The sequence below is a fragment of the Lepisosteus platostomus genome, chromosome 8 (assembly GCF_059453375.1).
Source record: "Lepisosteus platostomus isolate fLepPlt1 chromosome 8, fLepPlt1.hap1, whole genome shotgun sequence".
NCBI lineage: Eukaryota > Metazoa > Chordata > Actinopteri > Semionotiformes > Lepisosteidae > Lepisosteus > Lepisosteus platostomus.
In genome coordinates, this window is record NC_142618.1 from 20391096 (window position 1) to 20452043 (window position 60948).

The 60948-nt window shown below is 39.9% G+C and overlaps 2 protein-coding genes across 4 annotated transcripts; one reads left to right on the forward strand and one right to left on the reverse strand.

The window, feature by feature from the left end:
• Positions 1–29004: 29004 nt before the first annotated feature.
• On the reverse strand, positions 29005–42500 carry map3k8 (mitogen-activated protein kinase kinase kinase 8). The gene is made up of 8 exons (XM_088642830.1): positions 41740–42500; positions 40542–40885; positions 38211–38381; positions 35674–35935; positions 33950–34056; positions 32978–33130; positions 30901–31147; positions 29005–29913 (listed from the first exon to the last, which is right to left on the reverse strand). The coding sequence occupies exons 2-8, from the start codon at positions 40860–40862 to the stop codon at positions 29786–29788; spliced, it is 1389 nt and encodes a 462-aa protein (XP_088498956.1). The 5' UTR covers positions 40863–40885; positions 41740–42500; the 3' UTR covers positions 29005–29785.
• Positions 42501–45083: 2583 nt separating this feature from the next.
• mtpap (mitochondrial poly(A) polymerase) lies at positions 45084–59621 on the forward strand. 3 transcript variants are annotated; one of them, XM_088642834.1, is made up of 9 exons: positions 45084–45225; positions 46114–46280; positions 46602–46835; positions 47499–47723; positions 49329–49540; positions 51807–52033; positions 53849–53941; positions 54026–54099; positions 57760–59621. In XM_088642834.1, exons 1-9 carry the CDS (start codon positions 45105–45107, stop codon positions 58132–58134), a joined length of 1728 nt encoding a protein of 575 aa, XP_088498960.1. In that variant the 5' UTR covers positions 45084–45104; the 3' UTR covers positions 58135–59621. The 3 variants fall into 3 exon arrangements, with proteins under 3 accessions (XP_088498960.1, XP_088498958.1, XP_088498959.1); XM_088642832.1 differs by having other exon boundaries at positions 45085–45273; positions 46111–46280; XM_088642833.1 differs by having other exon boundaries at positions 45086–45273.
• Positions 59622–60948: the final 1327 nt, after the last annotated feature.

Genomic DNA, 60948 nt, shown 5'->3' on the forward strand with positions numbered 1-60948 from the left:
ATCTCAGGGATGAGACAGTGCTTCTGTAACTTTATGCAAGATATTACACCCAGATACAGGAAATTCAACTGTTTAAATTTGTTTGGAAAGTTTTTTTTGATTTCTTTTAAAAAGTCATGCTGGATAAAAGTGTCAACCCAATAAATTGATAAGTGCAAAACACTTCCAGCCTATAAAACTTTCAGACTATAAAAAAAGAACTGTTTGACATGCACTCATATTTACTAGTAATACTAGCAATTTTAAGTTCCTAAAATACAGCAACTAACTATAAATTAGTCGCAAGATGTGTGTGATGAAGCCCATATGCTTCAATTGTTTTCATCCTCAAATTATGAAGCCCTTATTCTAAAACTCTGTATTTCCTTGCTCGCATAATGGACTTTCATATCAACTTCAAAGTAAGTGTAGGAGACGAAGGGGCTTTGAAGCAAATTTGAAGATCTAAAATGTTTGAACTTTAACAACACTGTTTTATCAGGGCTTTACCACACTATCACCTGACTTAATCTTCATGTTACATTTCACTCGCCCAAGTAACTGTGACATGTCCACTGCAAATTACTCGCAACAGCACAGACTGCAAGTGACAGATGAGTCAAAGCACTGAAGCTGTAGTTGCAGTAGTCATAACTGTGACACGGGGTTCAGATTTAAGTCAAAGGTAAAGCAGACTGTGGCTGTAAATTCATCTCATCAAACTTTACCTTTAGCAAGGTTAAAGTTTAACACGCTAACTTTTAAGTATATTTTAAAAGAATGCTGCAAAGAAGTTGCTAATAAAATTTCAGTGGTAAAATGCATTGGAATGGAACAGAAGGCCAGGCTTCAGTGACTAAATGGACAATTAAACTGTCAGTTAGCGAGTCACTGTAATTCAGCAACTTGTAACTCTTCTAAAAGCACCATTGAGAAGCTCAAATCAAGCATGGCCAGGAGCAAAACAGTGTCAGCAAGGAGTACTGAGGGTGGTATTGCGTGCAGAAGACAGCAACTGTTCGTCTCGTTTCATTCGAACAGGTGGTATTTAAACTACAACAGACGGAGCAGAGACCTGTCAAAAAGGACAGAGGGTTTCTTTCACTTTTAACTTCTTTTCTAGACGATATCAGGCATTTCCTCATACATTCTTTATGTACTGGTAGATATGAATTTGCCATAGTAACCTTTATTTTAGTTTCATTCCCACTGTTCAGCCAAATGCGTTATTAAGGAACAAAATCCATAAAAAACAGACGATATTTCAAATAGTTCTATGACCTTTATTGGAGATTAATTACAACTGAGTACATTTCTGTTTTTTGCCAGATAATTATATTTTTGTATTCTCTCATCATATTTTTGTTTTCCCATTATATTATTATACTGCTCCTCTCCATTATAATGACTAATTCTTTATTTTTTTCTTCTTTGTGCTGTGGACTCAGTGCTAACTCTTTTGTATTGTGGTCTCTTTTATTTCATTTCTTGAAACAAAACTATGTTTTGTAATATGTTTATTTTTCTCAAGTATATTTAATCCTCGTCTGGTTAACCACTAAATTCTGATTACATACAGTATTAGGCAAGCTCCTTAAGTGCTGTAATATCCCATATTACATGTTCCCTTCTATTTGTTCAGCTTACGGGATTCCAGTATGTGCACACACCACTTTCCTATCTATGAAAACATGCATTAGGTTCAGATCGATGGATTCCCAATTCCAAACACTGGTGGAAATAACATGCATGCATGAGGAGAACTGAGGAAGAAAGAAGACACGAAAAGAACACAGTAGGACTCCTGGAAGCATTCTTGATCCATTTCTGAGGAAATGGAGTAATATCTAGTCTGTTTACAGAAAACATGTCATTATGCTATTTCTAATATTGTGCTGTGTAGCATGTTTGTAAGAATGTACTGTACTGTATGTAGTGCCATGTTACTAAACAAGTTTTATTCTCACCTAGTTTGAAACCTCCCGATTTCTTCCCTTCGGAACTTGGTTACAGAAGTTAATACAAATAGAATTATAAACAATTCTAGCCAGGAATAAGGTTATTTCTGTATAATGAGTTTTAAATAACAGGCCTACTGATGCACATGTAGTTAGTCCATTCACATTAACACCAATGACTAATGCTAACTTCATCAGCCTCTTAAAAATGTAGCAGCATCTATTTGATAATAAAAAGCCATTGTAATGTTACAGTAGTTGCTTCACTTAAGGTTGTAACTATGATGAAATATTATGCTGAATGGCTCAGGTTGTGAAGGTGGTGCACCAAAATGCAGGTAGAGTCCAATTACCCAGATATCAGGCAACTCTGATCAGGATAACTCTAAGGTGCGATGAAATCATCCCCAGAGTAGGAATAGAAGAATAGGAACAGAAGGTTGTTGACTGGTGGCTTCTGGATAAGATATCAGCGGAGGTGGAATTCAGTCAAGGGAATCTTTCACAGCTACATCCCATTATGCAAGTCCCCAAAGAAGCAGAGAGCATTGGTAGAAGAGCCAGATACCCCCCCACCCTCCCAAAGTCAACAGTAATAGACTAGAGAAGACCATCTCAAAGGCTACATGTGGAGACACAAGCCTTCCCTGCGATGACTCACCAGAACGCCTAACTTGGCTCTCTGATGTAGAGTTTCACTTACTGAGAGATTTTATTGTAATCTTGTGCAGCACACAGATATTTCTCACTGACCGATTTCTCACTGGTATTTCATGCGACCAGTGCACTGCTCTCCTGACATAGGATTTCATTTCTGAAACTAATGCTTTCTATTTTGTGCTGAAACCTCCACAGGAGGCGTTCATACAACAAGAGCGCTGGCCGTGTAGATTTGCTCTGAGGGAGTACAGGATTTTCTTTTGAAGCGATGGGAGGAGGCAGCCTCATCGTCTGAGGAATAGTCAACCAAGGGGGTCTTAATCGCGTTGTGAAGAAATTCTGAGATTTCTGTAATGGGGTCAGAGTGTGATAAACTAGAGAGAAGGGCATATCTGAAAACTAATATTTCAGGTCAAAAATCATTTTTGTATCAGTGTATGCCCCCTTTGCCTCTCGAATGAGATTCCTGTCTGTTCCCTCTTGAAACTTGTTGTAACTCTGATATTATTCTGGTACTGTCATGAATCATATACTTAACAAATTGAAGTTGCTTGGGATGAATACTCAATCACAAGCCTCTACAGTGCTGAGAAATTATACATGTATGTCTGACTGGTTGTGTGGAAGATATATGATGTGGGTCTAACCCCCCCCCCCAGCTAAGGAATTTATATTTTTTCAGCTTGGCATAAATCAAACTCTAGAACTGACATCATCTTTGGTCTCAAACCCAGTTTTCTGCAGTAAACAATGAGGGAATAAAACCCCATGTTGCTTTCAGATCGCTAACACATAACTAATGTATTAGCAATCATTCATGTCTTTACCTTATCATGGCAGCTATCTTTTAACTGGTAAATTGCTGTCTCCCCACTGGTATTTTTAGTTAATATCTAATATCTAACCCAAGTTAATATCTAATATTAATCAGAATGGTCTTCACATCCTATGGGACGCTGGGAAACAGTGCAGAAGGTCACAATTAGTACAGGAAAGAAGTAAACATGGCAAGAACAATCAAAGAAATGCACAAGGCTAAAGTAACAAAGTAGTGAAAATGGAGAATAAAAAAACCAATGATGATAATCGGAATGGTAAAGAAAAATAAGTCCTTTAATGGGTTTGCAGTTTTGACCTGCTCTGCTTCCCCATACAGTTTTTCCAGCAAATAATACAATACACCTGTCCTGCCTATAAATTCCTGGGTGTCTCCATGGCTCTTACCGAAATTACATCCTGTTCACATGGGCACACTTTCACAGTCATGCTAAAAAAGAAATGTTCGGGGACAAAAGGGCTAGACTCCACCAAGAAGGGCATTCCTGTTTTACCACCCAATCTTAAGGGTATCATATGGAGCTGACAAACCATTTGGCTCCTCAGCAACTAGCCAACAGCCCCTGTCCCTAGTAAATGTGGATGCTTAACTATAGACTTAATTTCTCATATGTAGCCATGAGACCTACATAAATAAATTAATACATCATGATCAAACAGAATTAGAACCCAGCTGACAGCATAACATTTGTCGTCTCCTTCATTATCATTTGTCATACCATTTATATGGAAATACCCTGCTAGTATTTGTAGATAAAATGAACCAGGGATCAGATTTAATTCAAATACTCATTTTGCAAAACCCTCAGTAATAGTGTTTTCTGTCTTCTCGGACACTAGTCAGCAATATCCTTTGTCCCAGTTCGTCATCTTATTAGAGTCCCTCACACAATTGAAGCACTCTGATAGAACTTTGAGTAGTTGAATTAATTAAAAAAAAGCACTGTCTCCTTCTTCTTTGGCTACTGTATGTGGTGAACAACTCGCTATATACACTGTATCTCTGTGCTTGTCAAATGCACCACACTGATATCTTAAAAGCAAGCTTTAACATTTTTTTTTTGATATTTTAAAATTATGTTCATAGGTCACAGTTTATTCTGCACAATTTCCAAATGTCTTTTAGCTACTTTCAAAATGTTCGTGTATTTCGGTCTGCAGCTCTGGTTTCTCAACTTCACTGCATTTGTAATACACATTAATATCACATTTACAGGCTTAAAACATTTTTGGTGTTAATTTTACAGCAAACTGTGTTAAACTTATTGGATCTCATGGGAAGTAGCTTTTTAAGTTTAGCTTTTGACTTCAGCTCCTTTGAAAGTTTCTTAAAGAGGTTATTGGCAGTGATATTTTGCGATATCCTGGGATGAAAGGATATCTAGGCTGTTGTGATAGGCAGGCTCTAATATAATAAAGGAGTTGGACACAGGAGTAAACAAACTTCATAGCAGAGAAACAGTCCAATATTTTTCAAAACAAAGCAAAAGAAGTTTGGCTTTTTTGGAAGCCTGACCGGACTAGCTAGCACAGTTTAGTATGTGGTGCCATGGGGGTAGTTGACACCGCATTAGGCAGGGGCAGGCTAACACTCTCCCCTGTCACACCCCTTTGGGTTCCTTTTCTTTACTTACACACACTCTCCTCCAAGAGTGTGGATCACACTGAACTCCTCATCCTGGTAACAGGACACATGACTACATTCCATTACTTCTGGGCCCTTTACCTTCGGAGTCTCAAGTTCACCAAGTTCATCGTGTTGTCCCCACTGCTAGGAACCTCCTGCTCCCAGACCCCAACACGGAGCCTCCTGTTCCTACTCCCTTAGGCCACCATTCCATACTCAACTAGTGCCTCGGACTCCCATGTCCACCTCCAGCCTTGACATCCTCTTCCCAACGCCACCAGGTTGGGTTACACAAACTACCTACATCACCGGGTCTCTTCCGCACTACACACCGTGCCGAGACCCAACACACTGTCCCTCTCTAACACACACCTCTCCGGCGTCTTTCTCACATCTTTAGGTTATGAACTCACAGCTGCCAGCGCACCACATTGTGCCCAGCCACTCTCTCCCAGAGGGTGCAGCTAGATAGACCCCACTCACTTTCCCCAATACCAATGTATTGCCAGGGGGAGGGTCCCTCTACCACACAACCCACTCTGGTCCACACACACTAACTCACTAATCAAATCAAAACTCCTTCATACAGCAGACATGACAGCCCTGCTCTCGCACCCTAGCAGTATGCTGTCCATTTAAATCTTTCGATTATCTCAAAGCTCTGTTTCTTCCGTCAGTCTCCTCGCCGACTGACGTTCTCACTCTCTCTTACAATCCCCTCCGGAATTGTCATTCTTCTTCACCCCCTCACGGGGTTACTACGGCGGATAGTCAAGTCAGTGCTCACTCATGCTGTACATGGCGCCGCGCTTTTCTAACTTCGCCCCGACTAGTAGCGTCTCACATCCGCTACTGTCATACTTCAGGCCGTCTTTCCCACAGCAGAGCCTCCCTATTTGTCCTCTCAACACTGCAACAACAACAAGACTGAGGTCCTACCGAGTCTTCCCCCCTTTTAAACCACTTCTACACCTGCCGTTCATTCACTTATTCACGTCAGGTGTGGTTTCCACGGCAACGCGTCTTCCTTAATCCGGGGCTCGGCCTCCCACAACAGACACTCCCGTGCATTGTACCACAAAAAAACACAGTTTTAACGTCTCTCTTTTTTCTTCCTTGGTCACTATACTGTATGTTTCTTTTCATCTGCACATTTATGGCTTTGAGCTACCTTTCCCACAGCAGAATACAATAATAATTCCTTCGGACCAAAAGGATGCCCAAACACTTTTCATATAGGAGAGAACCCACTTCATCCACCACTGAAGTGCAGCACACACCTGGGTGATGTACATAGCTGCCATCGTGTGCCAGCAGCCTCTCTGTACAGCAGAATAACTAAAGAAAACTAGAAAAATAAATAGAGAGGGAACTTTAAAGTAGTCAAACTGTGCAGACCCATAATGGAAATAATCCAGGAGCCAGGAGTCTCGTTTTTAAATCTCATCTAAATAACTTTTTTCAAGGTCAGGCTACAAGATGGTAACACTACTGTGCGCACTCTTGGTCGTTCAGTCTAGAAAGCAAACACAAATTCTAAGAGCATCAAGAGGGTTCTGCAAACTGAGTAATAACGCTTACTCTGAAAATGCCTTATTCAGGCCTGAATATTTATTCCTGAATATCTCTTAGAATCTCCATTTCTTTCTCTACCGCTTTTGCCACCATGATGTGAGCTCCCTGACAGCAGGCACAGACTTCCCACAATCCTTGCAGTCTGGCCTGTTTCCTGTAACAGGTGCTGCTTTTGGGAGAAAAATGCAGAAGTGGGAGATAAGACCTTCCTCCCTTAATCTTTTATGCCATTTCTGCCCAGGCATACTGTCCTTCAACCACGGGAGACTAATGAACTACGGTTGTCTGAATGGACCAAGAGTGGCAATGAGATCGTTTCAGTGTAAACTCATCCCTAAAAGAGGACTATGCAGTAGTAAAGCTGATCAAGAAATCTGAAGGAAGCATGGGGTCAGTGGCCTAACCACCAGTGCAGTGAAAATTGTCATCCGTGTCAGCCAAACTGCAGTGAAACGTGTACAGAGATGTCTGCAGGAGGACAGAAGGAATTGGCAACTCCACCAGCCACAGAAATGGAGATGATGAGCAAAACACTGTAATTCTAACTGACAATAGTGGCATAGCAACTGGGTACTGACAGCCGGAGTTAGACTTAACAGTCATGCAATCCAGGCGTAATAAGCAGGTTCTGTGCTAGTGGGGCACCCAGAAAAGCAGGCACCTCCTGGGGTGCCTTTAGCCCCCCTTCATGATGTTCTCACCCAACAGCAACGCCTTCCCCCCTGAAGACTGCTTAGAATCCCCACAACACCTATGAACCAGTACCAGCTAAACCTTGTGCCAGTCATTATGTTATCATTGTAGGGCTTCTGCATTCATCTGGGATTTAGACTATAATCTGGTTTCTCCAACTTTCACAGTTGCTGCATGGAAGCCGTTGAAGCTGTTCCTTGTTAGTCATTTCGTGCTGTTGACTACATTTGGGCCAATCACAGAAGCTTCCTGCCATTTGGCAGCATCACAGGAGCCCTGACAATGGAGAAAACATAGACTCTGAATTTCCTCTTCCTGCCAGCAACATCCTTTAAGCCAAAGATCGCATTCCAGATTGAGCTTCTATAGGTATTGTACTGTACGTGTGCGTAACTCATCTTTCTGAGTCACAATACAGCAGATAATACCGTTCTAGAACGTGAAGATCACAGGCCCAAGTGCAAATATTTTAATGGGCCCCCCCTCTCCTGACATCACACCTCTGGCAATGCTATAACACATAAAGTGACCTAGTAACCAACTCACTCATCTGAAATTCACGCTCTAAGACTTATGCTCTGCACAAACGTCTTTAAACTCTTTGTTGAGTCCTTGGAGAGAATATATTTGTCCATCTGTTATGTTTTCAGCACAATGTCCTCCGTCATTCAGATATACTGTACATCACCTGGTACACAGTCCTCTGTCTAGGGGATATACATCACCTGGTGCACCGTCCACTGTCATTCTGTTGTACATCACCTGGTACGCTGTCTTCTGTCTATGGGATATAAATCACCTGGTACAATGTCCACTGTCATTGGAATATACATTACCTGATACACTGTCCTCTGTCATTGGGATATACACTACCTGATACACTGTCCTTTGTCATTCTGTTACACATCGTCTGGTACACTGTCCTCTGTCATATTGGGATATACAGTACAGAACATCATCTGTCTCTAGTTCACTGCCCATGGATTTGCTGGAGGTGAATTCCTTTTCATCTCTCTGTGTTCCAACCTTTTCTCCACAGACTCCACAGGTACAGTGAATGCTGTGTGCAAGCAGTGAACTAGAGATAACCTAGGCTTAACTCTGTCAGTTGCAACCCATAAAAACTATTTTCTTTTGTCTAAATGGCTGCCACCTCAAGCTTCACTTTGTAAGTTTTAATAAAATGTTCAATGAAAAATAAATAAAAAAGAACTCAAATAAAAAAATAAATATGCTCAATGGAAATCCAACTCTGTTCTTAACCAGATTCTTCCTGAAGAAAAACTTTATTATCAAGAAAATGCAAGGAAACTATTTCGAAAGTCCCTTTATGGTAATAGATATTCAGTAATGGTGGTATACTGTAAGTACAAATAGATCACCTAATAAAATTTTTACTGTATTTTTTTGTGGGCTGTATTGTAAATTAAAGATGCGCCCATGCTTAGATGCAGTGCCTGTTTCTCCACCAATGCTAAAATATCATCAGTTACTGTACACCAAAGTGTTTCTGTGAGTTTCTAAGAAAGAACTACATTAAGGCAGAGCTGAGTTGATTCAGCAAACACTAGAGACCCTGTTGACTTTGGCTACATCTGGCAGCTGAGAAGGCTCTGCATAAAGACACAAAGATGATAACCAATTTTCTCTTCTTTTTCAAGGTTTTTGAACGGGGCAATGAAAAAAGGAAATTTGCAGCTACTGGTAAAGTTTATGTGGCTTTGTGGGATGTTAATGTTACAGACTATACCCAGCACTTTTCTTCCCTTTTCAAAGGGCTAAGGGAAAAGGTGATAAATGTACCTCAGCTGAGATTGTGTGTCACTGTGAATGAAAGACTTTTTTAAAGAATATTGACTTGGTTAAAATATTATACTTTTTAAGGTACAAGGTACTCTCAGGTACAGAAGAGCACTATCTGATAAAAGCATCCTGTGCATATTGACGGGTACATACTGTATACCAAAAGACCACATTGTTTAATTATTTCCCTTGCACTTCACTATTTTTTTCTGAATGCCCAGCATGTCTTGGCCGGCATTTTAAACAAGACTTACAGAAAAAAAAATATTAATATAAAAATGTTAAGCAGGAAAAAAAATTTATTCAGATCTTATTAAAATCCATTTTCACTTGTGTTTCAAAGACATACTGGTAGGTTAATTGACTTCTAGGATTGGCCCTGGTGTGATTGTGTGTGTCTGGGTCTGCTCTGTGATGGACTGGTGTCCCATCCAGGGTGTATCCTACTCCGTGTCTATTGCTTGCTGGGATAAGCTCCAGCTTCCCTGTAAACCTTTATTGAATAAATTGGCTAGAAAATGTATGGATGATTTAAAAACTAATTAATCATGCCATTACTGAGGAAACTGTCGATTCAATTAAGATTGCATATTAAATATACAACAGCGAGAAGATGTTAGAACTTTATCTTTTTAAATCAATTTATAGTAATGTGTGAAACTGAAAACATGTCATTGCCTTTGACCATGATTTGACATCAGTACAGTATCTGCAAATGAAAGTCCAGCTAGCATCAGAAAGAAAAAAAGAACAGTTAGCGATATTTGAGTTACATATTAAGCTTTGCTTGGCTTGTAACTTAAAAGAAATGTTTTGCTTTCGGCTTATGAACTCTCGTCCAGTTCAACAACAGTGACTGTTACTCAACTGCTGCACTCCCAGATCTTGACAGAGTTAAAGTACCCCCTACAGGCAAGTGCTTGTTCACTTACTGCATAGTACTGCTGTCGTTTTCCTTTATCCAGACACAGGTTTCAGAGGCTCTTGTTTGGCAAAAGAAAAAGTATGTTAATTTCTACAGTAAGGTGTAAATAAATCAAGCTCCTGTCCCTTTTAATGAGAAATGAAGCAAAATACCTTCATTAATTACGTTAATGAAAAATGACTCAAATGCGAGAGTTGGTCTGCGAATTCTGTCACTTGTGGAGCTCAAAGCATGATTAAGCTCAGCCTCATTCTACAGGTTTTTGTTAGTGAAAGTTGTAGCTTGAGTGACTGATGGCTTTCCTGATAGAAAAAAGATACATTGCGGTATTTTTAAAGGTGTTTTATATAAAACTTTAAAATATCTGAAGCCATTCCTTTGATTGTCAGACTTTCCGGCATTAATCAGCCCTGTCAGCAAGGCCAAAGAGCACGGAAACTGAGAGTGTACATAGCAGAGTCTCAGATAATATTCACTGTTCCTATTCCCTGCATAACCAGAGAATCACAAATTATTCTAGTCTGAAAATAAACTCATTATTATTATCATTTGCATACATGAAAATCGCAACTACTGAGTATAATCAGTTTTAGATCTATTATCCAAACGCTTGTGCTGTTTTTACTATGATGGGGAATTATTATTTTCTGCGAGTGGCAGCACCCTGCTGCTCTGCAGCCTTACCAGACAAGCCCTGCAGTTGCAGTTCTCAGTGTGGAGGAGCAGAAGAGAAGAACTGGTCTCCTGTACAGTATGTGTAGTCAGTTGCTAAAGCACTGAAGACTTCTTTCTACAAGAAACCTAACTGGCATCCTTCCTTTCCCAAAGACGCTTTGCCAGACCACTGTGGTCCTGCCAGAAGACACAAAGAAACACACCTTTAATGTCTCACATGCTTAGCAGTATTGGTTCACGATTACAGTGCGATAAATTATTTCCTACATCACATGACGCATGTTTTGGCAAGAAGCCCGACAAGTATGCTGCTGCCGCCAGACGCTGCCACACACACACAAGCTCTTTCACGTGCGCGCACATAAAACTTTTTTTTCCAAAACAAATACAGCTGTGAGCTGATAATGTGTTGCAAGAAAAATGTAAGATCAAGAGAAGCAAATGGAAAAACAAATTAGCTATGAAAATCTTCACAGTGCCCAGATATTGTATATTAGAAATGATTCCTTATGTGTTTCAAACCTCTTCCTGTAATATCGCCAGTGCCCACTGGAGGACATATGACAGTGATTGGGAACAGCAATGCTGGTATATTGAGCCTGCTTTATATAGCCCCCCCTAGTGTGCACTGTCATTCTGGCTGGCATTGTCCCTGCAGAGTACAGAGAAGAGTCCTGAGACCTGGACTAAGAGAGGTAAAAATAAAAAAGCGATGCTTAGGTGTGGCCCAGTCAAAGCCTGCACCTCAATCCGATCAAGTGCCTGAAGCAGGAGTTGCAAATTGCTGTTCACCAACAGTCCCCACTCAACAAGAGGGATTTTGAGCAATTTTACACAGAAAATTGTGCACAAATTACAGTGACCTGATGTGCAAAGCAGGGAAAGACTTATCCAAGAAGAATCCCAAGAAGTCTTCCCAAGACGATGGTGGCTGTGATTCCTGCCTGTAGTGCCTCTCACAGATATTGGGGAGCGAATACTTATGCAAGCAGTTATTTCCTGTTTTATATTTATAATTAATTTAGGAGGACATTTAGTTTGTGTTGATTAATGGCAAAAGATGCTAATAAAATATATTATGATTCCGTATTGTAACACAGCGAAATGTAACAATGGAAGGCTCCACACCTGAAGAAGGCTCCAACGTTGAGTCTCTTTTCTTTTCAGCATGGAATAAACCCTTACTTGTTCCTTTGCAGCCTATGAATGCAGACGCAGCTACTTACTTGAAAATGTAATAATGTCCAAGAGGGGCAAATACTTTTGAAAGCCACCACATGCAAGCACATGTAAGTCTATAAGGCTTGTCCTCTCCATTGCTGCACTTTATTGCAACAGAAAACCAAGCTAATTAAGTGATAACAAATTTGCCACATTCTTAAGAAGCAGTGGCCATGAATCTTCAGACCAAAGGTATCAGGCAGAGGTGGCTATCTGTTATTGAACTCAGTTATTGAACTCAGTTGTCCATATGGTTTATTCAACCAGTACATAAAAACTAAAGGCAGAACACAGTAAAGTGGATAATGTTTAGCTCTGAAGTATCCCTTAGATATAGGAGACAAATTATTCATGTTTTTTTCATTTTGTCGTCACGCCGTTGAAAGCTGTACATTTCTTTTTGATCTGGAAAAATCAGCTCTGAGAAGAAAAGATTTGTCGTAATTCATACAATTTACTAACCGTGCACCAGATCCACACAGCTGGGATGAGTGACATGTGTCACAGCAGTGGAGAAATGAACATCACCACTAGGTGGCAGTGTTCTCTTTGGCTGCCCCTTTACACAGTGTTCTCCAGAACTATTGGCACAGCAATCGAAAACTGTTATTTTAGCTTTACAGTCAAGCAATTTGTTGTTGGCATCATGAGATTAAATTGAATGATTAGTACAGAAATGCTTTCATCTTGATTCGATAAAACAGTTTCGTAATAAACAATTTGTATTCTATTCAAAAGAACTTTTCTTTGAACACCAAACCCTCTGTGTCATCATTTGAGAAGATTTGGTTCTGCCACGTCGAGCTCTTGCCTGTTGTTGGGATGTTTTGACTTAATTATTTTCCTTCCGCATTGTAAAATGCGCAGATTGAGAAAATGGAGATTGACTTTGGCCACTGTTTTTTGCTGATGAACTCCGTGGCACATTGGTCATGAGGCTTGGGTCATTTTCATGCTGCACGTTGAAGTACCGCCCAAGTAGACAAAACATTTCTATAAAAAATAATATCAATAAATATGTTAAACAAGTGAGGCAGTTCCGGTCGTGGCCATATGCTAAGGTGGCAGTGTTCTGAGCTGCATCACCTTTCCTCCTCCATGACATTACCTACACTGTCCTTCAGAAGTACAAAGAAGTAACAGTAATTTATGAACAGATGAAACCAATGCACCAAAAGCATTGCCGATGATTACACGGGTTTAGCGAGCTCAGTGGGTCACAGACCCATATTGTCAAAGGGACAGGCAGCCAAACATGAAATTTAGTTGAACTCAAATAATTATGAACACCGGAAATTGCTAGAGTACACACAGTGTTTATATTGCTGTTTGATTATGATGAAAAATATGGAATTGCCCAAAAATAAAACACCCATTATAATTCATGTTAATTTCATGATCACAAATCAAAATTGCTTGTTTGTCCAGCAAAGAGATGTTGTTAGTTTGCTTTTCCAAAGCTGGAGGGCACTGTATGTAATAGAATTGTGTACTGGTTGATGTGTTAGTAGCCAAGATTCAGTACCTTCTAGGTAACAGAGCCTTAGATGTCACCTGAGTTCTCTCTGAGGCAGACCTGAGAAGCATTTTGACCAGGCACTTGTGTCACGGTGAGAACTGAGATTGCACATGCAAGCTGCTTATCAGTGGAGGTCATCAGCTGCCTTTCCACACAAACATTCCTCGGAGTACTGTCCCAGCAGTCGTGCTGAAACAGCACCAGAGCAACTACCTGTACTTTATTCTGTGATTTGCTCTGGATGAAGCACATTTTGCCCCCCACGACACTGCAAGATCGGTCAGTGAATGTCCAGGTGCAATATCATCCCATTTCCAAAGTGACTGTAGTCCTTTGTCACAGTATCATGACTGACTTCTGGCCCACACTTCACTGAACAACCTATCCCAGACTGTGAAGGCCATTGCAAGCTTCTGCTGAAACCTTTCATACCAGGGCATTAAAGTGACATTCTAATAGCATCAACTTCACGCAAGATGGCAACCTACCAACTCATATTTGCCCCACACCACATTGACAGCTGCAACTTTTCAACTAGATCACATGACCTGCAAAAATGCCCTTGATCAGTTGATTCAGATGTACTGTAGGACGTGATATGTAGGATCACATAATTAGATACCCTATTCAATATGTGAAGGCTGCCATCCCCAGGAATACACTTACAAAATGTATTCGCAGTAACGCCTTGATTCACTTCTCAGTTAGCGTGCAGTGTGCAATACTGTACATTCAATAGTATGGTGATGTAGCGTCATCTAGTGGTGAGGTCTTCCATTACCATTCACATGACAGCAGCCTGTGAAATGCATACAAGTTACTGTGTATCTATCTATATGTTTGTCTGGGACTTTTATTCAAATTGACTTACATTTGTAATTTATACAGCTGAGTTTTTATTTGGACAATTCAGGTGAAGTACTTTTCTCAAGGTTACTCACTTGGGCTTCACAATCCACAATCCTCAATCCTGAATCCACAATCTTCCAGTTACAAGTCCATAAACCTTAACACTGTTACAAACTGCTGCCCTCCAGTTGGGTGAATAGTTACAAAGTACTTTCTGTTGGAGGTGACAGAGAAATAGAAAATAGAAACCCGTAACTTTAAAAGGAATGTAATTAATCAAAATACCATAAATATATTTTCTGCCTTCGGTGTTTTATTTAGCATATGTGTTCCACTATTTGACTTTCCAGTATCTGTTGAATCTTAAACATGGTAGCTGCAGAATACAAAACCTCCATACCTCTCTTCCTGAAACTCTCAGCATGTCCGTGTTATCATGCAGATGTTTTTGAGACCTAAGTGAAAGTGTGATCCTTTTTTAACAGTGTTTTCAATATAGTGATGTTGCTGCTTAGTGCACTTTGCCAGAACACACTAGATCTCTGTCTCAATATGTGCATTCTGTGTTGCAAGATAAATAAGGCAAAGTTGTCCAATGGTGTAACTGCACTAGGCGGAAATAGACCTGCCAATACAGTACACTTCACAGCAGCTGTGCTGTTTCCTGTAGAATCTAAAATAAGCTTCTTCAAAACGTATTATACTGTATACTACATCACGCAGTGCGAAATCAGTCTGAGAAAAGGTGGTGCGGCTCATTTATCAACTATGTGTGTTCACTTTTCTTTTCTTTTTTCAGGAGAATTTGTGCTGTCCGCACATGTTGAAAAACAGCCTCTGGCTTCAAAGGCCTACCTGGTTTTTCAAATAATTGAATAATAATTTCACAATATACTCTGAGGTGAAAACAGAACATTTAACGGAATTATGTACACATCACAAGCCCCTACATTTTTTTGGGTGAAAACACCATTGTCTAATTCAGTAATCGCAGTAAAACAGAATTAGTACTAGAAGCGCTGTAAGCTGTAAAAGAACAGCGATAAAAAGCCACGCTATCTGATGCTGTGACCATGAGGTTTCTTTAGGAACGTTACTGTGTCTCTTCCGTTAACCGCCTCCATCCCTGTTACTGGTGTATGATAAGCACACGGTAAATGAGAGCTGCGCGACGTGGTTGGTTTTGGAACAGTTTCACAGCGCACTGGAAACAGGAAGCCCCCAAAGGGCCTCTGTGGCAAGAGAGGACGTGCTGCACCTGTTGAGAGGGCAGCGGACCGCGGCCCCCGAAACCTGTCATGTGGAACACCCAAGAGCACATTGGGACAGACACCCAGACCTCAGCCGTCGAATACAACCCTCCCTTGAAAGGCATGGACGAAAATGAAGTCTATGAGAGGAGTAGGCTTTGATTGAAAACTGTTTTCCAAGGCAGTCAGATAGAATTTCTTGAGTTCCCGATTGCCATACACGTGTGTATTATACATGATGTCCAATAAGAAATACTTTTTGATTTCCATTCTCGTGTCAGTACAGCTTGCCGTAGAGATCATGTACGCCATGTGGAATGGAAAAGCTCAAACAAGGGGATACCTTAGCAGCACATATATCTCCTGGAGTGCAAAGAAACTGCACCGTTTTGTACAAAGCCAGTCACACTCTTTCTGAAGTTTTGTTTCTTACCAGGAATTGCACGCATCATTTCTTATAAAATATGCTGTATCTTGGCTCACAGATCTCCCACACTATACGATCCTGCAATTTTACTGATTGAGCATTAGGAAAGCTGAAATTCTTGAAGGCATGGCTAGGAATAGCAAAACCTCCAGATTAGATAAGCACTTTACTGCAAAAGCACAGTGTCAGTTTGGTAGTTTGCTTACATGCACAAACTGTACACATCTTCCAAGTTAAACATTTACTGTCAGGTCAGGGAATGAACTGCTCCCACCTTGCTTGTTCCTAATCACTCATTCATAAATCAGGGACACTGCTATCTTTATTGATCCCATGGGAGAGTACAGCACGTGAGAGAAGTCATGACTGTGGTTCGGTGGCATGTCTGTGGTTCTGAGCAGGTACAGAGGCTGAATAGGCACAAGAGAAACTGTTGCCAATGCATTGTGGATAATAAGAGGATCTTTCTACTCTGTGAGTGGAGGCTCACAGACTGCATTTCCATGCAGTTTCTGTCTATGTGGGAAGTACCATTGGTCCACTCCTTCTGTAAATTCACAAGCTAGCTTATTTTTTGATGGAGGCTCACTGGCTGAAATTGTATTACGATATAATGGCAACATTTTAATTTAGCTTCCCAGCTGCACAACCGTACGTGATAGGGGGTAGAAGCTCAAAAAGATAACTGAATAGAAGAAAAAGCAACAGATCCTTCGACCAGGGTCTAAACAGTGCTTAGAGCTTCAAGGATTTCATCTCAACATATTTTATTGGGGAGAAATAAACAGAATCTCTCTGTACGTGTGAACCTTTTTTCTTTGTTAAGGACTTCAGTTGTAGACTTGAAGACCTACAAGTCATGAGCATAAAAATGGAAGCACCTGGGTAAATGAGTGACATGAAGCAGATCGAAAGAAAGGGCTTCTGCACAGGTGTGGCACATGAGAAATGCAAATTACATCCCTGATATACAGTACATGACACCAGCAGGCCTAGGTGTCATGCACTTTATACAAATACTGGGCAGGCCTGGTTGCCTATAATAACGACTAGCATGGTTTCAGGAGGAGAGCTCAGTGACTCTGAAAGAAGAGTGATATCAACATGGACCTCTGAGGGAAACCCCACCACCCCAACACACTTCCTATCCCAGGACTATTAACGACAACTTTCCCGTCCTACAGGATGATCCCTCCATTGGGGCCTTCTTTTCTGACCCTCCCATCATCTCATATTGCCGACCACCTAATCTGCGTAACCTCCTTGTTCACAGCTCCCTTGACCGCCCTCAGCAACCATCCACACCAGCCACTTTCCCTTGCAACAGAGCTCGCTGTATCACCTGCAAGTACACAGCCAACACCACACTCATTCAAGGCCCCTCAGGACAATTCCGGATCACCCAGACAGCATGTTGTACCTCCAGCAACCTTATTTACTGCATCTCTTGCAGTAAATGCCCAGCCATCTACATTGGAGAAACAGGAAGGAGACTCTGAGACCGCTTCAGAGAACACGTCAAGGCTGTGAAGATTAAAGATCTCTCCAAACCCATTGTTTCCCATTTCACCTCTGATGGCCATGACCACTCTAAACTCTCCGTCTGTGTTCTCAGAGATGGTTTTCCAAACTCATATGTCATAAAGACTACAGAAACCTAAATTATCCTGCAGCTAGGATCACACCTTCCCCCTTCTCTTAACGACAGACTACTTTTCTTTTAAATTTTCTCCATTCATTGGAGGTTTCATTTCACACCTCTCTACACCTATTCTGACTTCACACCTCTTGATTGGCCTCTCTTTCTGTCCCCTGCTCCTGCCCCTCGCTCCTCCTCTCTCCCAGCCTTTGTTCTCCCTCTACATTACCTTTGCCTACTGCCTTGTCTTTCTCACACCTGAAGAAGACTCCACGGCCGAAGCATTGTGTTTTCTTTCTTATTTTTTTCAGCATGGAATAAACCTATTACTTGTTCCTAGGATATATACAGTAGATATATATCTATTAACTGAATCAGGGTGCTTTAGGAGTGGGGTTGGATCCTTGGCCTAAGAGAATAATGATGAACAGAGCTGTAAAACATGTACCTGCAAATGACAGGATCAAAACTGAAACTTAGGAGAACTGCTTGTTGTTTCAACAGCTTCATCAAGCAAATTTCTATCCTGAAGCTGTGGCTTCGCCACCTTATCAAGTATACTTAATCACAGAATCTCACAATCATAACCAGGAGCAGCTAATACATAAAGAAGAGAAACTGCCACCTCCATGCACACAAAGCAGTCTCACCTTGGAATCTGGGCAAGACTTGACAGGCTTGGACTTGACAGGGGATCGGAAGTTATTGCTGACAATGATCTAAAATGGGCTTTTAGAAGACTTCCTTCAAATAAAAAAAAGTTACTGCTGTGCCATCTTGTCCTTGCATTTCTTACACGGACCAATGCCCTACTCTTACTCACAGAATACAGTATGATATTGAATCTGTGAATCTTAATACAGCTTCTTCACAATCATTGTACTCCAAGAGCTCCAGTCTTGACGTGGTCCTGCAGCTGAATGCGTGACGATGCTGTATTTAGTCAGCTCCTCACAGTCCAGCTGACTATTTACTGTAACTGTAACATAAAAACAGTAGGTATTATTTATTTAAACGTCATTACCATTCATTTTGATTTATTTCAGTTTAAGATTCAAATCATCACAAGAGTGATTTTAATGCCAAGCTTTGACTGATCACCAGACAGCTTCCTTCCTGTGACAGGTGGCCTTAAACACAGAACTCGACATGTAAAACTATAACAAGAGGAAGAATGGCATAGTTTGGTGTCCATGGAGGTGGGCACCACTTTTTCTTCTGGCTAGGTCCTTGTGGTGACTAACAAGGGGAAGATCTCTTTGAGTAAAGGGGAGCACTGTATATAGACCGTACACCTCTAAGGAGAGGCTGCCTGGTGCAGTCAATTTTGTTGGTGAGCCATCTGGCACTCTTCCCCCTGGACCACAATTTACAGACCAATCCCCAGCATGACGACATTGGACACTGCGCTGTAGGAGGCACCATCATAGAGATGGTAAACCAACCTGATTACTTGGTCATTACCATAACCACGGTAACTCTAGTGTCCTTCCTAAACACCAATATGGGCTTGCACACTCTGGCCTATCTAAATCTTCCCTTGGACTGATTCGGTGAAGGAAAAACCTCACTTCCGTGCTTAGTCTGCTAAGTAGTGGGACTCGTGTCACACCAACCTGAAAAACAAAATGCAATGTTGTGGCTACCTATGTTAAATACTGACAGGAAAACTGTATAACGCATTATAACAGTGTTAGGTGTATTTTGCCAGTAGGTTATTTTAAAAAAATAAGCGTTCTGTCGGAAAAGTTGTGACCCTGCAGAGCAGGGAAACAAAGGAAATTGGAACATTTTCAAGAGCTCTTTTCGGTATCTGAAGTTTTTGTTATTCTGGTCAGGACTAGGAGATGAGAAATAGACAAGAACGGGGATGTTCTGTAAATGGTGTTGGTGGACCAGTAGGAGGCAGTAGTCCTCTGGACTAGAATTTCCAAATCCATGAAATGAGTCCCTAACTGCTTGGAAGTGAAATCCTACGGCTCTTTTCCCAAACCGTGGGAGTGTTAGCCCTGGTGACCTGCTTAGACTCGCTAAGGGGGAAATCCTCTGCCCCCAGGAGAGTCGACCTGAGGCATACATGGAGGCTTTCCTGGCTTTGGATGAGGTTTACCGAAGGGTAAGCAAGAAATGTAGAGAGCTGGGATCCAGGTCTCCACTTTGTGATTTCAGGGTGGAGCCCATGCGGAAAGAGAAGCAGAGTGTCACGAGCGGTGTGATGAACTCTATGCAGGCCGGGCAGCGAACGAGTCCAGTAGGGCAAGGTGAGGACAGAACCGGGTATGCAGGCAGGGTAGTATCCAAGAGACGGGCAAGAGAGTGCGACAAATCCAGAGTGCGAGGCGGAGACGTAGTCGGGGTAAGCAATCAGTGTCGTTTTCCGAGAGGCTAAAAGAAATAAGGGAATCTCAAGGCTTTGGAGGTGGGAGCTAGGAAAACAGAAGACTCTTTCATACCAAGCCGTAAAGTGCAGGTTGGGGAGGTTTAAATAGCAGGTGCGGTGGGAAGCGAGAGACGTGATAGGATGATTAATTTGTATGTTGTCGTTCTCGGGAATTGGATCGGGCTGGTGTCTGATTGACAGGGGTCGTGGAAATGCGCCGGCGATTATCTGAAATTATACGGTTGATTATGTGAGAGCGTGACACAGAGGACCATCACACTGCTCATGTACAAGCCCTCCGCGCTGATGGAGCTGGTAACCACATTCCTGAAACAGCACGTGAAGGTGATTTCCCAGCCCCAGGACGTGAGGGACGGGTTCACACGCTTTATCCAGCACTGATGTGCAACAGCCACCTGTGCGCCAGCCACTACACAGCAGAGTATGGGGAGAAGTCAGAAGCTGCTTCATGAATTGAATGACTTGGTAACATTTATGAGATAATGGACTACACAAGCTCAGAGTGGGATTCACCCAGGTCACCAGGGCTAACACTTCCACTGTTTTGAAAAAGAGCCATAGGATTTTTCACATCCAAGCAGTTGGGGACTCATTTCAATGTCTTATCCAGATGATGGCGCCCCCTACTGTATATATCCAAGAGCATTCAACTAGGGCATGGATATGGAAGTCTAAAAAGCATTCGTTACAAGTTGTAAAAGATGTGTGATTTTGGCTGAGGTAGATAAATTTAAAATTTAAATGTAAAGAAATTTAACTATAGAAATAAATGTACTGCAATGAGCAGTCTTATGCTTTACCACTGTAGGCTGTTCTCAGGTGTTGAATGCTTCAGTAAGGAAGAGAGATACTGCTTGGTGATAGATTTTTTTAACGTCCTGCAGTGATATGGGCAGTGGAGGCTGAATGTCTGAAGGTTTGCTGCTTTCTGGGTGGTGGAATATGTTATGGATGAGGAGTTACAGAAGACGGAGTCTGCGATCTTTTAGAGAGCTCTCAAGATCTGAAATCCTAAAATTAATCCCAGGGAGAAATTTAAAGTTCCCGAGAAAGGAAGAGCAGTAGGTTTAGATAGTACAGGATAACTCCATAAACACCATTTCAAGATGGAGATGCGTGATGATGTTGAACTGTATGTTTATACAATTTCCTAATTTTAAAACTTGAATGCTTTATGTAGAAACGTTTTTTTTAAATAGTTGAAAGATAAATTTTAAAGCATATATAAAGTTAACAGATCCGTGTAATGCTTTTGAACGATCTTTTACGTACAATTGGGTGGATTTTGGTTGTTACGGACCTTTTCCACCAGGGGGAGATCAAGTACAGAATTTCTTAAATCGTAACTGCGTTCATGTGTGTGTCCAATATTCATGTGTAATGTGGTGGGGGATATTGTAGTACTAGATAATCCAACAAAAACACAAGAATGCATGCAAATGTATCCCGCCAGTAGCAAGGATGTAGTCTAAGTCCACCATTAAAAGCAAGAAAGTCTCAGCAACTGTACCCTGTGTAGGAAGGTTTATTCTTTTGGGAGGGAGAGAGAATTCTTACCAATTATTTTTCTTTTTGTGCTCCTGAGGTTTTAATGTTGTCAATTGTTGATTAAGTGAGGTCGCTGTTACAACCCCCCAAATGACCATATGGGAAATGAGGACTGGGAAGTCTCTTCTTTGACAATTCCACTGTTAAAACCAGCACTGGATACAAACAGGTGGGGGGCATTTTGCCCACCTACATTAGCTCAATTTTAATTCAGTAGCTAACTGATCAAAGCATGTTATCCAGGAGTTTCCAGACAGAATGCAGGGTATCAGTTTCAACAATATTGCAAGGGAACTTGTTCCATACTCCCGCAAGCATTTGTGTAAAGAATTGCCTCCTGTTTTCAGTTATAACAGCGCTTTCACATGATTCCACTTGTGTCCCCTGCTGTCAATGAAGTTGACAGGATGAACTATTTAATGTCTTTGAGGACTTTGAATTCTTGAATTGTGTCACGTTCTCTGTTCAAGATTAAAAAGTTTAAATTCTTTTAGCCCGCTTGTGTAGGATATTCCTTTGAGATAAGGAAGGTACTGTACCTGATTGCGCTATGAAAAGGCTGCTTCTGAGAAAAAAAATGTAGGCGTTAATGTAGGCGTTTGTGTCGAATGTCTACTCATTCCAGAAGAGCAATGTCTTTCTTGTATCATGGTGACCATAATCGTGCAGCTTATTCTAAATGAGGCCTTAGAAGTGCTTTGTAAGTATATGACATTTTGTTTAAACATAAGAGTACTTGACTTGAATTCTGCACATTTTTCTAAATTTGAAATATGCAATTATTGTTTGTTATACCTGTTCAATTTTTGGAATGACCAGTTGTGTTTATCATGTCTCATCTCAGCTCCTGGCTAGAAACCCTGCAAACACACACTGCGGACAATGAAGAAATGTGGGCAGACTCTTCAGACCTGTTTGGTACCGTTGAGCCACTCGTCTTTTAACACATCACAGGCAGCACTGGCCTATAGTGGCGCCCCCTCATGGACGCTATCACAACCCTGCAAGCGACCAAGGGGTGGCTGGCTACCATTTTACTGGTTGAGCTACACTTTATGCCCAAATTACACGCTTACATATTATAAATACTCACATTCTGGTTGCCTTTTCCTTTTGTAAACACCCAAGTCATTCTCATAAGCAGCCTCTTCAAGCTGAGTATTTCCTATATATTTGTGGTTTATAATTGTGTTATTTGCAGGCAACACCCTGCACTTGTCTTCATTAAATGACTTAGCCCACATTTTGAGTTTTTAATTTCTTTTTCGGTGTTTGCTCAGCCTCCTACTGTAGTTTGGTATCATCTGCACATTTAATGAGAAATCTAAATCATTAACATAAATTAGGAAGAGCATTGAGCCTAATAAAGATTCATACTCCAACAATTACATCACTCTAATTAGAGCATATACCCCTAATCTGTACCTTCTGTTTCCTGCAAAGGAACAAGTAAATTTATGGTTAATAAATGGTTTATTCCACGCTGAAAAGAGAAGAACATTTCGGCTGTTGAGCCTTTCTTCAGGAAGAAGGTTCCACAGTCAAAAAGCTGTTCTTCTCTTTTCTGCGTGGAATAAACCTTTACTTGTTGCTTTTCAGCCTACGCATGCTGATGCAGATACCCACTTGAACTCCTTCTGTGTATTGTCCATTAACCAGTTCTTAATGGAGCTATGGACTGGAACATCATTCAATTTCTGACTGAAAACACAGGCACCTTGCAAATCCAAGGTGATCTCATTGAGAGGCAAACCCAAGAGGCCAAATCACTGAGCTGACAGGTCCCTGTTTTGCTGTGTGCTGTGTCAGTTAAGAACTGTAGAGCTGGTGATATGTGCACATTGATCTCTATTGGTCAGTTTGCGACAGGTGACTGTGTGATTGAATGGCAGTAAACAGGATGTTTCTGCGGCTGTCAGTGCAACAGTTCTGTCCTCCCTAATTTTGTCAGAAAGGCAGCCGTGGTAAGAAGGCAGTCTTTGAGCGGCAGTGAAGGAAAGATTCATGTGGTTGAAGAAAAGTAAAGATCACAAGAAAACTCTGTGGTTCCTTAAAAATGGTTACTGCAGCATTATGGCATGAGTGGTAAAAAAAAAAATTCTCGCTCCAATATAACAGTTGTAGCTTTTCATCCTGTTAGTTTTACAAAATAATGCCCATTAAGAAAATCAGATGCAGTATCATTAATGGAAACTGTCAAACATATAAGCAAGAATAAGAGAAGATAAGGGTTTTAAGGGCAATTCTGTGTTTATTACAGTACCTTCCCTGTGGCCGTATGTGCCTTTTTTAAGACACACCCATTCTATTCTCATAAGTCAAAACTTCTCAGTGTTTTTTCAAATTTTCTGGGAACCTGGGGGAAATACTCATTTTAGAGAAGTGACTGTACTGTATGTATGCACTCATGTGTAGTCAGTTGTTATTTGCAAGTATGACTTGTGCTTAAGGTAACAGAATTATATGCCTGTTGTTTATTTAATCATGCTCATCTCATCTTTACAGTCAGCCTCTCAGTGCACAGTGTGACTCACATTGTGGTCAGGGAACACCTGTAACACACCCCCAGCTCTCCAGCACCAGAGATGACAAGAGCAGCAAATCTGCTTCTGTGAGGGAGGGACGGTTTAACCTTTCTTTTTTTCCTCTTACCAAAGTGCATTTACCAAAGTGCTTAAATTGATGGACTAGAAATATTCCTCTCTTTATATCTTTATGTCTGCCCTCATTATGACAAGACAGCATAAATGTCCCTATTTTTTCTTTTTTAACATTTTAATGCTGCTGCTGCTACTTCTTCTACTAAAACTACTACTACTAATAATAATGATAATAATAGCTATATATAATGAAATATAATTTTCAGCTAAAGTCCAGAGCTGAAACTGAAACTGACTGTGCGGAGTCCAGAAATTCACCATTTGGTTGACTAATTCAATATTCATTAAGTCATTATTGACCCCCCTCCCACTTACTGGCCTTTAAACTCTCCTGCTTCCTGCTTCATCTGTACTTCCTTTGTCGTCCGTGCAGCTCCAGCAGTGGCCTCACTCAAGGGTGAGCTGACTTCCTCCGGCTGCCCTCTGTGAGCGACGCACGGTTTTCCACTCGGCCACTTCTAGGTACAACAAGTCATCGCGGAGTCATCTCCTGCTGCTGGGTGAGGGGATGTCCCGCTTTGCATGAGATGTCATCAGAAGACAAGTGCTCATGCAAAAGGTTACTACTCCGGCTAGCAGTGTGAAGCAGTGGTTAGGGCTCTGTACTGTAACTGTAAAGTTGTGAGTTTACATTTGAGTGGGGGCTCACTGAACAAGCTATTTCACTCAGACGGCTTCAGAAAAAAAGGGCCTTGTTGGAGAAGTGGTACAAATACAAATTGAAAAACAAGTTCGTCCAAAAAATAATGCAGTATGCTGCAGGTTTCTATTGAATTAATATTGTGGTTAAGTAAGACGTTTTGGAGAGGTTTTCTACCCGACTATGGGTATTAACTCTTAAAAAAGGATGGGTTTGCCAAATATTTTTTAAACGTACTGTAAATGCGGTATTTTCAGCAACCAGAAACAGGCTGAATCCAGAAATAACACAGGATATGTGTGCATTAGTGACAGCCGGGCTTAGTCATTCTGTGACATGAAGCGTGGGCTAGCTAATAACCACTTATATCACAGTAACAATGGCACTTCTTAACCACATTGAAGTTCACTTTCTGTGAAATCATATTCAAGGGGAAAAGAATCTCGCTCTTACAAACTCAAAATGTCTGCTTGAAAATTCCAACTTGCCTGTGCCTCTTGCTCTTACAAATAGGATGTAAGACAGTGGGAGTTATAAACAATCATCAGAAATATCAATGTGTGGTTTTCTGCCCGATATTGTCTTGAATAGTGAGCAGAACATGCTAAAAAAATCGTATAGGAATTGCAATTACCAGAAAACTAACACTTTCAAAATAGGAAGCATTAATAAAATAGTCTTCTGAAGCCATAGTTCAACAGTGAATATATAGGAGGAATATATTTTTGTCTTGGTAGTGAACCAGTTGTACAAGATAATTTGCCAAACCATGTCACAGACCAAACCAGAGCAAGCACATGGTACTGGGACATACAAAACACTTCAGTAATTTAAAGAAACTCTAAACTTTTTGTGCATATAGTATCATGACTTATATTGTTTAGGTAATAAAAATAATTTAAAAAAGCTAACGGCCACAGTTTTATTTATGCCTTTGATAAAACAGATAATTTGTTAGATTTGATTCTTGTGTTCTTTAATGTAATATTAAGCCTTTTAAAGGGGAATTTACAATTTAGAAAGTGAAAGTTAAATTACTCTATGAGTGAAAATCCTGTGTTTAAAGCAAATTATCCTTTAGTATAGATTTAGAAGAAGTAAAGAAGTATGTTAGACCAAATATCTAAGAAGTATGTTAAACTATGGTTTCCCAGACTAAAGAAATGCAATTATTATTACCATCATCATCAGAACATCACCAGAACAGTGGTTTGTGTCCCTTTAACGTTCCTAAAAAAATCTTTCAAAATACAGCAGTAACACACTGTGGCGTACCAGCTGAAAACTCTTGAGTTTCTTTAATAAAGCATGTTTTTAAGGGCACAGTGGTACAGCCAATTTTAACAGTTCCTTCATCACAAGTGATTTCAATGTTATTGTTTTTTTGCATGTTTTGTGTTTGCATGTACTGTACTGTATGCCTTAAACTTATTTCGTGTGAGCTACTCTGTGTAGGACGGTTTCTTTTTTAATCCCCCACTTTCTATCCCTCAGGAAGTCGATCAACAGGGTGTAAATGGCCTGACTGATTTGCACATGCATATAAAAACAAATCCATGCTTTAAGCAAGCTGAGTCAAGATTCCTGTATGCAGTGGTAAAGAGAAGGAATATGTGTGAATGCACAGAAGGTAATAATTTATCATACTAGAGGGGGCTGCTCCGAGACATTTGTTCTAATTACAGGTTAATTGCAGGTTCCATTTCTCCTTCATTCTGTTTCCCTGAGTCTGTTTAGAAAAGACAAATCCTGTGATTGAGGCAACCTTGCCTTCTAAAATGAGCAAGTGATTTAAAACTGGAAGACTTGAATGACCTTGGCCCCTCACTTGTCTTTAAATTGGAATCTTCACGTTGTGAAATTTGTAAAGAGATACAACCTTCAACTCGGTAGGATGCCACTGTTTCATAACAACACTTCTTATTCTAATGCGAAAGCCACATGTGTCAAAACACCTTTCCAGTTTTCTTCCCACAGATGAATCAAGGAGGAGGTGGAGAGAATGGAATGATAATTCTGTTTTCCATTCAAGGTGATCTTTTTTCATATAGCCATGGAGATTCTGTTTACAGATCGCGAACTTTGCTCTGTCCATTGAGATCTGCACTCTTCTTTATTCGCATATTAACTACATTTTCAAAAACAAATTCTACATTCAGCAGAATGTCAGCAATGCCAGTTTGTGTTTTTCATTTAATGTATATATTACATGATTACACCATGTTACAAGGTCGATATTGAAAAATTTAGACAAATTAAATAAAAACAAATACTTGTATCCTTGTTTCATATACAACATGAATCAAAGTCTAATATATTTTAAGTTTATATGAACTCGAAGTCAAGTTATTTTAAAAGTTTTATTTTCTTGTTGTGTAGGATGTGGCAAATGTGAAGGAATGACACTTCAGTGCATGCAGTATCAAAGCACTGATCGGTTAAAGCATTTGACTCCCTTGTTTCTGAAGCCCAAGCTCTCTCGTCATATTTCTTTTCCAGCTATTTTGTTCTCATTATGCAAAATACTGTGCATTTTAAGCTCTATTTAAACGACAAGAATATCTTAAAGTTAAACTTGTCCCAACATGTTAAGAAAACATCACAAATGCAAAGCAAAGTCTAAGAGCAGAGAAAAGTTGTCTGTTTTTACCACTAAAGTCATGAAATAAAGGACAGAGTTGGGAATTATTCATGCAATGAGATAACATTTGCATAACATTACTCAGTAGTGAAGAAAAAAAGGATCTAAGTTTTTATCTGTAGTGCCAGTTGATATAAAGCTTTAGGCTAACATAATACAGTACGTATACCATTCTATTAACTGAAACTGAACTAGGAAAATTAACTTCCTCTTTAAATAAATTTCCCCTTTATTAGCAGATAACAGCTCAGAGAACACTCAGTATCAACTTAGCAGCATCATCGGTAGTCAGGCTAAGACTAATAGGGAAAAAACTACAAACAGATTTGGAGATTTGGAAACTCAGCCAAAACTACAGACAAAAGATTTGGAAACTTAACCATGTTTTAAATGTGTGATGCATTCAAAACTTGAAAAGAAGAAAACCAGGAGAAAACCAGCTATAGGAGGAAAAGATGATTACTCTTCTAAAAAATTAAGACACACAAATAAACACAATAATAGAAAACTGGGCAAAACACATTTATAATATAATTCTTAATAACTTCAGTTAAATATTTTATTAGAAATACAATTATAATAGATATTAAAGGATTTATTATATATAATTTTGTGTGCTCTCTCACTTGTAACATGGATATACTTTATATTTCTGCAACCCTCACCTGGATAATCAGCTTTTGATAATAGATGGATCTACAAATGTGGACAGCGTGCAATTAGATATTTATGTACAATATATTTTGACACTGTTCAGAATTAGGGAAACAGATTCTTACATCGTATGCGTGCCTGTGATATAGAGCTACTGTAGTTTTCTTTTTACTTTAAGCTGCAGACAGATCAGTCATGCTACCGAGATCTTTTATTCTGGTGTCCGATCACCGTTCAAGTGAAAAACAGCTGCTCATTCTGAAACATTCTGAAAAGTAATTGTGTCTCTATGGAAAGGGTGTGAATAGGCACCGTATATAATGATTTTCATCCTAATTCACAAATTGAATTATAGCCATAAGCGAACACCCCCACTTTTATGAAAAGCACTGTGGCTTTCACTATTAATGACCAAATAGACAGGACACTTTCTATTTAACATCTCATCCCAGAGTCCTACAGCACAGATGTTCCCCTTAACCATACTCGGACATTCTTTTGTACATTGTAGTCCAGAAGGAAGAGCTCCACCTATTGGTCCTCTAATATTACTTACAGCTGCAACCTGTTTTTTCTTGGGCAGTTCCTATCCCAGCACTGTCCAGGTTCTGCCTAGCTTTGCCTCTGAGATGTGACTGGAGCAGGCTACAAGGTAGTAATGCTGGTGTCAGACAGTTTTTTGTAAAGATTTGGGAATATTCTCGTCGTCAAAGTTATCGAAACATGCCCACTTGTGAAAGAGGAAAAACAGGACGGAAATGCTACTTTTTATTATGTATTTGTAGCTCACTAAAATACAAAGTAAAAAAAAACTCTGCCCAGATGATGTTACAAAAGAATCTTTAATCTTTAACATTTATCTATGTCACAAGCACAAATCCCAAACATGTAAAGGATTAATATTTTCATCTCATTGGATGTACACTGAAAGCTACACAGCCAGTACACTCTGTTATTACACAAACCTATTGCATGGTAAACAGTTTTAGGCAACCTGCACAGCAAATACAAAAGTGTCTCTTCCATAGGAACAAATACGCAAACACAAGCTAACCTTGTATTTAGAAGCAATATAAAGAGGCAGATCATTGTTTGCCTAGGTGATAGGCAGTGAATCAGCATGAATCATTTCTATTAGAAACATAATATTTGATATGTACACATCACACGAGAATTATCTACCGATATCCCCAAGCATTGCTAGTACCTCTGAAACAGTATTCGCTGACAATAGCTACATTTTTTATAGTGCACTATTCCGTGTTTAAAAGTTTATAGGCTTATTGATTTTATATGTATTACATCACATTATACAATGCATAACGCTGTCTTAATGCCTAGAAGCGTCCTCAAATGCTGTTATATGAGAACGTCCCTCAGAACCATGGGTCCAGCTTGTTCACCGTGGGTGCATGGCTGAGCTTGGACACGGGGCTACATTCCACTCAGCTGTCCCTCAAGCACAGGGTCAGGCCTTTCCAAGGCACTGACTCCACAAGTCACCCCAGTAAATGTTCTGGGCCCCTGTCGAATTCTAATCGATTGGCACCTCCCGCGTTCCTCATGAACAGGCCTTCCTGCGCTGGAGGGCCGGTGTCTGCGAGCTAGCCATACTCAGAAGCTGGGGGCCCTCTTACTATGTTGTAGTAGTCTGCTAGGGCACCCAGGTCAATATACAGAGATCCCTTTCTCTTCAGGTGTATAGAGTCTTCATTGCTGCATATAGATGAGTCTAAAAAAAAAAATAATTATGATTTAGTGTCCGAAGCATAGATATAAGACCATTGCTCTATGTTAAGTATGAAACCAGCCCAGTCAAATGCGTAATATACCAGTCATTTCTTTCAAATATCCCAGAGGGTAGATTGTTCTTCCCTTCACCCCCTCCTCCAGACATGCACATACTGCAGAGGATCAAGAACCCAGCTTTGTGATTAAAATTAACCAGAGACAGAACATTCATTGGGTTTTATTTGTCATTTCATTACTAAAGCAGCATGACGGAAAGTGTCACTCATAACCTCAGCAGACGTCACTCGGAAGGGACGTGGAGTAACAAACGTTAGGGCAAATTACGTTGGTCAAGCTGCTGTTTCCCAGGCAGTGGCTGACACCTTTCTACACACCTGCCCGGGATGTCCCACAAAGTGAGACATAACATCCCAAATCAAGCACGGTGTAAAATCAACACCGTCACACGGTGGATCTGGAGTGAGAGTGCTGATGGTTAAACCTGCTGACCTGCACGCCTGCTTTTCATACTTCAGAACAGATAGTAAGATTATTTGTGTGGCTGTTTCTTATATCTAACTACACACATCGAATTGGAGTCTTTCTTCAAAGGTGGTCCCCCAGGCAGAAAAGGTTGACAGTCCTGCTCTGGACCACTGAATGATACATCCGATCGCGCAAAGTGAAATAAGGCTGAATTTAATTCGATCCAATCTCCTCAAATGTGACGTACAACCAAAGACAGCTTGTGGAATGAAATATATTCAGGAGGAGCTTGGAACTGGGACCCAGGAGGAAGATTTACAGTTGCCAAGACTAGCAGAGAACAGTACCCGGAATGATTATGTCATCTTCCTTTAGAACCGTTTGTTCAAAATTTCTCACAAGCGCTATAACCAGCTGGAATTCAGTCATCTCGTGAAACCCACGGGACGGCCCCCCCTGGCCTGGAGGAGGAGCAGCGGCGCAGAGGGAGGGGTGGACGTACCCTGGGTGGAGTCGGCCACCTGGCTCTGCTGGCGCAGCATGGGGTGCGTCCCCTCCCACAGGGCGGAGTCCAGGCTCCAGCAGCGCGGCTGATCCGCCCGCGGGGGGTTAACGGCCTCGTCCCGCAGCAGCTCGGCGGCCGAGCGCCGCTGCTTGGGGTTTCTCTCCAGGGCCCCCTCCAGGAACCTCCGCATGGGCGCGCTGCAGTCCTCGGCAATGTCCTCCAGCGGCGGAGCCTGCTTGTGGATCTGCCCGGGGGAGAAAAAAACGAGAGGGGCGTGCCATCAGGGCTGGAAAGCACGAGAAGGGTTATAGAAACGAGAGGAGGCCATTTGGCCCACCTGGCCTGCTGGGCAGTTGGTGCGTAATGGAACAAGTAAAGGTTGATTCCCTGCTGAAAAGAGAAGAAAGGAAACACAACGTTTCAGCTGTGGAGCCTTCTTTGCGTGTGTGCAGAAAGACAGCCGAAACCAAAATTATCCTGAAACTAGGATCACTCCTTCCCCCTTCTCTCAACAACTCATTTCCTTCTAATCCTCTCTTTTCATTTGCAGGTTTTGAGATCACACCTCTTTTCACCTCTCGACTTCGCACCACCTGAGTGCCCACGCTGCCTCCCCCCTGCTCCCGCCTCCTCTCCTCTCTCCCGGCTTTTGTTCTCCTGACCTATACTATATCAGCTGCTGACTTCTCTCTCTCTCTCACAGCTGACGAAGACTCCACAGCCAAAACGTCTTCTCTTTTCAGCATGAAAAAACCTTTACTTGTTCCTTTGCAGCCTATACATGCTGACGCAGCTACGTACTGGAACAGCTAGCGCTTAATGGATCCAAGGATCTCGCCCAGCTGTTTCTTGACAGAAACCAGGGTAATGGGTTCAACAGCATGACTGGGTAGCTTGTTCAATACTACCACAACACTTTGGGTCAGACAGTGACTCCTGTTCTTGGGTTTAAAAGCTTTCAAAAGCACAACCCAGGGAAATCTGTCAGCAACCCACTTGTGTAGGGAGTTTCTGGCCCTCCTAAAATACGCAGTGGAAACATCTACAGTATCTAAGTCCCATTTTATTTCTGTTCCCTTTTGTTTTAAGCTATTATGGGATGGGAGCCACACAATATTTTTTTTTCCTTTCCGTTAAAGTCATAAGAAAAACCACAATAAATCAAGCGCACACAGGATTTAACAAAGAAACATTTCAAGTTTACATCGTCCTGTTCACCTCACAATTAATTTGTTGCATTAAAGCACTTCCTATTTTCTGCATGCACACAACTGAAAGCAGTAATGGAAAACCACAGTTTCAAAATAGTGGTATTTTTGGTTTCAGTAACTTGAAAAAGCAGAACCAGCTGTCTGAGAATGTACTGAAAGTGGAGATGGGTAACAGGATTTGAGAAAAATAATGAAAAAAAAAACATTTAGAAAGAATGATTTTAGACCTCTGGCCTCAGTTCACAAAATCTATACTACTGTGTTATTTACTGTTACCTTTAGAATGCATTCTTAAAAAAACTGCAAACGAATGAAAAGGGGCATGGTTTTGTTACAACAAAACACTAAATAAACCAGAGGGTAATGACTTGTGAACAGGAATTGAAATTATATTTTTTCAATTTTTCTCAGCTTCTTTTTTTTGAAGAAAAATTAACACCCCCTACCCAGCCACAGCAAAGTGAAGAGAGAATATTTTTTATTATGGAAACAGCTTAACAAAAACAAAACATGACCAAAACGCTACACTTGCAGCAGGCACAAGATTGTATCTCCACCTTACGATGGAACGTACACACTAAGTGTGCAAAGGTGTTGATTGCAACATGTGCAGAGAAATAAAATGAGACAGTCTACTGAAATGACTGAGGCACATGAAGATGGCTACAGAAAGAAAAAGCACAAACACTCTGATTATCGTGAAATACTAACTTCTGGATTACAGCAGGATTACAGACATTAACCTGGCAGGAACATAGCCTTCATACTGTGTATGTGTCTGCATTACTGGTGCACATCAAATCAGGCATTCATGCATTCAATCTAACAAAACACAGAAAAACAAAAATACTAACAAGACTTACTATATAGAGATAGGAGTGATAGGCAGAAGGAGGGTATCTCTTCACCCAGGGAGGGCTGCCTGTCTGCATGTGAATGACCGTGGCGCCCAGGCTGTAAATGTCGGCCTTCGTTGTGTGACCTCTGCAGAGAACCACCTCGGGGCTCATGTACATCTGCAAAAACAATGCCCAGTCTATCAGCTGGCAGAGCTCCTTCCACAGGAAACCTTCTTTTTATCCATTTCGAACTCGAACGTGAACCCCAAAGCAGTCTTCAGTCCTTCTTTCAATACAATTAAAACAGCACCCACCACCACCAATTGCTATAATGTCAAGGCAGAAACATTATTCAACCCCAAAAATCTCTCTCCCCTTGGCAGTTACACACAACGCTCTTTCTCTCTCCAAGACTTCCCATTAAAACATGTCAGACGTCTTGCTATTAACACCCAGACACCTGGTCACCACTGCTGCCATTCATTTGAGTGGACAAAGACATCTATGGCAAAGTCGGTAGAGAGGAGAGCTAGCGTATTTAAACCATTAAAACCTCTCTGACCCATTCATTGGCATCAATCCATAGAAATGAGGGGAAAAAGAAGGTGGAAATAAACTTCATATCTCAGCATAAACTCTTGTAAACACTGACCATTTAGGCCTTGTGCAAGGACAGGGTACAAAACATTACAAACAGACAAACTATTCAACATACTGTAGTCATATAGTAACCTACATCTTTTTATTACACTTTGCTTAAAAACATTAATATTACAATAATGATTTCTTTATGTCCCTTTACATTTTAGAGATATACATTTATTACTAATCAGTTTAACCACATAAAAACACCCAGCGGATATCCAGCAGATGAATCACCTCAGAGGTGACTGCCATTCTCAGCCTTTAAAAGCCCTGACTGTAAATGACTCAGAGCAGCTTTCTTCCTGGTTTCTTCCAGCTACTGAAGCCACATTGTCAAACAGCACCCCTTACCTCAGTCCCGCGAAGATCCCTTGGAATGTAGACATCTTCCCTCATTTGGACAGTGAGGCCAAAATCCACCAGAACAGCTTTGGTTGACATCAGCACTATATTGCTGGCTGTAATGGAAACAGGAAAAACAGAGGTCAGACCGAGCTCTCCAGTAATGGAATTTCAATCAAACTGACATTTCACAGCGGTGCACAGCAGTAGTTTAAAAAGAGAACTCAGTTGCACAGTCTGTACAGTATGTTTCAGAGTGGTAAGGCAACTGAACTCTGAATATCTTTTAAACAATACTGTTAGCTCAGCACACGTTGAAAAATATTTGTAATTGTCCACTACTAAAGCAACGTGCCTGTTATTAAATTATTTCCTTGCATACAGAATGCAGCTGCAGTATCAGGGCAAACAACATCACAAGAATAACCACAGATCCTTCATTCAAATTCAAAGATTTGAATGTAGACACTATTGTAAAAAAAAAACTCCTTAAGAGTGAACATGCCCAAGGGAAGAATATAAAACAAAGTACTTTAAAGAATGAGCCACAGACATGAAAAAAAACCATCACCACCCTCAGTCACATGCTATAACTAATATTTCAGTGTTCTCATTTCATTGAAGCTCATCTGGAATTTCCAGAAGCCAGCAAGTCTACATTCCAGCACTACACAGTACATTTTTATCTTCTGACAAAAGGAAGGAAGCATGAGACTCAAACCACTGATTTCCAGCATCAGGGAGTGTAGCATTACTACATTTACAATAATTATTGCTGAACTTTTCTTACTGACCTCTGTCAATAAATTACCAAGCTCTACTGGCCTTAATTGGCTTCAACTTTTTAAAGCATGTGTTGATACAGCTTTACTATTAACACATGTGGTATGGATCTGAGCCAGATTGATTTCATTTTCTGTTCAGCAGTGTTTCAAAAAGAAAAGTTTATTTTTTATCTGACTTAATCAAGGTGGTACAATCTAAATGTATGTCATCTCTTCTACCTCACAATAGCAAATATTCGCACACAGAGATTACAGTGAGAGCTTCAATGGAACTGGTAGAGGTTAATTCCATCATGATAAAGTATTTAAAAAAGAAAACAAAAGTCTCAGTAGTGGAGCTTGCTGCATGTGTTCTACCACAATGTTTCAACTACTTGATGTGTGCAATGCCTGAAGAAGATACTGTTTTTGAAACACTGTGCATTTTCTTTTCTATTTATATTCTATTGTGGAATTGACCTCTATTCGTTTCACATACAATGTTGTCTTCCATTATTTGGATCAACTAAAAAAACTGCACTTAAATAACAGACTACGGCACTTTTGGATATCTGCATACTGTATTTCCTCATATAACCAATCAACAGAAATGTAAAATAATATGACCAAGTCTTGTGCAAAAGTGCCAATTATATAATGAATTTGACACACACCATTAAATCCTTAAATCTTCCCATTACTAATTTATTCCATCCGACTTCTGATTTTGAAAAATGATTACTCTTCTGGTAAAACTGTTTAAAATAATACTGATATTTGCCCATTCATAAAAAATCAGAGATGGTAGTATACTGTACGTATATGCATCATATGCATTTATTAAACCTTCAGAGTCATGTAAGAGAAGTACTGTGTTTTGTTCGGATCAGATTCACAGAACATGAATCTGATCATGTTCTCGATGATCTTGATGGGCTTTGATGAAATCGGACCGACACGACAGCTTACGTTTAATGTCGTGGTGAATAACACTCTTGGAATGCAAATACTCCAGGGCCTTCAGAACTTGCTTGGTGACCCAGATGATCTCAAATTCCCTCATGGGGCCACAGCTCTCCAGCTTCTCCAGTACGGAGCCCCCCTCTCCCGCTTCCATGAAGAGGTGAATCGTCTGGTCCCAAAGCAGGGCTCCGTAAAGCTCGGCAATGTTCTCATGCCGGAAGCAGGCCTGGATTTCCACATCCGCTGGCTTAAAGTGCTCCACGGGAATCTAGAAGACACAGAGCACAGGGAAAGACTTGCCGTCACCGAATTAAGAAGAGATTTCTGCACAAGTTATTATCTACACAGGTTGCCCTTCGGGAAATCACCATCCCCAGTCTCCCTTCCAACCCACCCACTATACTTTCAGAAGCGTTTTTCCCTTTCCAGGACTTTCGGTTTCCTTTCAGAGCACGCTTGCCAAATCTCTGCTTGGAAAGTACACTTCTGTATTTTTTTGTTTCACATCACAAAGAAAAAAAAAGAACAGAAAACAGTTACCTGGTAAAGTCATTTAAAAAATAATATGGTGAATACATATCTTGTATAGCTTAATTATTCATGAGATGCGGCATTAATTCCAAGATTGCACATGGGTCAAAATAGAAATGTACCTCTTATCCATTACACACTACTGGCAAAACAAAACTATTATAATGTGTGTCATCTGCAGTAAGGATAGACCTATTTTTCCTTTCATTTTCAGGGCTTTGCTGGTATTTACCATATTACATTCAAGTGATTTTTTAACTGATGAAACAAGAAGAAATGCTTATGAAGTCAGTTTAACCCTCATCCCCTTGTGTTAGGAATTAGAAAGCAGTAGAGTGCATTTCACGGAAACCCCACCCTCTGCTGCTTTCATGAAAAAAAAAGATTATGTTTTCTGACTAAATAAAGAATAACTGCATGTGTATGAACTTAAACACTTTGGACAGCTCCCTGTAACTTCCATATTGCTCCAATGTTTTGTTTGTCTGCGTCAATGAACTATAAAGGATATTATGTAGAGTGTAAGTACTAACTGGACTCATGTAGTAGAGCTGGGCAGACAGATAATACAGGCATACTGACACACCACATTCAGGGTGAAGTTATACACCTAAAGTCATACAACAACAGAATCACTGAATGGTGTTTTCATTTTCAGAACCTCTGGAATACTACTGATATCTTACAATACATACAAGTACAGGGTACTTCAGTGTGTTTATGCTTAACGCAATGGTAGAATGAGCTCCGACTGCAGTTTAGAAATCCTGATATTAGGCTATCAGTTATCTGTAGCATTGGAAATTATACCTTTTTTCCCCTCCCTATATCACAACATGAATTAATCTGCAGCTGTTCCTTTATAATCACTGCTCATTTCTACTGTTTGTTGAAGGGAGTTTCTGTTGAGCTTCCTGAGTGGTTAAGTACATTAGTTTCAGTTTGCAGTCTTGTTTTAGGCATTTACGGTGCTTTCCACATCCCATTGCTTTGCTCAAAATCTTTGATCAAAATCTCTCATCTCACTGTTTTTAAAAGTTCATGTGCATTGGTCACTATCCATCTCCAGACCAAGGCTACACCTGAATGTGCTCTACCAAACCTAGAAAAATTCACTTTTAACTTAGGTCAAACGCATTAGTGAACTCCAAATGCTAGAAAAAAAAACATTTTTTCCAGTTTGCAGCACAAATAAAATTAGAAGATACTACACTAACTATAGTTCTCTTTATTCAGTAAATTTTCATTAAACGTTATAATCCATTTTTGGGTTAGCTAGCTGTTTTATTTCAAAATATATTTATATTCAGATGGTACAGTGGCACAGTGGTTGGCATTGCTGCCTAGATTCAAATCCTGGACTGCTATGCGTGTGGAGTTTGCATGTTCTCCCATGTTTGTGTGGGTATCCTCTATGAGCTCCAGTTTCCTCCCACAGTTCAAAATATAATGGTAGGTTTACTGGCTTCTGCTAAATTTGGCTGTGGTGTGAGAGTGTGTGTTTCTGTGTCTGTGTTCCTGTGATGGTTTGTTGTCCCATCCAGGATGTTTGTATTCATTATATGAAAAACTTACTAAACATTAGCATGCATCTACTAAAACCTAAAATATTCCTTGAATTATTTTTCCAGCAAGTCAAGCCTATGACGAAACCGAAGAAGATGGTTTTGTATACTGTATAATGTATAATGTGTAGCTGAGATTCATATGGGTTTTGTCTACCCCACAGAAGAACTATTTTGACAAAACAAGGATGCTAGTCTCACAGCAAGTGGTGAATGTGAACAGTAACAAGCACTCTAGTTATAAAAGCCTCTACAGATTGCACCTTCAACTGACTCGTGCTTATTGCACAAGACTGCTAAAGAAAACTGTTTTGCAACTGTCAGACTGAAGCACAGCTTGGCTTACTTCCACACACAAGGCAAAGTTACAGTTACCCTAAATGGCACTTTTTCATTCTTTTTTGTGCATGAGCAGTCTGGGTGGCACTGATTCAGGTCTTCACTTACAAGTTTACATGCCATTCGCTTTCTGGTTTCTGTGTCCTGAGCCAGATGGACTTTCCCAAAAGATCCCTTGGGGATGTGCCCTGAGCCAGGGCTCCTGTAGGTCAGTTTCCAGGGAAACAGGAGCACGTCAGAGTCAAAACGATAGCGCCCATCTTTCACCACCATGTCTTCCTGCAAATAACCACAAAAACTGCTTTCACAGGACCGAAGACGTCGCGTTTGCAAACCTTTGACATAGTGTCTCTCACCGCAGCTTCTCGGAAACTGTTCTAATATGCCGTCTGGTATGCCACATGTAACGGTAAATGAAAACAAAATGTATCCGGGATTACAGCAGAAATAAGTGATGCCTATTTCATCTTTGGTTGACATTTTTTTTTGTGCAGTTTTGATTTATGAGAATTGAAAAGCTGCTTTGTATGTAATAATCTCAACTATTCAACTGTGCACGTCATTGCACTTTCATTCCAAGCTTTCCTAATTGCAGCACACTACAGGCTTAACACATCTAGCGCCTTGTGAGAAGAACATCTTTTCTTCATTTGAAAACCCAAGCACATCAAGAATAAGCCATTACACCACAGTACCAAAAAAAAAACAGATGTTTGAACAGATGTTATACATTTTGCACTTCCAGGCACTTTATCTGCAAACAAGCAGTAAGTATTTGTTCCTTGACATCCCAAACTAAGTGTATTATTGTATCTTTTAGCCCTATCAATGAAATAATGTTGCTTGCTTTGAGTCTCCGAGTAAAAAAAGGAACAATATGAAAGCAATAAGTAAACAAATAAATTAAATGACCCCACCATGTTAGCAAAAGTAAAGTATGAAAAGAAAGGCAAAAAGGCATATGAATCATGTAGTTATTCAATCTGATAATATTCATCGTGCCACATTTTATGCAATACAAAATCATACATTAAGTCATCTTTATCATTTAATTTAAAGCTTCTGATACTGTGACTCGATTAGCCCTTCTTAAAAGTTGAATAATATTGGTTATCTAATAAAAATTCCCCTTGCACAGTTTAAAAACTGTGTGCAGTATGTAAAATCTGGCAGATCTGTTTGCAATTACTTTCCAGCCTTTTCCAATTACTCAGGGGGTTCCAGAAGGCTCTTCCTGGTCCCTATGTGTTTCATCTCGATTAGTAAAATTACTGTATAAAAGTTACCTGGTGCCTGCACACTTGCCTCTAAACCAACAACACCAACATATTCAATCAGATCCGCTCTATCATCTGCAGTGAATGGCCAGTTTCCTGTATGATTTTGTATTGCATAAAATGTGGCACGATGAATATTATCAGATTGAATAACTACATGATTCATATGCATTTTTGCCTTTCTTTTCATACTCCACCTTTGCTTACATGGTGGGGTCATTTAATTTATTTGTTTACTTATTTCTTTCAGATAGTTCCTTTTTTACTCTGAGACTCAAAGCAAGCAACATTATTTCATTGATAGGGCTAAAAGATGCAATCATACACTTAGTTTTGGACATCAAGGAACAATTACTGCTTGTTTGGAAGTTTTACATTTCTGGCATTCGATAGAAATAATTTGAACTAGTCCTGATAACTTTTGTTCCATTTAAAGTCAAATTAAGAGTTGTTGTCAATACTGGTTTATAAATATCTGGGGATTTAAATGCGTAAAGCATCAATTTTCATAACTCATATGAATACATTACAATCTAAAGCCTAGACATAATTTCCCTTATCACAACAACTTTTGCTTTACGCGTTCCTCTGGTTGGAGTTGGACCATCTGTACTCCTCTCCTTGGATGATTGTTTGCCTACTGAAAGGCCACTGAATCTGCAATCCACCATAACATTTATCACATTCATTCTCTGATAGATTCACCATCTCTCCAAACCAGGAGAAACGCTTAATCGATTTAAGTTACAGACCTTTTACAGGGAAACCCCCTTCTTATCTTTATAACATACTGTACTGCAATTCTCTGTACCATCCTGCAATGTAAGAAGTTTATCAAACGGAACCTCCTAAGTGCAATTCGTGTACTATATTTGGGCACAAGGCATCGACTGGAACAATCTGCAGTGTAAACAAGCTCTCCACCTTTGTACTCAAGGGTTTTTTAGTTGTATGGATATATCTTTTCAACCTGACAACTGCACTTGTTGACACTGAAAAGTCCTGTTGGTTCACTGTATGTCCTGTTGTTTTGTTTGCATTTTTGTAATTGCTCTTTTCTGCCTTCAACTGCTTTGTCTTCCGTGCGACAATGACGCTAATGTCTGGGTCACGATGTCATTGGCGACGCTGTTGTACGGCCTCACCTGTTTAAACAACGTACCTTGTTTAATAGCACGCCCGCCTCTTGTGACTGGTGCTTGAAAACAGCCGGTGGTGTATTAGAAACCCGGTTAGCAAACGTCAGAAGGTCTGCGACTGTTCCATATCTGACTCTTTCCACCAGAAGGTTGTCTTTATTATCTTCTGGTACCAAAGAATCCACAATTTCCCCGTTTTCGTCCATTTCCTCTTGGGCGAGGCTCTCTTCAAACAATTCTGCTCCTTCGTCGGGATAAAAGGTCCCCATAACGCTGATAAAATCCTCCAAATTCATGTGAGCTAATAAAAGTCTTATCCCTTCATTTTCATTCACGTACTCCATAGTGATGCTTTTCTCCACTGTGCCTGAAATGAAACATTTGTGAAACGATTAGTGGGGTTAGCGGAGTGGAGATGTGATTCCATGGTCTGTACACAACCTGTTTGGGAGAATGAACTGTACAGCATACCGAAATAAAGAATGGTGAACACGCGATGAAACTAACGCATTTTCCTTGCAAAGCAAAGGGGATTTCACGAACATCCCTGTGAGGGAACCCCCAGGTAACCCACCCACGCAATCTTCTCATTACACGGCGGGACGCTTTCAAACTTATTCTCCACCTTATGAGCAAACCCCATTCGCCTATTCTACTATATGTTCACAGATAACTTCAAAGTAGCATACGGGGGGAGTCTGTAGCAATTATGAGCTAGTAATTTCAAACCAGTTGACCTCGATCTCCTAAGATTCTGCCGCTTCTTTAAGCATGCAGTGTGCGACAGCAGAAAAGCGTTGCACTCGTTAAGTGTGTTAACTGTCATTCACGGACAAAAACATATAAACTACAACAGCCGCCACCTCGATCGTGCGAAAAGCAAGTGTTTTAACAAAATAATGTTGTTCTACAGTCAATATATGAAAAACTACCCCCATTCGAGCAGTACACCGAAAGGTTAACGCTTATTAATCCCAAAGCGATCCACAATGAGGCTTCCCTGTCAATTCTTGAAACCCTAATTTCCAAAGGTGAATGCTCTCTAACGTGAAGTATTTTCAAGCAAAGTCAGTGTGATATTACTAAGGTATGGACAGTAGCACAATAATGTTATGAATCACAACATAACGAGAAAAACCGATTCAATTCATGGTGTATTATTTTACAACATTTACACTAAACATAAATGGAAAAAAAACGTTAGGATTTAAACGTACTTACCCAGAGCAACAGTTACGTTTTAAACCTTTTGAAGTCTACATCGCAGCAGGGTTGCCTTTAGTCCAGCGAGCCGTCATCCAAATTGAGTTTAATCAGCAGCTGCTCGCACGACGTACTGTATTTGATACAGCGGGGGAGGTTCCGAAAATAGAGGAAGTGCAGTGGTTTTGTAGAGGAACGATACAAAATATCGTGCCCTGCTCTTGATCGAATAACCAGTCTTTTAAAAAGTGACCATTTTACGCTTTTGACGTATAGAGAAAAGATTCAAGCGTGTTGAACGATGTTGCTTGATGCCGTGAAAACAGCTTGATCGGAAAATCCCTAGTTGAAGCACATCCTCGCACTCGTAATTATCCGCGTTACATTTTCATCACGAAAGGGGAATGTCGTTTTCATTGAGATTTATTTTTCTTTTTAAAAACGTATTAGTTTTTTGTTTCCCAGACCACAAAATAAATCGTAGTGTCTGAAAAGCATGTTTGACGGCTGCCCGGAGGCTTTTCAGTGTAGTATATTGGTGTTAGCAAGCAGTCACCACAGCAATGATAGCGACTGAATCAAAACAACACTTTTATGGTGTAGCTACACGAGAAACTTTTAAAAGCTTTCAAGACGATTTTTAAATGTAGCTTGTAAATGCCATGTGTTGCTCTGAATTCACCACAAGGATAAGACAAGTAAATGTTAGCCGCTCTGTTTACGTCAATGGTACAGTGTTGAGAAATGTTTCCTCTGGTTTATAAGAACCCCACCTACTCCGAGACCTCCACTGGACAGGAACTTTCCGTTTCATGCGTTTTTGCGCGTCGACCTTTTGAAAGTTAAAAAAAACGACATGACGTACGGTTTGTGGACTGTGTACAAAAGACTGAGCACGCTGCGAATTAAATTGTAGCAGGAGCTGGCAACTAATTCAACCACTACTGTTTTTTTTTGTTTAAAAAGAGTGTACAGCCCTTGCAAACAAATCCGGATAATTCGTTTTTTTCCCACGTTTTAATACATACCCTTTTTGTAATTGGATTTAAGTTACATTTGCCACTCACCTTCAAATTTCCAAGTGCAACATTCCTACAGTATCTACAAGTAAAGCGTGAAATGTCTGGGGCTGACTGGCACCAACTCAACCACCGTGGGTTTTCTTCCAGTTAAGGTGCACAAAACAAACCCGTTTTAAGTGTGTTCAACACACAATTACCAGTTATTGAAAAATTTGCCTCAGCTATCCTAATTGTGTGTGTGATTGTGTTGTATAACAACAACATAACATTTTATGTTTGTTTTAATAGGCTGTCCTTAATATACTGTATCATACACCGTATTTAACGATTTTATCTACGTATGCCGAATACTTCGAAAAACTGTTGTTGTATGTAAATCTCCCTCTTTAGGATAGAAAAAAACTTTAAAAACGCAAATGAAATAAGAAACTTTGTATTTTGTATCTCTGACCTTTATATCCATTCAGACACACACAATACCTATGCTGTTAGCTTGCCAGCTCAAATAACTATCACAAAATCTGTTCTCCACAGAGCTGTGGAATGCGGTCCGCATACAAATACAGTACCGAGTGGTGGAGAATATATTTCCATGAGCAACAACAGAGAACACCCAGAGGAGTGCCCAACAGATAGTACGTCCTAAAACAGCATTGTGTACCATCTGATCACCAATATTGATGTTGGTGTGTTTGCTATGACACACTGATCCACAACTTTCACTTAGAAAAAGGAAACTACCTTTATAAGTATCTTTTATTCAATACACAGTACATTTCTTGGCCAGCCTCTTTTTTTCAACAGCACTGTTTGTGTTGTCATCTAAAAATAGGCTATGGCTCCTCACCACGGAATAAATAGCTATTAAAATATGTTTGTTTTAACAAGCTCCTAAATGTTCTTCCCAGTGGGAAGCACACCTTGACTCAAGAGCAACACCTGGCCAGATGTGCTATTAAAATGAAGACCGTGTTCTTTTCTATAGTCCCATCTTCTTTGTTTTAGAATTCAGTTCAATATACTAAAATAGACTTTAAATACTTTAGCAAGTAATATTTTTTGGAGACTTTTTTAATTAAAAAATACTTGACACTCCTACCCTTAACATCACATCAGAACCTCCCCATCGATCTTGGCAAGGTGTCGAGATCAAGGTTCCTCAATGACGAATTGTGTGTAAGGTCTTGCAGAGACAATGTCTTACTGGCTGAGAACCCCCCATAGACTGGGCATTGCTTTGCGTATTAGATCCTGTCTGTATTGTTCTTTTCTTGATTCACACCAGACTTGACATATAAGAGGTTAAATCTTCATAAGTGACGAATCATTTTTTTTCACTCATGTGGTGATTAAGTGTTAATTCAGTTGTCATAGTCACAGTCACTCATTACACCAAAACCAAAATGACACCAAAACCATTTAATAAATGTCCCAAATCTGTATGCATTCTATTTCTAAAATCATATATACAGTTAAATGTCTTTTGAAGCACAGTGCATAATCAGTCACAAAAATGCATGTTGGTCAGTTTCATATGCTTTATTATAACATCAGTAATCATGATTATATCAAACTGAATTTCAGTGAAATTATCATTTTAACTGAAATTGACCTTATGATAATAATAATAATAATTCTTACACTTTTGTTTCATAGCTCTTTTCTGGACACTCTACCAAGGAGAACTCCCCTCCACCACCACCAGTGTGCAGCCCCACTGGATGATGCAACGGTAGAATCACCACACTTCAGCTATCAGTGGGGAGGAGAACAGAGTAATGAAGCCAATTCAAAGATGGGGATTATTAGGAGGCCATGATTGATAAAGGCCAGGGGGAAATTTGGCCAGGACACTGCGGTAACACCCCTACTCTTTTCGAGAAATGCCCTGGGATTTTTAATGACCACAGGGAGTGAGGACCTCAGTTTTACGTCTCATCCAAAGGACAGCACGTTTTTACAGTGTAGTGTCCCTGTCACTATACTGGGGCATTAGAACCCACACAGACTGCGCCCCCTACTAGCCCCAATAACATATTTTCCAGGAGTCTCCCATCTAGGTACTGACCAGGCTCACTTCTGCTGAGTTTCAGTGGGCCCGTGGGCTGATAGTTGTGGAATTGCAGGGTGATCTAGCTGCTGGCATTAAAATTTCTGTTTGTTTGCATAACATTTTAAATGGCTACCTTTGGAAATGATAGGCTGAGACTGAGATCCCCAACCACCATCGTGGCCTTGAAATAGTTAATGGTATAGTACTGTTCTACGTACTGTGCTCAAAAGTGATTTTGAATTTCCCAGAACTGAACGGTGCTCTGCGCTTGCCGTACAACGAGACAACACGCAGGCGCGTTTCTCTTCATGCCGAGTACAGCAATGGCGTCCTCCTTGTGGATGTGCAGGTTATGTATGAGAGGATGGAGGAGTACTTTGAACAGCATAGAGAGACTGAATTTCACCTCGTGGAGACAGACAAGCTCAAGTAATGTAGCTGTTAAAAAAGAAACAACACGCCGGAAAGACGAACTTGGTATTAGACCTAAATACTTATACAGTACAATGTAAATGATGAAAACGTACATGATTATGAGCTAGATTTTTGCAAACAACTTGTTTGGCCCACGTGAACGTTTAATAAAAAAAACTGTCGGTGAAATCCTTTATAATATCTATGTACTATCTTCCTCTACTATGTACGAAAACTACTGGTGCCTCATTTAAATTTCTTTTTAGAGAAGGGATGAGGCTTTGTCAGAATAATTGAAAACAAACCTTTTTGAGATATGTCTGGTGATTTTAGCGATATCAGTCAGATCTGTAACAGTCCTACTGTTTATGGTGTTGACTGTATTGTAGTACAAACTAAGTTCTAACACCAGTTCGCGAAACGCTATCGATTTTTTGTTGATGTTAATATAACGTTTGATGCCATTGAAAATTGCGTATTGAAAATATGAAATTGTTCACTACTTTTACCCGAATGAATGACAAGGTTCTGAAAGAGCACCTCTTAATTTTTCTGTCAGACTAATAATCGGATTAGTACATTCTAATTTGACTATTTTCCTTCAAGCATGTTAGGAGCACAATTACAAAATGAGCAGGATCAGACAGGGAATCCCCAAATTATATGTGTATTATTGCAAGTTAAGGGAACAGTACTGCCTTGAAAACTAAACTTAATACTTAATCATTTAACATCAGAACGTTTTTCAAACTCAAACCATCATATTCTCTTTAAATACTCTGTGTTAATTGTTTTAGCTTTGACTCAACGTTAATAAAATGTAAAAAAATCATCCAAGATGATTGTATGGCATTTTCTTTTTGGCCTCATGGGGCTATATGTATTGTTTTCTTTTACAAGCAGAACCTGTTGATGAAAGAAAATCGTTTTATATGCTTCAAGAAGAAAGGCAGGAACAAGCAGAACGGTCTGTTCTTATAAGCTGCCCTCACAAAATCACTGAAAAAAAGTTTCTGAACTATTTATCAAGACATGGAGATATCAATACCTTCTTCTTCTATGAAAGTTTTGTAAGTACTTATACTTTACTTTACAGCAGGTGAGATGACTGTACTATAAATCTGTAATCCACACAAATTCCTTAAGAAAAGATGGAGAAGACTGCATTTTAAAGGATTTCAATGACCCTCATTAAAAGGCTACAGAAATTCTTTTCTGTGTGTTTCCTTGTGCTCATTCTTATTTTCATTCTTTAGGTTTATTTGTTTTATGTACTGCTTAGGTCATTTGGCTACACATAATTTTTTTCACGTCAGGTAATGTCAAAATTGTAACCTTGATTCTAGATCATGGAATGTAAGTTGGCTCATGTAGTGTTCTTTTTCTTGAAGGGTGTGTACGCCGTGGTGGAATTTTCTAAGAAAGAAAGTGTTGCATCACTTCAGGATGGAGCCAGCATCCCCAGTATTGAGCACGAAGCAACTGTCCCTTTCAAGTCTAGACTTCTTTCACTTAAATTAAATAACCCTGTTGACCAGTCAAGTTCCCAGCCATCTGTACAGTGCCTACCACAATCTCCTGTTCCTATCAATGAACTCATTCAGAAGCTCTCCAAAGCAGACAGTGTAAGAATTTACCTTTTTTACAAATCCAGCAATGTTAAAAAAATTATATATTATTTCAGAAAGCCTTTCTCAGATTGACTTAACATTCTCAATGTTCTATAGTGGTACTGTAAACATCTTCTGGTTTCAGTATGTCGTGAACTTTTATTTTTTTCCCCATTGTGTCATACTTCAAAAAATTCAGAAAATGTGCAATTTGCCCATGGTAACATGCTCTAAGTATTGCGATAATGAATGCCAGAACTGGAAATGAATGCTTTTGAAAAAGAAAGTGCTATTGCAACCAAAGTTTATTAATTGGTATCTGCTGTGATAGGAGAGAACCTGTGGATCTTTATTACTACTGGAACAAGTTAGGGTTTATTCCAAACTGAAAAGTAGAAAGATTTTTTTTCTCAATGCAACATCAGAAATGTTTTTTTCTCTTTTTCCCCCACTCCAACTTCCTAATCTTCATCATATATGTCAAAAACTAAAATGTTGTTCTTATTTTTTTAGCCACAGCCAAATTGTTTGTGCTATAATACTGTATATTTCCAGGCTTAGGATTTTGGAAGTCAATATTGTACAATTGCTGATATCTTCAAATTGTATATTTGTTACAGGATCCTGAAGGTTGATGAATAACTGAAGGTCTTCTGTCTCTTTTCTTTTAAATCTCAGATAGACCAACAGTTATACACCCTTACAGATACCTACGAGTTGACTGAGGAAAGCATTCGGCTGCGCTTTTTAGTTTGCTCTTTACTGAAAGACATTGCAGCAGCATACTTTCCAGAATGCACAGTGAGGCCGTTCGGCTCCACTGTAAACCGGTTTGGAAAGCTAGGTTGTGACTTGGATATGTTCCTGGATTTTGATGCCATCAGTGGCAGGAATTTAAAGAAGGTAGACTACCATTTTCTTTCGTCATTTATTGCTTTCCCTTTTGTTGTCTGTTCAATTAGTGCATACTAAAGCAGAAATAACACACAAAGAGGTTTACCTAGGGTGGACGTCCTACAGACTGATTGCTTTACAGATGAAAGACTCATTTGCCCAAAGCCAAAGTTTAAATATATACAGAGGTATTGAAATGCAACAAATTCTATTGTTTTAAATGTAATGCCTTTCAGTGTATTATTATTATTATTATTATTATTATTTTTATTATTTCGTGGATTCAATTAAACCATTCAGATTTGAATTTCTGGTCATTTTTGGACTAGTATTTTGGTCATAAAAGGATAATTGTTTTATGAATTTAGACAGTTTTGTGATGTATAAAGAGATTGAAGTAGTCAGCAGAAAATTTCATTCCCTTACAGGTCTCTGTTCCTTTATTTTCATTCATTATTTTTACTTTAATTAATATATATCCGTTGGGCTTTGAAACTCTGCAAAGTTATGAACCAAAGATCTGATCTTACTAAAGATAATGCTTTTGAAATTGAGGCTAATTTATATTTTAGATATAATGTAGAGGTCTTTCTTTTTCATTTGTATATACTTTATATCATTAGACAAATGAAATTTTTTTCTGTATAATGAAATTATGCTTACACACCTCTTATGCGGACAAGCTGAATTGCCTTACACGGTTGTTATACTGAAGAAGTGAGTCACAGGTGTGTATTGACTCCTAAAACTCATATAAGATCAGTTATAAGTCAGCTTTCTAACCCTCAAAAGCAAGAAGAGATACAGTTCTTAGAGTTCTGTTCCTAGATAGCTTATCGTTCCTGCAACTGCTGTGTGTAACTCAAATGAAGATAAAGTACACAACTGGTCTTTACTTTAGTAAATTAGAATTATAATGATATTATAATTGATTATACTGATTATTATAATTATAATTAAAACTATTTTTAAGAGAGTGGTGTAGAATATATTTAATAAGACTCTTCAGAATCTCTCTTTGTAATATTTATTCAGGTACTTTAGGTTTTTTTAAATGTAATACAGCTTGAATATCAGCTGTCATACTATCCCATCTTTTAAAGGGAATATGTCGTTTGATTTAATTCCCCTTATTTTTCTAATTAGGTTGATTTTTTTAATAAAGCTTTAGATGTATTCTTAAAATACATTAAAAACTGTCAACTGAGCAGTGCATTTAGTAACACAGATTGCACAACACAGGCACTTTGGGGGGTAATTAATATACCAATGTCTTGAGCAGAGCAAATGAGAGGCATGTAAGATAACATGCTGTATGTGACGTACACTCTTTCTCATAGCTGCCCCAATGTGCTTAACAACAGTCATTGTACAAAAAGTGCAATGACTGTTGTACAGTTAACGGTGGTGTTTCTGCTATCAGCAAAGCAGGTTCAGATCTTCTCATGTCTGTACTCCATCAGGTGACAGATCTCATGCCTTGCCTTCAGCTGCAGTGAAGAGTTTGAAGTAAGCCTGTAAAGATAAAGCGCACAAGGCCTAGAGTTGTGCTTGTCGCTTGGTGTACGCTGCGCCAGGTTAGTAACAGGCAGCTGTGAATTTGTCGTCTCGCAGACAGCAGGCGCCTTCTCCCTGGAGTACCAGATGAAGAGGGTTTCCTCCGAAAGAGCCGCCACGCAGAGCATCCTGTCAGTAATTGGGAAGTGCATTGAGCAGTTCGGTCCTGGGTGTGTCGGGGTGCAGAAGATCCTCAATGCCCGCTGTCCGCTGGTCCGCTTTGCTCACCAGCCCTCTGGCTTCCAGTGCGACCTGACGGCCAATAACAGGTGAGTCTTGCGGACTGAGGGGAGAAGGCCTGTGCAGACTGTGCAGACTAAAAATCTGTTTTTTATGAAGGCTTGATTGGTCTGGAGTTTAGCATGCCGTTTGCAGGCTGTAAATAGGGGTAAAATACATGGAAGGTCCATATCATACCCACACATTTTGTGGATAAGGTTTACCCATGGTCAAATTGCAGGGACCTATATCTCATCCGGCTGTGAAGGAGGTGCAATATCTTTTTGGCTGTCTTTCAGTTTCCTTTATTCTTGATGAACATATGTAGGAATATACTGTACCATGTACTGTACATAGCGCACAGTAAGTTCTGGACCTGTAGAACCAGGAAACTAAATAGATACATCGAATTATAGAGAGTTTTTCCACACTGACGTTTGTGGCCACTGTAACAACATCCTGGACTTCAGAACTCTGAGCAGAAGAGCATGTTTTTCACTTCTGCTTTTCATTGCTGTATGGTTACTGTGACATTTGTTACTTTAACCCACCCTATGCAAATAAGCAGAGTTTGAAATGACTTGACATTGCCCAGAAGTTCCTCAGTGATGCAAGCTTAATGAGGTAGCAGTACCAGCTTTAGAATTGGAGACTTATCTTTTAAAGTGTCCTTAAATACCAGCAAACACAAAGCTGAGGAGGTCTTTGGAAACTAATTCTGCTGTGGGGAGTAGTTTGCGAACTAGTCTCTCAGTGAATGGAGTGCAGAATTAGGCTTGTGACACACCTCTGATACCTGATACAGACGACATTGAAAAGGAGTCCATGTGATGCATAAATTAACAGATTAGACTCGGTAGTCTGCTGCATCTTAAGTATTGTATTTGTATAGTGTGCATATAAATTCTGAGTTTACTTTTTTAGATTTTGTTTTACTTTAACCGAGTGAATTGCAGGATAAGTTCAGCTTGTTCAGTTAATAATTACTGGTCCAATGTCGTAATTTAATGTCTTAATTATTGATTTGTATTTTTGACAAAACAGCCCAATTTGTATGAACTGTTTTCAGTATTAAAGTTTTTTTACACAACATTTTAAAAGTAATACATGTCAAATATAAAGGTATAAAATTAAATGTTGTACAAGTTTAGAATACAGTTGCCATCTACTGGTAGACAGGGGAATGATCAAGAAAGGTAAAATTATTTCCTGTTCATGTTGTTTCAGTGTTACAGACCCATGTTTGAATAACATGACCGGGATTTGTTTCCTCTTACTTACGTATTTTGATCCCAAGGCATAGTTTTCGAATATAGACCTTGAGATAGAAAGATTCTCTTATAAAATTTAATGATTTGTTAGGTACCCCATGAAACATTACAAATAAGAGCCTATCAAGGTAATTTCGTAGTTAGTAGCTAATAAATCTCATCCATCCATTTCTTGGAAGAAATCATCAGCATCAAAACAGCTAGGTAGCTTATTCAAATACTCCCACAACCCAAGAGTGGGAACTCTGTGACACTGTATGTCGTACAATATTGGCAGAACGTGAACATTTCCACATGCTCCTTTCCAAAATCTTTCTAGTTTCCTTTTCATTTTATGTTGAAATGATATTAGAACAAATGTTAACAATGTTATGCAATCTCAGCGTTTGTATGTGAAACAGAGAGGAAGCCGAACAGCGTTGTGTGCTGATCTGTTTCACCAAAGAGACCTGAAACTACTTTTTTCCTTCACAAAAGCCTTGTGGTTTCCTGGCCCCTATATATCCATATATCCAAAGCAGTGACGACTCCATTTTCTCAAACAAGACACCAAGCAGTAGAATGACAATCCTAATACTTCCACTGATCTCACTTTAACCTCCTTCTTGATTTGTTATTGAGGAATGTCATTGGATCTAGGTCAAAGAAAAATAGCTTGCAAAGCACTTTGGGACTTTTTTTGCATCAAAGGATTATATAAAATGCACTATGATGATTGCTTGGTTGTTGTCAGTGAGACATTGTGTGCATTTTCTAATATAGTTATATTTAAAGTGTTGCGAAATCAATCTAAATTCTTGCTGAAATTATTTCATTTAATTAATTAGCAATTAATTCCACACCACAGTGTTTTCTTCAGGATTAGCCTGGCTTTGATGAAAGCTCCCAGCCCAACTCGTGCATTCTACCCCTGTTTTCACAGCAGCATTAACACATTGAAGTAAAGGTGTGCTCCTCCTGGCACCAGAGGGGTCGCTGGCCCTGTGTGGTCTGGTCTGGTCTGGTGTGCGCTCAGGCATGCTGTGTGTGTCCCCTCTCCCTGCAGGATTGCCTTGAAGAGCTCGGAGCTGCTCTACCTGTACGGGAGCCTGGACCGGCGGGTCAGAGCCCTGGTGTTCAGCGTCCGCTGCTGGGCTAGAGTTCACGGCATCACCAGCAGCATCCCGGGAGCCTGGCTCACCAACTTCTCCCTCACCATGATGGTCCTCTTTTTCCTGCAGAAGAGAAACTCTCCTGTCATACCCACCCTTGACAGACTGAAGGAGCTAGCAGGTAGTCACCCCCTCCCAGAGCACATTTCACATGCGCTCTGACTGAGATTAATAATAATAATAAAAATAAGTTTTCTGGACACCACCACCAATGTGCAGCCCCACCTGGATGATGCAACGGGCGCCAAACTGCTCCTGTATGCTCACACACGTGCTTTTAATGGGAGGAAGGGCACAGTACTGAAACCAGTTCATAGATGGGGATTATTAGGAGGCCATGATTGATAAAGGCCAGGATACTGGGGTTTGCACCCCTTGTCTTTTCGAGACAAATCCTGGGATTTTTAATGAACACTGGGACTCGGGACCTCGGTTTTTACGTAAGATCCAGAGGATGGTGCCTGTTTACAGTACAGTAAAAGCTGCTGGAATTTTAGTTTTCTGTGTTATATAAGCATATTTTTACCTTTACCAAATTAATATATTCCTACTTGTTAAAGCCTAAATATGCTCAAATGCCCTCTTAATAAGTTATGCAGAAAAAAACAGTAAATAATAACTGGTCACTGGTTTTTCGTTAAAAAAGGCCTATTTCAAAACTTAAATACTAACTTTTGCCAACTTCTTTGCAACACTATGAACAGCTATATGTTAAATATGCTGAAACTATTTCCTTATGTAATCATACAGTGTTGTAATGGTGTACAATACTATTCTACAGTCAATGAATTGTACATCCTTTGTAAGTTACGATTGAGTTGTGATTCTGGTGTGTATTTCTAATTTAGGACATTGTGACAGGATAGATGGCTAAAATTCACCTGTTGATTAAAATGGCACTCTGTGGTTCTCTGAAATATTTTACCATTCCCCTTAGCTAGATGCAGTTTACAATTAGATAAAAAAAATCTTGTCCACTGCATTGCATTCTTTAATGGAATAAAAAAGATTTTTGTCTTGCAATTTTGACAAGTTTTTGTTTGTTTTAAAAAGTGCGATGTCTATTTGCTATCAACCTTCTTTACTGTTTCTTCCTTATACCTGGAATGCTGTACATGTGGAAAGGGGTGATGAATACCCTGATGAAGAATGTAGGCTACATCTTTGAACCACTGCCTAAAAATAAGAAAAGTCTGTACTTTACTTATATCTTCATATAAATTAATGTTTTTAACATTAAGTTAATATATCAGCTGACACGCACAACCTTCCCCATTAAAGGAGTACACTGTGTACTGTCATCACTCTTAGATAGTCTGTTGCATATTTAAGAGGAGGTTTAGTGTTGCAAAGACCTTGTCAAATCTAGGGTTAGAAAAAATTAGCAATAACAGTGGTTTGGAAAATGAAGGCAATTTGTAACTAAAAACCAGTTGCTAGTTATTTATTGGACTTTTCTGAAAAAAATCAATAAGATATCAAGGATCCTAGGAGATGAAAATCAGAAAAGGTGAGGATAGCATGAAAGACTCACACACCAACACAATTCATGGACAATCACTTGCACTTTGAACAAGATGTAGTCTAGTCTTTGTAGTCTAGGTCTTCTGTTATCCAATTATCTCCTCCTTAGACCTCTGAGGTCAATAATGTGCCAGTGGTCACCAAATGAATTGAGCAGTGCAGTCTTACGTTTTCATAAAAACATTAATATATGATTTTTTCTGAAAACTGAATTCTCTTTAACGTGATCCCTAACATTCAACCCATTGCATTTCAGATGCAGTGAGATGTTATAATTTTATGAAACATTGTTGGTTTTTATACCCTTTTCCACTAATTTGGTTATGTTATAGAAACCCAAACCCACTGTGAAGTATAAAGGATGCATGTTTTGCATTGACTTTTAAAAATTCATATTTTATGTTTCAATAAGGACCCATGGATAAAGTTACCATTGAAGGGAACGACTGCACTTTTGTTAGCAACTTCAGCAAGATTAATGTTCCAGAAAACACAGAAACCTTAGGTGGGTAAACGTCAGTGCTATTTTGTAGTGTAAATATACCTTTATAGTTCTGTCATTCTCATATATGTCTTCCTCTCTTTGTAGAGCATCTTCTTCAGGAATTCTTTGAATTCTATGCAAACTTTGCCTTTGGTAGATTGTCCATCAACATAAGAAAGGTAAGACTCTGTCATGAGCTTATACTGTAAATAATCTCGAAAACGTAGGGAATGTTTGATCAGTTTTGCAAACAGACCAGAAGGACCAGCATGTCATTCTGCTTGACCCAGAGCAGTTGCCCGTATCTCATTTTAATAGGGATGGTACGTAAGCAGCTGGAATAACGCTTAGAATTTGGAGCGTGTGGTACAAGTTCATACACCTGTGGAAAGTTCATAGAAGAAAGTACACCAGAAACGCAAAAAAGAATTTAAATAATTGTGACTATTGTGCAGCAGTAGTTGTTTAGAAGGCTTGCACTTAAAAGACATTTCAAATAATGCGTTGTCTGTGAGCTGTGAGTGTAAGAACACCCCTTTTGCTACAGTTCACTGTGATGCCAGGTGGGCTTGGTTACAGCCTCTACCTGCTAGAGAGTAAATTGGACACCTGCCCTGACTGACTGATTGGACTCCTGTGGAATGGAATTCTCCAGGCAGGAAACGGTTCATGTGTTTGGCCCTCTGGGTAATTGGACATTCCTCAGGAGAGCAGTCAGAGTATATCTCCAGGCAGGTGCAGAGGTTTGGGAGTTGTATATAAGCTCCTGCAGTTCAGGAAGGGAGTTAATAGTTGAACAGCAGAGAGTTTAGATAGCATAGGACACATTTTCTTCCCCTGTGCTTTAACAGAGGCAGTTCTAACAACAGTTTAAGCTTGTAGAGTTAGACAGAGATGATAAAAAAAACTTGCACAGGTTTTGTTATGGATTGGATTTAGTAAAGCAATATTTAATATGTATTTTAATTATAATTCTCCAGAGTCTCTGGGGAGCAGTAGATTGGTGCTGTTAATAGTTGGAAACTGGGTGCCAGTGGATAAGCCAGGCAAAGCATACCAGTAGGTCTCAGAGGAGAGGGGGAACATGCTTCTTCCTGTGAAGAGAAGACTGGCTGTGGATTTGTAAGGAAGAGAAACTGAGAACCAAGAGGAGCTTACCTGTTCCTGCTTTCCTGATGATTTTATTGAAGATCGAAGAGCTGCAGGAGATGAAGAGAAATTGAACAGATAGTGCTATAAATGCCTCAGGAGTGATTGTTTTTTGGGACTGAGCAGGTTTTTCCGAAAGGAGACTACCGGTACATCGTAGGAGCCCAGGGGGACTCCGTCAATCAAACGCTGATAGATCACCCACAGGCGCATGCGTCATCTGGCGCCTTGCCGGCCTGGGGTGTTTGTGGTTGAGGCGTTTGCATTCACCTTTCACTGGAGTGGTCGTGAGGATTCAAGGGCTCTCAAGGACCTTGTTGACCGTGGACTTCGTGTTCCAAGGTATAGAGTGAGGAGCTCTTTCAGCATGAGAGCTGCAGAGGAACAAGTAGAGGTTCATTCCACACTGAAGAGTAAAGCAAAAGCGGTGACAGCTTTGTGGACTTCGAGCTGTGTGAAGGCACTCTAAGGCAGTTCAGTAAAATCAGCTTCACCAGGGCTGGAGGTCTGACGCTGGTGTGTTCGTAGAAATAAGCACAGCTTTGCAGGTATCTGCTTTAACGGGACCAAGCAAGTGTGGCTTTAAGAAGACACTTCGGAAAGGACAGCCTTGGATTCAGTTTTCAAAGGCTTCTCAAGAGGAATTCAATGGGATAAAATAGCTGTCCTGCTTTCTTTAAGTGGTCATCGTGATTTGTGCCTGTAGGGATTTACATAGCAATCTGAGCGGGAGAACCCAGTTCGTGCCTGTCAGATGGAGGATACCCAGTTCTGTTCAGTCCCCAGTGCGCAGTCCAGTCTGGGAAAGCCGCTGTTACAGTATGTTCGAGCTGTCGTGAATTGGGATGGCACTTCTGATGATCAGCCGTCACAGCCTGTGTTTGCTCTTCAGTTAAATGGGATACATGGATATATGGGCAGGCTGGCCCTTTTAATCCTTCTGACTTTTTAGTCAAGCAGAGACAGTGAGATTGTGCATGCAATAATTAATTATTTCCATTTATTTTAAAACTTGAACTAAATCCTACCATTTTATGCCGCAAATTACAGCCTGGTTCAAAGTTTTCCTCATTTCAATACCTACTCTGCGTGCTTTAGTGTTTGTGAATGGTGATGGATAACTGTGTTGAACCCTCTGGTCTTCTCACTCCACCTATAGGATTTGTAATCTTATTCTTGTTTGTTTGTTTTTTTCTCGTAGAACCACAATGTAAATTGTGCCTCAAATGTGGTAGAAGTACTCTAAATGTACTTCTGATATTGTTATACATTGTACAGGGCAGCTAGTAAGGCTTTTAAATCAATTGAAATCATTTGGGGATGGAAATTTAACTAAAAGTAAAATTGGGACCTGAACCAGTGTGCTGATGAAGCACATTTCTAAAAGTTAAAACACATGGGGATTGATGATAGAATTCAACCACATTACAGATATATCTGCTGTGGATACTTATACACTGTAGCTGGGATTTTAAACTATTCTGACATTTGCGTTTCATGAAAGCACATTTTCATCTCAGTTTATGGCAAGATTTGAGATAAATGCCTGAACGAGGATTAAACTTAGCCTTTCCACAACATGGACATGTTTGTGTCTTTACTATGCGTTAGGATGAATTTTGAATGCAGGAAAAGTGTGTTTTTGCTGTTTAAATTTTTGGGCCCAATATTTGCATCTTTTTTCTACATGCTAAACTCATGTAGAATTCAATGCAATTTCAATGCAAACATTAGGTTACATTTAGCCAACCTTTAGGGTTAGGATTACAATTACCACTAACGTTTATACGAACGTTATTCCTATGATCAGGGAGACTTTATAAAAAGTAATGTTACTGAACCAAATTAGTTTACAGATCTACATTTAGTTTTGTGCTGCTGGCTTGTTTGAATTGTGGTTTTCTGCCATGGATGGTTCAAGCAGTGTGCGGTGAAAAAAAGTTCCAGCCCGTTCAAAATACAACGTTTTGTCTTTAAAGGCTCTTCCAATCCTGGTGTCCATGGGTGGCGAGCCAGAGCAAGACAAGTTCCACATTGAATGTTCTTGCTCCAGTACGACCCCCTGTTGTTATTTGCCAGCAGAGTTATGACATTCTCTCCCTCTAACTCAAGTGAATAATGTCAGGATTGTAACTGCTGGTTTTCATTATGCGAGTAAAAAATCTCCACTTTTTCAGACCAGAAAACATAATGTGAGAACTGTTTGTTCAGATAATGATTCCGTACCTGGGAGTTTAGATGAAAGGAGCACAAGCAGACACACTGGTTCTGTCAGGCCAAGGTTGGGAATCTCTGCCCTAGACCGTTACAAAGCAGCGGCTGCCATATTGTCAACCTCCCTCCTCTGCCCTGCTAGTGGTGTGCCTCGTCTGTGCAGTAACAGGGCTGTTCGGTCCTGCAGTTAGAGTCGGCTCTATTCCCCCATGCTAATTTGATTCTGACTTACTGTCTCGAGAGAGGACTTCGCAGTATGCCCAGTCATGCCAACTGCTCATGGCAACAGCTAGGGGCTGTATTTTAACACTGGTCACCAGAGATTAAAGCTTGGGAGACATTTAAGTACAATTGGATTCGCTTTACCCATCGTTGGGGACATGGATGGGACTTTCAGAAGAGTGTTTCCTTATGATCAGAAATGTCTTGGCTTCACCTTCAGTATTGCACCTGGTATCTTTTTTTTTTTCTCGTAGGGTAAGGAGCAGAACAAGCCAGATGCCTCCCCCTTGCACATCCAGAACCCCTTTGAACCATCTCTCAACGTCAGCAAGAATGTGAACCAGACCCAGCTGGAGAGGTTTGTGGAGCTGGCCAAGGAGAGCTCCTGGATCCTGGCGCAGGGTGAAGCGAGGAGCCCCTCCAGGACTGGGGATCAAGCCTGGGGCCTGGCTGCTCTCCTGTTGCCCTCCGTCTCCCAGCCGGGAAAGAGCCGGAAGAGGAGGAAAAGGGAGCCTGCCAGTGAAAGGATAAAGAGCCTGCTGGAGTCTCTAAAGACCAATAAGTTACATGGCAACACTACTGGAAATACAGTGAGCAGTGAGAGGACAGTTCCTAACAAGTCCCACTAGAGGGCACTGTGGAAATTATTTCCCTTCTCTACACTGTGTATTGAAGCCTCTCCTGATAGGATAGGAGAAAAACTAGATATGTCAAGTCAAACTGTTCTGCACCTTCACCGGACAGGTTTGCATATAGAAGAAGAATACCCGAAGTCTTAAAACGTTTTAAGATTTTATATTTTCTTCTTCAGTGGATTGCCATGACTGATTTGTATGTTTTTTTATGGTTTCCATATGTGTATGTTTGTACAGAAAATATTCATTTTACGAGAAGGCATGCATATAGAGAGACTCTCCCATGCATACTTTTGTAAGCTTCCACAAAAAATAAATACCAGCTTTTATTAATCAGTTATAGTACTCTTGAGATTATCTTGAAACATAATTAGGGATGTGCAAAAAAAATGAATATTTCATGAAACTAAAAATTGCGTTCAGGAGCATGAAAGACTGTAAACCCATTTGTCTTTACTAATGTGTTGGTATCTTGATTAACAGGTTTCCCTGGTAGGAAAACATAACTTAAAATGACCTGTATAAAACAAGGTGTAGTAATTTTGTTTTGATACGTACCTGTAATGCTGTACAGCAATTCTACAGCAATTCTATAGTTTTTGAAGAATACATAGGCCAGACACATCTAATTCTCAAGGACCACATAAGTTTTACCAGACCAGGCTCCACAGTTTTTCAGTATTTGGTAAACATTCCCAGTGTTGTCTTTCAGGGAGCTGCAGAAATAAACTTTTGCACATGTCCGTACATTTTTTAATTGGGTGTTCAGATTGCAAACAAGACTTTCTAGCTTTGGGGTTTCTGTAGACTTTGTGGGGCTGCCTGTGGTTTCCTTTGTTTGAACTTCCTCTGATGTATTCTAGTGTGTAAACAAAATAAGAGGCATTTGTTCCACTAAACAAATTCTGAGCATAAAAATCTTGTTTTTACATATTGTTGTATTTAATGAAAAATGTCAAACTTTCTTATTGCAAGTTGAAACGCTCATGGGAGCTGAGTAATTCCCTTTAAAAACCTAAATTAATTTGCCGCAAAAAAGGAAATATTTGTTGCCTAAGCCTTTCAAAAACTGTGATGTGTAGTTATGTGTGGATAAACTAGCTGTTAAGTAATTGGCCTATGGAGTTGACTATTTCAAGAATAGATATTAATTGCTATTCAAACACTGTTCTCTTAACACTAATTGAGCAGTTGTTTTAATACAGCAACAAATACTAATCATATATTAAATTATACTGTAGTTTCATTAGATTAACTATATTATAAAATTCTGTACCTTGTTGTAAAATTGTTTCCCTAGGGAGATCCTTTATGGAGTCATTTAGCTCCAAAAGAGTAAATGACTCTATGGTGTATGAAGATGTTTTAGAAGAATCACTGCATTGAAAACACGCATAGTTGCACTGTTTCTCAGCTTAGTATGATGCAAGTTTAACAATTAAAATCCCTTTTGTCATCCCACCCAATAGCCCAGAAAACAAGCAAGTGAGTTGAATGTGTTTCATTGTCTTGTTTTTGTCATGGATCACAAAGACTTCGGGTAGAAGTTTGTAATACTTAACTAATGGTCTCCCCAGTTACAAGGTGCAATTGCAAGGTAAGCTTTATAAATACACAGGTACCTCCTGACCTCCTATCATGGACAGCAGCTGTCCTCATAAATTACTTTCTCACTTCTGCAAGTCATGTCTTCAGCAAGGACACTCAGAATTTGCAAGGTAGCTGGAATTGGCTGTTTAATTCATATTTGTAAAAAGCCAAGTAATACTAATCATTTATTGTGCTCATTAAGGCGCAGTACTGTACTGGCTGGTTGACCTGACACAGTTGTGAATGCCCTTTTATGTATGTAGTGCTCTGAATGTCAGGAAAGCATCCAGACGTTAAGTTAAGTGGCGATTTATTGCCCACACTGCTGGATTAGTAAAGATGGATTTGTCCTTTGAACACTATAGACTAATGACGCAAGGAGTATGTTAAAATGGGGTGGAGCGGTGGCACTGTGGCTAAGGATCTGCAACTGTGGCTGGAAGGTTGCCGGTTCAAAACCCGTGGCTGGCAGAGGAATCCTACCCCGTTGGGCCCATAGCAAGGCCCTTAACCCCAGTTGCTCCAGGGGCACCGTATAAATGGCTGACCCTGCGCTCTGACCCCAAGCTTCTCTCTCCCTGTCTGTGTGTCTCATGGAGAGTAAGCTGGGGTATGCGAAAAGACAAAATCCTCATACAATAAATTGTATATGGCTAATAAAGTGATCTCTCTCTCTTATAAATGGAAGGTGTAGCCTAAGTGTTTTTGGTGGTCTCTTCCTCCCCTAGTTTTAAAGAGTTGAGAGGCTATGTGAGGGGCAGAAGGTGAAGAGAAGATTAAGATAAAAGAGATGGGGTTTGCTTTCAGCTTAAAAGTTGAGAAGCTTCTCACAACCCACAGCTTTTTGGTAGATTCAGTCTTTCAATCTTGCCGTTTTAGAAAAGCTTACTATCCTTTACTTATGCCTCATTATGAAAAAAAAGGAATCGCATTTTTTTTCTAAGGAACAAGTATCAGATGTTTCAAGGCTTAGCTGATATATCCAGAACCACGTAACCAAATCAGAAAAGATCATTGGGGAGTGAAAGAAATTTGCTTTTCAGGAGCCAACAATCTACAGTGCGTAGATGAAGTTCATAGTTTAAAGGCATTCCATTTAAATGGAAAGTATTTAACTTAATTTAAAAATAATTTATCATGCAATTCTAAATAGATATTTGTCATTGTGTAATTCATTTGTTAATCTTTACAGTCTTTACCTTTCTGTTGGTGGTGTCT

Excerpts from the sequence above, each read along its gene's own strand:
- map3k8 (XM_088642830.1), bottom strand. The coding sequence starts at position 40,862 with ATGGAGTACGTGAATGAAAATGAAGGGATAAGACTTTTATTAGCTCAC. Across the intron at positions 33,131-33,949 it reads GGGATCTTCGCGGGACTGAG|ATGTACATGAGCCCCGAGGT; the intron begins GTAAGGGGTGCT and ends TTGTTTTTGCAG. Across the intron at positions 29,914-30,900 it reads GGTGGCCGACTCCACCCAGG|ACTCATCTATATGCAGCAAT; the intron begins GTACGTCCACCC and ends TTTTTTTTTTAG.
- mtpap (XM_088642832.1), top strand. The coding sequence starts at position 45,105 with ATGCCGAGTACAGCAATGGCGTCCTCCTTGTGGATGTGCAGGTTATGT. Across the intron at positions 45,274-46,110 it reads ACGCCGGAAAGACGAACTTG|CAGAACCTGTTGATGAAAGA; the intron begins GTATTAGACCTA and ends TTCTTTTACAAG. Across the intron at positions 46,281-46,601 it reads TCTTCTTCTATGAAAGTTTT|GGTGTGTACGCCGTGGTGGA; the intron begins GTAAGTACTTAT and ends TTTTTCTTGAAG.